Raw genomic sequence first — 72,089 nt, forward strand, 5'->3', positions numbered from 1 at the left:
AGAGGCATCATAGGAGAGGGATGCTGCCACCTACACTGCTCTTCAGGATCTGATCCCGCTATCATGCAAACAGGTGGCAAAACTCCTAGTGAGCTGAGCAATGCCCGGTGGGAGCAGCAGAGGCCTGGGGACCAGATGCCATCCTTGAAGCCATTTGTTGGACCTGCCAGGCATCTGGTAGGCAGAGTGTCAGTCTGCTTGCCTGAGAGGCAGGAAGCAGCAGCTGGCAGGCTCCTTAGTATACACCTCACTCCCATTCAAAAATTCCTGGGTGGTCGGGCCTACTTCTGTGTGCGGAGCAGCTTGTACCTGGGTGCCTCCATGCTAGCTATGGCACATAAGTGCTTCTTGTGGCACTGGAGAAGGGAGATAAGGTTTTAGGACAGTGGGGAAGGATGTTGTAGGGAGCCCAGGAGAGAGAGGGATAGCTGAGGGAGGCAGGAGAGGAACTGAGTGGGTGATGGAGTGAAGTGGGTGGGCTGTTGGGGGACCCCGACGTGCTGTACTGGTGGTAGAGGTGGGATGGGTCTACTGCAGTACTGCAGTCCAGCACAGCCTGTATTCGAGACGTATAGTATAGTGTGGGAAGAATCAGTGAAAAGAGAGGGACACCCCAAGAACATTGCAATGAAAGGGTGGCTTGAAAGAGTTGTTTCTTCATTTGAGGAAGATAACAGAGGTGTGGGGGGGATAACAGGCAGTGCTCTATTTCCTGAGATATCTGCTGTGCCTTTCGTTGCTGTTTCTAAGTGACACGTAGTGCACCAGCACTGCTAGGAATTTGAATGCGCTGCCACCACCTTCATAACTGGTTATGCCCTGGTTTAATGCTGACTCTGATCAGCAGTTTTGCTCTGGATTGGCTTAGAATACTGAGCTTCAATTAGTAAAAATAAGGTTAGAAAAAAAATGCTTTGCTGCAAAGAAACATCAGTGCTGGTAAAACTAGACCTGCAAAGAATGGTGAGTCTGATTCAAGTGTATGTTTGATCCCGAGCATATTTTGTACAAGGACTGTTTTCCCACAGTCTTTGTGACAAAGTGACACTAAACTATTGTTTACACTCTTTGGGGTTTAGTTTCCTGCTTCAAATTTCTATCTCTGTACATATTAAAGATGGCAAAGTTCTTTATTATGTTACAGGCAGTCATATAATATATGAGTCCCTTGGATTACTTTTTTTTTTTTTTAATCAATTAGAGTAAATCAAGCAAACAGACTGAGGATGGAGCATTGCTATCAGAAGTTCTATTCTTCAGCAAAGAAAACCCTTTGGTCCCAAGCTCCAGACACAAACGAAATTCTGTGTTAACTTCGACTTTGATAGAGTAATAAAAATTGAGAACCTGTCTCAGTCTCTTCCACTCTAGTCCAAATAATCACATAGTTTTAATGCCCGTCCTGCATGTTCAAGCTGTAATATGAGCTGCAGGCTTCAAGCACATAGCTTGAAGTGCCCAGGTAAGAAAAAAAAGCCGTAACTGACTTTTTGTAGACACTTAGCTTGCAAGGGGTTGTTTATGTAAGATACAGTAGCAACCTGTATTCCTAGCAAAGAATTGCGCTTTGAAATCAAAGGTGTTAACTTTGGCTTGTTATATGTCATAGCAAGATCTTACTCTTTTTTAACACCAGAGACATTGCTAAACCTACATAATCCTGAAAAGTAAATTTTAAATGTGATTTACGATTATGATTAAATTTATTGTATCAAGTTGCTCTTTTAAAACCCTTTGTTTTCCAGTGAAGGTGGGGCCGTAAATATCCTGGGAATAGGATAAATGGGATGACATTGCATAGTTTATTCTAAAAGCTTTTTCATTTCAAAGACAGTTAGAAGGAATAACACACACACACATAAAAAGCAAACAACAACAACAAAAAAACTGTCACACAAACAAATCCCATGTAAAGTTTAGTTATCTAATGTCAGTAGATAAAAACACACACACACATACACACACAGCCTCCAAACAAACAACAACAACAAAAGAGAAAACAAAGTTAAGCACAAAACAGCCTGTATGAGTCAGAAAAAGAAGGCACAGATTCAAGTTTTAACTGTGAGAAAAAAAAGCTTTCAGAGAGACTGTCATCTTCCTAGATGCAAAATGCATGGACTCTAAACTGTAACATTGCTGGGAACTCAAATGAATCTTTTGCCCCTTCCCCTTACTCACAGGGGGCATTGTGATAAAATGAGAATACTGTGTATGCTTTACAAAATAAATTTATCAACACCTCATATCATGGTTTGCAGCTGCTGAAGGTCTGGATTATATTCAAGAGATTGTAGGAAGTCATGCAAAACAAATGTGAAAAAGTAAAACAAATGTTTTTTCCAGTGTTACCCATCATAGCAGTGTTTTCATTTCAGTGCTGCCGTCTTGCTATAACCCTGGATATGAACTTGCAATCAAATGTGTGCACATGTGTGCAGCAACTTGCTAAAGCCTTTGCTGATAGACAAGCACCAGTAAATGTTCCTGGGCTGGTTGTGTAGAGTGCTGCTTGAGCAAACTCCCTGCTTGTGGCTGAGGAAGAAAAAATGTTGCATTTCTCCCAGACTGGCTCCTCTACACTGGTCACCCCATTCCCTTCAAGCTTCCTCAGTTCCATCCTGGACATCTCTTCCTCTCCTATAACTGATATTCCTTTTCTGATTCCCCATGCTTACATGCCATTTTGAAGCATGTCAAGATATTGTAAAGTATCATAAAATAATCTGTGCCAGATAAAAACACAACTCATGCACAACAATTTGTGCATGGAATTTTGTCTGCTCTTCAATAGACTTAGAGGTATTTTGAGTGCACTGGGGAGGCATTGTGTAGTATGGGCTGTCTACAGAGACAGTTCGGAGAATAAAGATTTAGCTTTATTCTCTCAGGGAGAGAGAAGAGGAGCCCTGGGCTTGGGGAAGATTGTTCCTGGGGAGAGTGGCCCCACCACTTATGTTTGGATGGGGAGAATAGACGGTGCAGGTCTCCACAGACTCCCAGGAGTGCTCTTTGCAGGCACGGACCTTGACAGGATCATGCTGCAGTAAATTAACTGCTGGGTTCACCCAGAGAAATCAGGAGTTCAGTCAAAGTTCAAGAGTTGTCCTCAGTCAGCCAGGGTTCTCCTGGCATTTTCAACAGGATTTTGAAGTGTATGACTCTGAAGTGCTCTAATCACAGGAACAGGACAACAGGAAACCTCCTCTCAGGAGAACTGGTCAGTGGGAAGGGCTGGCTTAACAGAAGTAAACAAAAATGCTCTAATTGTCTGAGCGGGAAAGTGGGAGGGAGAGCTGGCAGTTCCGTGCTCATTGAGACTGCTGAATGTCCCTAGGAGGTCAGAAGAGTGTGATGGGACCTTGGTGTCCTGCACCATTTTCATGTTTATCTCGTGAGTAATCTTTTGTTGAACTGCTGGATCCTCTGCACTCCAGGAATATGTAAGCTGAGCAACAAAATTACAGCTCTGTCTGGTCCTTTTGTCATCGCACTGAGAGATAGCCCAAGGGCCTGACAAAATTGGTTCCAGTGTCTTTTCTCAAATACTCAGATATATAATTTCTCCTTTTCTGTCCTTTTTTTTTTTTTTTTTTTTTTTTTTAAGATGGATATAGTATATTTGACTGTGACCAGAATTCAGCACTTATATTAAAAGTAGGGACTATATTTGTGTAAGACAAAAAGCAAACAAGCCTAATTTTCCATTGGGTAATGCCATAAATGTGTTTGCACAGTGAGTGCTTAAAAGTACACTGTGTTCCATACAGACAAATAAAATACATGGCCATGCCTGAAGGAGTAGAGACCATAGCTTGGTTTTATGCTGGGCAGGTGTTTTCTATCCTGGCTGCATTTTAACACCAGCCAATTTAGCAATAAAAAGCTCTTGAAAACTCAACAGCACAGTCCAAAATGATGAGCAATTTTCATTAGTTTGAGCTTAAGCATTTTTTTCAGTATAAATTTCTTGGACTGCTGAGTAGGAGATAGATCCAAAAATGAAACAGAATAACGCTTCTCTCCAGCTCTACGAAATCTCTGTCGGGGCCAAAGGTTTGAGTGAATGTATTATATGAAAAAACAGCTTTCATCTAGTACAGAAGCTCTATTGTGCTTCAGAAAGAGTTTTGGAGTCATCTAAATTTTTACTTCTTACCCATGAGTACATAGCCTCAAACAGCTTGTTTTGAAGCTTGAAGTCTGTAATCACAACAGGTCAGGCCAGAATTGTTCCACCGGTATGGATATATGTTTATTTTTGCTTTAAATTGTAACATCAGCCGAAAAATGAGAAGCCTGCCTAAAAGGTTATCAGGTCTAATGCACTTTTACTGGGATAAGGAGGAAATACAGCAGTGGTAAACAAATATAAGAACCTATTGTGACTGCGGCTTAGAATCACCAGGAGACCAATTAACACCTTTTTGTTAGGATTAACCATTATGATGTTTGCTGCAAGAGCCTTAAATTGGTACTTTCTTGTAGTTCAAAGTGTGACTACATTGCAGTTACAAGGGAAGTAGAGATCAAAGCTCCCAGAACAAATAATTACATGAAGGTAAATTCCATCTGATGTAGGAAGCTGCAGAAGTCTCCAAAGAATAGCAAATAGTCTGGCAGGGAGCAGCGTGTAGGAGTGTGAGCAATACAAAAGGGAGGCTTTCAAAGGGAAAACGCCTCCCCTCAAAATGATGGAGTGAATCGGCTGGTCTGAAACCATTTCGTTGTACGGGGCTGCTCTTTGCTGTGTCAGCAGTTCCATTAAGAAGCTTTATTTTCGGAGGTTCATCACTCAGATGAACCAGTGCTAATACGTGGCATAGAAAGTCTGTGTGGGGTCTCTTTCTTTGGCTGGGAATTTTAAAGGTAATTAAGAAGGAAAAAGCCCATTGTGCTATATTTGGTGACTGTTTTATTTTCTTGATGTTGGTCCTATGCCCAGGAGGGGAGGTTGGAGGGTGGGAATAATGGAATTCCCCTCGTTGCCTCCATGTTCCTCTTGAGGCCTTTCAGTGGTGGTTTGCCAATGAGAAACTTGTATTTAAATAAATAACTCTGGAATTAATTGAAGTCTCAGCTTTGATGTACCATGTGTCTAGATGATACTGTCTCTAATTTAGACTCTGGGCCTAAAGTAGAGGGGAATTTCTTTTTTTTCACCTAAAATACGTGAAAAAAAACCTCAAGCCTCCAGGCCATAAGTAAACAGTTATGCTGTTTTAGTGGTTTTCTGAATGAGTCATTGTTTTATTTATTTATTGAATTTTGCTGAAAAACAGCAATGAAATGGGTAAGTGACAGCTGAAGAAGTCAGCTCAAGTTAGTATAGCCTCAAAGAATTGTGGGTTATATACGGAAAAAAAAAAAAAAAAAAGCAAAATTTCAGGGAAGCTCAGACTTTCTATTCTATCACTTTCAGAGCTTACTATTTCTGTGTTATTTATTTTTCCCAGCATGAAGGGTGCCAAAATCTACCTTTAAAGTAAAGGGTTAAAGTGGAGGGAAATGTGTAGTGGAAGGAAAAATATTTTGAATTTTTATGTGTATGAGTGAAAATTATACAGCATAAATGTACCTGTCCTGAAAATGAAATAAATTATTAAGACCTCTATAAATGACACTGCAATTACTCTCCTTCTAATTAGAGGCTAGGAACCTGTAATTCCATAAGCAGCCTCCTCCTTATTCTCTTAGGTTATAAAAGATGTATTCCTTCAAAGGCTGGGCGTCATGGAATAATAAGTTAACATTTCAGTATGGCATTGACTCACCTGTTTTCTCTCAGCTTGCATTCAGCTGACCCCCTGTATTCCTGTCAGCTCCTAAGGCAGATAAAATATTTGTCATACAATTAAATATTTATTGTGTCCTGAGGGTATTCTGAGTGAAATCTGCACTGGTTTAGAAAAAGGTGTGTGTTAGCTGAACTGGGCCAAAAAGCTGCACTGACAGCCTTCTTGCAGCTCAGTTCAACCTCTCTTCAATTTAATTTAAACTGCCAGGCATCAGTATAAATACTACTACATACAGTGCATTTTTAATGCCAGAGGTTTGAAGCTATTTGAATAGTACACTAGTAAAGATGTTGCTACATTTTCCCAATGCATTGTTTAAAAGAAAAGGATCTAGGCCTAGCTATTTTTCTTCCCCTCCCACAGGCAACACAGGGATTAACTGCCACCTTCTTCGTCAAGAGACAGATACCTTCTCTCCCTCCCCAAATTCTTTTTTTCCTAGTGGAAAACTGTAACTACAATACTGACTGTAAAGTTAGCATTCATCAGAATGATTTTATTATTAGAAAGAAATGAACATTTTTCTCTATTTACTTCATTTCTCTCCGTGAGCTGCTGGTGTGTCCCTGGGGTTATGCGGGTGCCGCTTGCCTGGGGGATGCTGCTGAGGGAAGGACAGCACCTGAGTGTGAGGAATGGCATGTGCCCAAGTCCCTCCTAGGGAAAAACAAGCACGTCTTCTTCCCTCTGCCATCTACAAATCGAAGTGAAAGGAGAGTGTGAGGCTGTGTGCTGAGGCCAGCCGCAGCACCCCTTCCACCTTGTCAAGCCTCTTGTCCCATGGCCATTCTGGCAAGGACATAGCATCATCCTTAAAAACTAGCGTATAGACCCACCCAAAAATGCTTGTGATGCTCATGAGGTGAAGGCCCAGCCTCCCTGTGCCCAGCATCACACGACCTCGCCGCGGAGCCTCCAGCCCCACCATGGGGACACAGCTGACTGGGGTGAGAGAAGAGCTTCCCAGCAGCTAGTTGGCACCAGCAGTGAGCAGAGGGCTCCTGCTTCTTTCCCTCGTCTCCGAGTGCAAGGCCATTTCTAAAACCAGCAAATCTGGTGTTTAGGTAAGTCTGATGTTTTGACACCGGCTGACAAAAGCCAGGAAACGAGCACTTTGCACTGACCCTGGGCACCTTGCTAACTCCACCGTGTTTGTTTTCACAACAGCCTGAGCCAGGGACTGAATTTAACTTACGAATTTCCTGGCTTTTGTCAGTTTGCCTTACAGCCATAACCTGGTTTGAACGTATTTCTTTCTGTATTTAATATTAATGTTGGAAGTGCTATTTACAATAGCCATCTTCTAATGAGTGGGAAACAGTACAAAGCCTTTCTGGAGGGGGAACATAAAGTGTTTGAAATTGGTAACAGGCATGGGGGCTGTTGGCAGAGGATCACTTACAATAAGTGATCTTTTTGTTTTTACTCATTAAGAGGTCAGTTTCACTAAAAAGAATAGTTTTTACCCTTTTAGATGCTCTTATCACACAAAAAAAAGGCTATTATTTTACTTGCTGTCTTGCAGAAGCAGAAAGGAAATTATTTGTATCAAAGCAATTGTGAAGAATGTCTTGAAAGACCATTTGGAAATAAAGAGTACAGTTGTTAGAACATGTAAAGGAGAAACTCTTGCTTGGTTCACTTTGATGAATCTGACCATAGCATCTCTTGATGTCTCTTTTTCCCTCTGTTTGAGGTCTGAATATAAAAGCCTGCAATCCTCTTGGCAGTTAACAGGAGACTCATTCTCACATGAGTTGTGCAAAATTCATGCTTCCCTTGAAGCCAGTAACATTACTCACAGGAGATGATTTCCCAACAGTGTATTATCACAGAACTCAAGCTTCATCTAGAACAACATTTATATAGTCAGTGAAACGGTCTCACTTCATTACTCATTCTAGAACAATTCTCTGTAGTTACAAGTGTGGTTGTCTAAGAATTTGAAAAATTAAAGGGAGCAGGCAGAAAAAAATTTATATGTCATCAGAAAAAGTCTGGAAGAAGACAACTCGGAATGACTCTGAGTTATGGTTTCTCAGAAAGAGTGCTGAATGCCATGGGTGCTGAGTCACAGGCACTGTGACCTTTCCCTGTGCTAATGAACCAGGTCCTGGCATGCTATATCAAGTACAGTGTATTCATTTCTGTATGATCTTTTTTTCTCCTGTGATGCATCCATAGGGCACGTGTGTGTGTAAGAAGTGCTTCCTGTGCAGTTCTTCCACCTTGTGATTGAACTAGGTGTTTGTTTGTTTGTTTTTATTGTTTTTTAATCTATATCTGTTTACAGCTGGAGAAGAACCCTTCTGCCCTTTACTGAGGTAGTTATAACGGAGATGCTTTGCAGAGAAGTGATTTCTCCCCTCTTTTCCCAGTTAACATAAAGCTCTTGCCTAAAAAGCTTAGTGAAAGAACCCCCTGCAGCTGGCTCAGTTTCCCAGTGCTAAGTGACCTGCCTCAGCACAGTCATCCAGCCCCCTGGCCTTTCTTCTCAGGGCTTGTTATGCGCCGCACAAATTCGACTCATGTTTTCATCTGGCACAGATTATTTCACGGTATTTTACAATATAGTGACTGTTATTGCAGGACACGGAATGGTCGATGGAGCCCCCATGTCTCTGCTTCTGCTGTTATCGGTGCTCGCATGCAGCAGCAGCTTGGCTTTATCTGGGCCCAGCGGTGCGGGGGGCACCATGCCGCAGGCCCTGTGTGAGGCAGCGCTGGGCCTGGGAGCTGGCTGGGCCAATTTCCCAAGGGATGGAGGGTTTTGTTCTCCCAAACAGGCATCCCGAGGCATTGTGGAAGCCTGGCAGGGCAGCGAGCTGACACAGGTCTTGACACTGCCTGGAGAGATTGTGCTCAGACCCTGGAGATAGAAATTGTCATTTGCTTGTTAGCCTCCTGCTGGCAGAAGCTCTATCCCCCTTTGTTTTGAGCTAAAGGTTCCCTTTCTCTCTCGCAGCTCTTAAAGGTTTCTCCATAAGAACAAAATCAGGGGTTGCTCCGCAGAAGAAAAGGGTTTTTGAACAATGGGTAGATGTACAAAGGGGTGAATGACAGGCTTCGGCTGCCTGACAAGCAGCTGGAGTGAGGGTCCTTTGAGCGTGCAAATAGAAATCATTGTGCTGGGTGTTTGCGGAGTTACTTATTCATTAGGTCTCTTTTCACTAAGTTAATGAACTTACGCAGCCTGATCCTAGTTCTAATTTAGCTGGTGTCAGTCATAGTCCTGCAGAGTCTGGGACAGATCTCTGGATTTCTAAACTAACCCCGAGTGTTACTCAGGCCACTACATTTTACTTGCACACTGGCATTTGGCTGAGGTGAATGTCTTCCACTCTTCTTTTCTTCAGAAAGGCTTCTGGGCTTGACTTAAAAGCAGAGAGAGAGGAGGATCTACTTGTCCTCCGATAGCTTGTTGAAGTTAACAGCCCACCTTTTTTAGACTTATCTTCTTTAAGAGTATCTGGCTTCACCTTTTAGCTATTGTTTCTTGCAGTGCTTTATCCAACCAGCTAAAAAGTGCTTTAGCATCCAGCACTGCTCAGACTGTATCAGAACCTTTCACAGCTGTATTTTTTAAACAGATTTGTGATTCTTTCCAGCTTCTTCTTCAGTTTTCCAATGTCCCTTTCAAACAGAGATAGCTGAACGCTGCACAGTATTCCAGGGTGTTGCTACTGGCAGTGCTTCATACCCAAGGAAATTTTGTAAAATTTTATTTACTCACCCAATTAGGGTGAGTAAATAAAAAAGTAAAAGGGTGAGTAATAAAAAAGTAAAAATTGTACATTCACAATTCACAATAGTATTAAATTAACCAGGATACTGAGGTACCTCTGCACAAAAGGCTTATGTGATTTCAAAGTGCTGTTGATTTTGAATAGGAAAAAAAATAACAGCCTTATTAGTCTAATTTTCTTTAGGGTTCAGGCATGTTCACCTAGGGTTTCTACTTCAAAATGTGTAGGTAATGTGAAATTTGTGTCCAAACCAAGAGCCAAGAGTTGGAAAAGCTTTGAAACAAGCAAAAGAAATTGTGCACATTCAAGCAGAACCCTGTAGAACTGCTCAGTACACAGTTTACAGCTTCATCTCTCTGTGTCTCCGTCTTTGTTTTCCTCTTGCAGGTTTGATTTTTTTTTTTTTTCCTTGTTCTGTCAGTTTATGACAAACCTGTATAGTTCCTGGTATGCAGGGCATCCTAGTCAGTCAAGAACTATCTGTAATGGCAACATGGACATGTGGGGTCAGATCATGGGTTCACTCTGACCTTGAGACTGTCCACAGGGCTATTGCATATGGGAGCTGTGGGGCTGGATGCATCCGAAGAGTGTGTTGAGAAGATGATGTGGGGTTCTGCTGCACTGTTCCCCCTCCAGAATGGTACCAGAGGAGAAAGTTGCCAGGTCAGCTTAGGCTTTGCATGCACTTTGCGTGCGGCTTACTAATCACACTTTGGTTGTTAAATTAATGTAGTCATAAGGGTTTAAGGAATACTTTCCCTAATTCTAACCATTATTGATATTACTGGAAGGATGTTATATTTCCAAAATTACACAAACTTAAATGAGAAGAAAGATGTTCATATGAGAATTGGACTGTCCAGGAGGAGACTGCATCTGTCTGTATTCAAATTCAGCTTATATTGATAAGTATTTCCAGTGTTAACAAGCCAAGTGAATTGTACAAAAGCTGCTGCAAAATGATCATCAGAGCTGATAATAAGTTCATCATTCTATTTTCTTAATATTTCAAATTGGAAGAAATACAACAAAATATTAATTTTGTAATTGGAGGAAACACAAAAAATCCTCTGCTGACTTGACAGCAATTGTCTCACCACTCTGTGTGTGAAGATTCCTTAGTACTAGAAATATCCTACTGGTAATTGCTTCAGCTCCTGTACTTTGTAATGTCAATTAATCCATTAAATGGAGTATGTAGGTTTGGTCCCTGTGGTGTCATAGGGGAATGATTATAAAGTGTAGATGACAGAAGGATTGTAGCATCTGAACAGTGCATACAAAACTGGTGCTGGACAGGGAAGAGTTAGTGAAAGCACATAATTGAGGTGGGAATGCTGCTCAGCTGAGGGCTAATTGAAATGGCTTCTGCTGGGAGGAACAGGTATTGGTTGAGAAGTGGAGGCAACTTGTGACTTACCAGGGCCTTTCTGTGACAATGTAGTCATGGAGAGAAAGAATCTTGTTTGCTCTACCTTGCCTGTTGGTACTGTGAGATATTGATGTAACTCAAGCTGAGTGTTACAGGTGACTCAATGTGAGAGCTACTTGTGTCTGGAAGGAGGAAGACTTTCTTCCTCTTTGTCTCCCTCATGGCTACATACTTTCTGTTCTTGTTTTATTTTTGTCCCTGAGAGTCAGTTTAGTGCACTCATCCTGTAGAACATTAACTTAGTCATCCCTCACGCACTCCAGAAAGAAAAAAAGTAAAGAGTTCTCCACTGGGTTAGCAATGTGAATCAACTCGGGAGGGACTCTAACAAAGTGCCAAGGAAGTGGAAACTAGTGGACAAAAGCAGGATGAGAGAAGGGAGGAGAAAGAAAGTGGGGGTGACAGGTGGTTCGGCATCTCAGTATGCTCTAATACCTATTTGAGAATCCCAATGAGTGCAGAATGACAAACAGAGATGCTGAGCAAAAGAAGAGGGTCCAGCTCTGATTTTAGTTGTGTTTTAGTTATTTCAGATGTTAGCATTGAAGTTCTCAGCCAGAGATTTGCATCCGTGGACATGGTTGCTGGTGGCTGTGTGGAGAAAAATTGAGGTAAGGTGACTAAAGATGTCGAATAACCATGGGACTTTGTAGAGGCTGAACTTGTGTATAGGTGCCTGAGCTCTCTTACCAGATGCTTGATGTATGTCTTAACTCTCCAAGAGATGAATTGATTGGTTCTGGTGAGGCCCTTGTATGTGGCTGAAGCCTTCTTCTGTATAGAATGTTAACTTTGTCAAAAATCCTACTCTTCCTCTTATTTAAGTAGTAAATATAGCTGAATAACTTTTTCAAATATTTTAAAGTGTGCATATAGGGTCTCTTCTAATGACTATTTTAGTAAGTGTCGTGATGAATTGCATAGAGTGTACTGAAATAACTGGTGCTGAAGAGCAGCATCTACACTATGTGCATTTTGTATTATCTGTCTATGTATCTACTATCTATCCATTTATCAACTATTTGTCTGTTTATATTACACTTCTGAGAAGATCCACTCTGGTCCTGTGAGCTGAAAGCCCATTTTTGCTTAAAGAGTACTAGGTATGCTCTCAGAGTGTAGCCTCTAGTTTAGTTTCATCAAAAGGGATCCAGTTCTCATGCCATGAGACCACCTGAAGTGCAAATCAAAATACCGTTGGTGTGGACTATCAGGAGATTTGTTTCTGACATGTGTCTTGTGCACACTAAATTGCTAACGTAGCTTCTTGATGATGTTACTTTGGAAGTTAACATCAGTAAATATAGTTAAAATTACTTTCTTTTTCTGATGCATTACAATGTCTTGTTTTAGAGACAGTCAGGAGCCCTGGATCTGTTTTGCAAAGTATGTCAGTTGTGGCTATGGAGGATTAACATTTGCTACTGCAAGACTTCAGGCAACATTTGGGATTTGTTGTAGTACATGGTAACCAACAACATATGAAAAGGTCTCCAGACTTGGCTCCCAAAAGATAGGCTTCACTGAGAGGAGTCAAGATGGAGTTTAAATATAAGAAACAGAAATACAGCCCTGAAGGAACTTCTCTGAAGTCTCCAGCAAAGCTGGTGAATTGTCTTAAGAATCCAGAGCAACTGCCTTTTTACTGAGCAGTATTTTATAATGACATAATTACACGATTCTTGCTGGAATACAGTGGGATGTTCTGCCATGATTTGGATCACAGTGTGAGCTGACTAATGAACCAGGAGTCAGAAGGGATCTGCTGGTCAAGGAGTTTCAGTAGAAGAACCCTATTTATTTTCAATAAAAACAAGTATTGGTTTTCTTTTTGAGGTCCTCAAGGAAGGAAAAGAAGGGATCACACAAGCCTTTATGAAGTTACTACAGTCTTTATGTAGGGTGTTCATTCTTGGTTATAGCTCTCTGGACTTTACTACATGTACAACAGATACATTTGAATCATTAATTTCAATGTGATCCTTAATGTATTTTTTGTCTAAAAGAGCAGCACAAGAATAAATTGATATAATCTGCCTATCATCTTGGTACAAATGGTTAGCTTTTTGTGTGTCTAGTTTTTTTTTTGTTTGTTTTGTTTTGTAGTATGACATGCTATTGATGTCTTCAGGGTATCTCATAAATACATCATCATTGGCATTAGTGCAACTAACTGAGTTTCATTTTGTTATTTTCTATTCTAATTCTAAGTGTTACACTGTTTTCTCTCCTCTCGGGCTGACATTAATCACTTCAGGAAACACTTTGCTTTGTAGCCGGAGGCCCTCCGTATTGCAAGTGTTTAGCCAGTAGTGATCTGATAAGCTTAGTGCTGAAAGTGAAAAGAGGTTTAATTTATCTTGAATATTGGCTAACAAACTGTTAAGATTTCTTTTCTTTTTAATACATAATTTCTATACAGCTTAAACATCATATAGAACAAATATTCAGACCAAAACGTGACAAGATACAGTTAAATTAAATGTTAAATGAAATACATTACTGAAGTCTTTTTTTTTTTTTTCTTTTCCCTGCAAAATGCAAAGGAAATCTTGTATAATTAGATCATCATGTTTGCGTCATACTATCCAGTTTTCATATCAAACCATCCAAACTGTGTATTAATACACTATTTCTTTAGCTTGACATTCTATGCAACAGCATATGCTTAGAACTAAACTTAAGTGTCAGTTATGATATTGAAGTGTGGGGACAAATGTATAAAAAAAAGATGAATGGCTTGAATTCAAGCATTGCTTTGATTCAGGTAAAACAAACAAGGCCCAAGGAAAGTTGAAGTGGAAAGCTAATTACAAGCACAGGCAGCCCTTGTCAACCTGACATATAAAAGTCTATGAATTTTCACGAGTCCTGTTTTTTAAAGCTTTTGATGATTTGTGTTCCTAAACCTTGAAAGTATTTAAAATGCTCAGATTTTGAGACAGCGTATCTTATGTTATGTTATTTTTAATTTTTTTAAAGATCTCCAAATCAAGCACCCAAAGCTTTGGTTCTGTTCATTCCAATGACCAACCTGTTTTTGTTGTGGTTGTTGTTGTTTGGTTTGTTTTTTGATTCACGTTTATGTTAAATGTACTCACTGGCAGATGCCTGACTCATTTCTGGAACTCTGTCCTTGCCCAACAGAAACCTTACAGGGTATGGGTAGAAGAACTGTTGTGTGACTCAACATAGAGGAGTGGGGAACCCAGGGCTGTAATCCTGCCTTAGTCAGAGGTGTTCCCATGAAGCCTAGTTTCATTAATTGACTAGACTGGTCTTTAAATGGGATTAATTATATGGACCTAACTTCTAAAGCTTGCTGAATGTGAGAAGTAATAAGGTGGGTTATGGGAAATGCATTGGTGGGCAGTGGTTTAGGATGTTTATGAACCTTTCTCTGGGCTACAAAGTGGCTCTCATCTAAGAAGTTTTAACACAGCACTGCGCAGCTCCTTTTATGTCTATTTGTCAGTAAATGGGCTGGCTTGCTCTGCCCTTTATTTTCAGCCTGCAGTCTGATGCCTCATATGTGTATCAGTAGGACAGTAAGAATCATACTAATTGTGGAATTGGCAGCTATGTAGGTGAAAATCATGAAAATACAAAAGGGAGGCACAAAATTACAGCTACATGGTGTACTTCTGAAATAAAACCTCGAGTTCTGTGGAAGGGATGAATTTGGTAGAGTTTGGATTTCTATGTTAACAGGGTTCCAGATCTTGACAAATTCAATTCACTCGCTGGAAATTTATTATGAAAAGCATCTGGATAATGAGGCTATCTCATTAAGTCAAGCATAAATCAAGGTGTGCTATGAGGCGTCCTTAGTTTTTTTTTTTTTTTTTTTTTTTACCCTGTAATGTTAAATATTTAGAGTCATTGGATTTGAAAAAAAAACTCATTTTATCGTACATGTTCCCTGTGGTGTCCTATTCTCAACTTGTATTGTAGCATTTTCCTAGTAGTTGTGCAATTAGCATTCACTTCCTGCGTTGATTGTAGTCATTTATAAGCTGTGAATCAAGAGGAACCTTAACCAAACGGCATCATAAATCTGACCATCACATTCTCATTTAGCCTTTTGGTAGTAGGCTTCAGTGCTGGTTGCAACAGATGTTGACAAGCTACAGTTCAGCCCTCTGATGACAGTCAGTGAACAAAGTGGGACCTATGATGTGTATGCTGATGGTAGTATGTTACGCTAGAGAGAGGAGGAGGAAACTGAAAGAGTCTATTGGGATTTTCTGAGTAAAATAACTTACTTGGGAAAAGGAACCTTCTAATTAGTGGTATATTGTCATTCTGTTTCAGTTTTAATTCTGCAATTGCTTTTGATGTTAGGCAACTACATAGACAACTTAGAAGAGGTGTGAGAATCTTCTTATTTATGGATCTCTGCTTCTAGTTTCTTCTACATTAAGATGTGTGGCTATAAATTCCTGCTGTTTCTTAAAAGACCTACCTCTCTTCCTCATGCATGAGAAAATACAGCATTTAGAAAAACAGCTCCTATTCCCTAGCTGGTACTTCTAAGTGTTACTGCAGTACAAACAAACAATACCGCTGGGTGTACAGCTTACAAATCTTGCTCTCAGCTGGTCCAGCTGAGGGATTACTCGCCTACTGATGCTATGCATTGCAGAGTTTTATTGAAAGCTTTCTTCACTTTGTAGCAGCCTCTGTGCAACTGGTTCATGATCTTGCAGAGCAGGCAGCTGGCTGACAGTGTTTCATTGAGCTTTAATTGAGAAAATCCAAGTCTGAGGAAAATTAGTGTAGTAGTCTCAAATGTTTTAATGAGATAGAGTCTTTCTATGAGCTTAGTCTTATTAGGTTTAAAATTTATTTTGCAAAAGAAAAAGAAAATACTCAACAGGCTGGAAAAAACAAAACAAAACAAAAACAAACTCTTGAGTAAAGCAGGCTGTGATCTTGTTTTAGTCTAAACTCAAATACGCCATAGTTTAGGAAGTTATTTACTAGGGGTAAATGGCCACAATGCTAAATATCATGGAATATGCAACCTTCATATTGGTTTAAGAGACTAAAAATACATATTCCCCTAATATTTGGTTTGAGCTAAGGGAAACTGATTTGCCACAAGTTGTCTATCAAGAAGCTGCTAGTTCTAAACAGACAGACCACCATGACAAAACTTTGAAAATGAAGACAAATCTTGTTGCTGTAGGGAAAGTTGCTTTTCTCAGGAGTGCCATGCTATGCTTTATTTTGTTCACTGTGTGAGAAAGAAGTGAACAGATGGATTGGAATATTTCTTAGTTCAGGGGCTTAGCTGGACTGCAGTGTAGATGCATTTTTGTATATTTTGAACCATTAGAAATCTTCTCAGCTTGCAAGTCAGAGAATACCAGGAATACACTCTGAATGACATTGGCTCCTGCGTGTATTTGTTTCTAAGTTTAAAAGCTGTAGTTTATCAATACAACTATTTCCAGCTGAGAAAACCACTCTTTAGTTTATGAAGTTTTATTGGCTGACACAGCCTGACAGTGTTGGAAGCCAGAGGCTGGCATGTCTCCCTGCGATGCAGAGATGAGACACAGGCAGCAGAGGGTCAGTCTGTCTCAGGAAGGAAGATGCCAAAAATGTGATGTGCATGAAATTGCTGGTTAGGACAAAGAAATACATCCATCAGTAAAATGATGGGTGGGATGGTTTTATAGGGAATGTTTACAGAACAGCACACATGTAAATTGCAAGCCATCTTAATTTCCCTAATCTGTTTACATACTCTTGTAGAGCCCAGCTCAACTTGGTGTCAGCCAAAGGCAATCTGAGTGACACCTCCCAGAATTCTTCATCCTGGGAAGGATGTCTGTAAGAGAGAGACCAGAACAACTTGTTGGAGCTCAAATGGCCTTTGTACATAGTTCAGGTTGTCTTGGCTTTACTGGGATGCTGTCTTGCATAGCTTATACTTTTAACTGAATTATGTTTGTATTATATAGGGATATATTTCATCTTGCTTTTCTGGGTCTCTATTGGCACCTTAACTATTAAAGATTTCATAGGGAAAAGTCTCTTAAATAGACATAAAATTCCCAATCAGCCTGTTTTTATGTTTCAGTAGGGTAGCACAATGCTTATTTTTCTCATGTAGCAGGTAAGAACACTAGGGTCAAAGAGTAAGTGATTTGCCCAGGGTCATTCACAGTGGTGTAACATTGTGAATCCATGTTTTTCAAGTGCTAGGCAGATCCACATATCACTGAACAGCTTTCACATTTACTGCTGCTTTTAGCTGCCAACAATAACTCAGATCAGCTAGATTTCACCGTGTTGAGTTTATAGTATAAGCAAGAGAATACCTACTCCTTTTCATGCTCTTAACCAGTCCTTTTAATTCTTTAATCCTATTCACATTAGACCCAATGGACAAGGTGCTAGAAACAGTTCTCAGAATCAGAAATTTGGCTATGGAAAGAGATCCTTCTATGCAATAGAGAAAATTGGACTTGGTCATTGTGAACAGTGGAATAAGATATTTCTCCTCTCACTTTCCATGATACTTGCATTACATTATTTGGGGTATAAGCCAGGTACTCAGCTCTGTCATTTGGCCTACCTATGTGTATTAGGTTGTATTTTGCCTCTGTAGACTGTGCTATGACTTAATTCTATTATTTGTGTTATTACAGGTTGTTGTTTATAGTGAGCAGGCAAGAAACAACTTGGTCGTTGAATGTGTAATCATGAATAAAAAATATTCTCAAAAGCCATTGCCCACAGTGACAAATGAAGAGCTGGTTGCAGAATGCAAAAGTATAAAGGTTTTCTTTAATGAAGAATGCTTGGATTTTTAACAGTATGTTTCCATAATGCTACAGGACAGCTCTACGTTGTTGCTGAATATAATTTAGGATTTGACTAAAGGCATGGGTATTCCAGGAGAGGGAGAGGAAGGGAGAGGGAGAGGGAGAGGGAGAGGGAGAGGGAGAGGAGCGGAGAGGAAAAGGGAGAGGAGAGGAGAGGAAAACGAAAGGGAGAGGAGAGGAAAAGGAAAGGAAAAGGGAAAGGAGAGGAGAGGAAAAGGAAAGGAGAGGAAAAGGGAAAAGAGAGGAGAGGAAAAGGAAAGGGAGAGGAAAGGAAAAGGAAAGGAGAGGAAAAGGGAAAGGAGAGGAGAGGAAAAGGGAAAGGAGAGGAAAAGGGAAAGGAGAGGAGAGGAAAAGGGAAAGGAGAGGAAAGGGGAAGGGAAAGGGAAGGGAAGGGAAGGGAAGGGAAGGGAAGGGAAGGGAAGGGAAGGGAAGGGAAGGGAAGGGAAGGGAAGGGAAGGGAAGGGAAGGGAAGGGAAGGGAAGGGAAGGGAAGGGAAGGGAAGGGAAGGGAAGGGAAGGGAAGGGAAGGGAAGGGAAGGGAAGGGAAGGGAAGGGAAGGGAAGGGAAGGGAAGGGAAGGGAAGGGAAGGGAAGGGAAGGGAAGGGAAGGGAAGGGAAGGGAAGGGAAGGGGGCAAAAAACACACAACCATCTGCTTTGTTTGAAACATTGAACTATCAAGCCAGATCATTGTCAGGTAAACCTGGTTGGGATGATGGCTCTCCTTTGAAAATTGAAGTTGGATGCAAAATTTGTATTCAGAAAGAGCTTTTCCAAAGTTGCCAGGTCCACTGTTTTACTACAGAAAAGGTGAAAATTATATAGATAAAAGTATGTCCAGATTTCAGGAAACAATAATATTTTGAATTGTGTCAATATGCCAAGAAGAAGCAGCAAGCTTCACAGAGGTTAGTTTTAGTAGAGCTATACTAACATTTGGAATTTCATAAAATTTTATCTTATTAACCATTGTTTGCCTGATATTTTTTGACACTGGTTACATACTCCTCAAATTAAACAGCTTGAAATAGAAAAATATAAAGTTCTCTTGAATAAGTTATTTAAAGGCACCTTAAGGGAGGGGGAAGAGGGAGTAGTCCTTTAAGTCTTAAGTGACATATGAAAGTTTGGCAGTGTTAGATGATATGGATGAGGTGCCAAACTTTTAACTCTTTTATATACTAAAGCTCTTCTCAAATCTCTCTAGGATAAGGTTGCTGAAATAATGGACTCTGATCTACATCCAGACCATGTGTAAACTTTGTTTGCAAATGACATGACATTGTGTACTGTATCCTTGGTGGAGATCCTCAATTTCTTAGCAGTCTGTTGGGGGACAACAGTAGGCTGCTGATGCTTGTCTGCTTTAATGGTTGGCTTCTGAATAAGCAAACTTTGATAAAAAATAACTGGCTGACTTCTACTTTGATTGAGGTCAGTGGTTCTGCTCACTTGGTGTTCAATTTATGTCTTCTCTAGTCAACAAAAGTACAGTGATTGGGAGCTCACAGTCCGGTAGAAAAATTTAACAAAAAATCATGCTCCAGAGACCCTGAGTTCTTGCTAATTTTCAAGATAAAATCCACTTCCAGTTGCAGAGAACAGAGCACTGTTCACTATCAATGCAGACATTTATATGTTCCAGTTAGGATGTTTGCCTGAGTGTTGTGAAAGTCCTCATTAAATTCTTGGCTGAGGGTGGTGTCTTCTTTAATGAGCTGAGTCTGCTCAGACTGTCTAGACCAACACTATTTCCATAGGATGGCATGATTTTGTGCTTTGATCAGTATTCATAGTGTCACTTCTTTTTAATATGGCACAAATTTAAATGTGTTTCTATTGCATCAGTGTACCACAAAGCATGTATGTATTATGAGTCCCTTCCCACTGTCTATGCTTATGTGTGCAGCATAATTCAACAGGTCATACCATAATCCTTGAAACAAATGAAGCCTGATTTCTCAAAGGATTTATGCTGTGTATGACATAAATGCTACTCACCTTCTCTTTGTATCACCTCAGCTTCTTTCCATGGCCTTGATGTTACTCTCTGCCACCCCATTACACCTCCCCAGTGCCTTCCCAGGTACCCTCATGGTGGTCTGTACAAGTACTGGTATATTTTACTGCTGATTGAAGCTGGGCATGTGCAGATTAGCTGGCCATAACTCGTACATGTCTTGGGCAATTGGCTGAAGCTTCTCAGGGCAGAAGAGGGAAGGGTAGCTTTAATTCATCCCCTCAGATGGTGATTTAGTCAGTCTTCTATCCGAACGTGAATTCTTGCAACTATGACACTAGGCATAAGGTAATGACTGTGTCCTCCCAGGCTATTGCAGGCACTCTTTGTGTGTGTATGTGTGTGTTTTTGGCATAATCCATAGCATGCTCTGGACTGGAGAACTTTTGAGTTGATTCTGAAGATTCAGAATTACCCCTGGTAAAGTGACTGGCATTCACCTAGCAAAGGATGCTGCCTAACCCTGGGGGTGCTTGAAGATCAGACTTGACTGAGAAGCCAAAATCTGACAAGAAGAGACCTGAAGCAGAAAGGCCTGTGGCTTCTGCAGCTGCTCCTTTTCTCTGGAGTTTCTGGCTCCTTCCTCTCTTTTCAGTCTTTCCCCAAGGTGATAATCTTGTGCAGCAGATTGAATCCCTGCCCTGCCCTGAATGGAATCTACCTATGTCTATTGGGCTGAACTCCAGCAATTCACAGTTGAAATCAAGGTAAATATCAGCTGAAAATATGGTTTCACATTTATCCTGGGCAGCTGAGTCCCACCTGTATATGCAATGTGCAGCTGTAACTGCAATAAAAATTGCAGTCATAACAGACCAACTATGCTCATATCTGAGAGGCCTCTGATGGCTTCACCCAACCTTTCAGACTTCTAACAGAATTCTCACAGTGAATGCACATTGAAATCTATGCTCAAGATCTCTCTCTTTTTTTTTTTTTTTTTCTTTTTTCCCCTCACGTGCTAGATTGCACTGCCAGGATGCCCAGAGAAGCTGTGGATGCCCCATCCCTGGAGGTGTTCAAGGCCAGGCTGGACGGGGCTTTGAGAAACCTGGTCTGGTGGGAGGTGTCCCTGCCCATGGCAGGGGGGTGTTGGAGCTGGATGATCTTTAAGATCCCTTCCAACCCAAGCCATTCTATGGTTCTATGATGAGCAATATTTTAGCCTACTTATGTATTTATCTACAAGGACAAAAGCTGTATGTTTACACTCTTGGACAGATATGATCTTCAGGGAGACAGGAACATAGCCTCTATCTATAGACTGAATTAAGATTAGACTGGTTTTGTGACAGGATGTTTTTTCTGTACAGACTATAGGTCAGGATAGTTTTGACGTAACTTTAAAATGTCTTAGAGAATCTCTTAGAGAAATGTAGTGCCATGTCCAAGTGTTTAAATGCATCAGAATAAATCCTGCTTGAACTGAAGTTATTAAAAAAAAAAAAAAAAGGAAAAAAGTCCTGGTGATTATTAAGCACTGGTGGCCAATCAGAAATTAGCATCATATAATTATAAGATTACAGGAATTTGCATTCTAGAAAAAATGTTAGTTAATTTTACAGACAGCATTTTCTTGTGTTCTTTAAGACAGTGACTTAGCAGTTAAAAGGGTATAGAACCTGGTACAAATATAGTTTTCTCAAACCACTGCTTAGCTCATCAGTAGTATTCTCATAATTGCTGATGTCATTTCAAGCTCATGCCACAGTTTTTTTTTTTATTTTATTTTTATTTTACAGTGTTCGTATATCATACAAAATACCATACAATTTATGGCATACTCTTGTGTAAGACATAAGTGCAAGCATAACTAGAACTAATTGTTCTAATAATAAAAAAGAAAATAATTTTCCATATTATAAAAATGCCATTTTCTACTGCTGAATAAGATTTAAAACCTTTAAAATAGGAAACACTGAAACTTACTAGTGCTTTTCCTGAGGAAGATATATTTTTTCTAAAAAAGCTGTTTAATCTTAAATGCTGAGTGTCTCTCTAGAATGACATACTTGTGCAGCAAGTCTGATTTTTAAACACGGTGATTCATAATACACTGAACAAAACTTCATAATTAATATTTCAACGTCTTTTTGAGTGGCAGGTTAATAAACATTATTCCCATCAATGCAGCACCTGACTAGCTCCAACAGTAAAGGCAAAAAAAAAAAAAAAGAGAAAAGAAAAGAAAAGCCGAACCACGATGTATCTTTTCTTTTCCTGCCAAAAAAGACAAAAGACCAGTATGTAAACCTAGAATACTGGAAGATTTAATATTAAAATACCATTGTATGAGCTTTTACCCAAACTGGGTGGAGATGTGTATTTATTTCTAAAGATAGCAATGCTAATTGGTAAAAAGGCAAACTTGATTTTTTTTTTAAATTTAATTTTATTTTTTTAATTGCCAAAGCTTGTCTTGACAGTAGAGCTTATGTGGGTTTCACAGAGCAGGATCACACTCTCTGGGTATAAGCAATGCCCAGAACGGGACAAAGAATTGGTTGGCACATGCTCAAACTGCAAAACATGGTGATGGCTACAGATACATAGTCCTGTGAAAGCAGCAGTCTGTGAAACTGTGTCACCACTGAAACTGCTGTGACAAGATGACAGCAAACTCCCAAAATTATCGTGCTAGCGTCATGCAACACAAGCAGCCCTGACGGATTTGAGGCTTGCTTCATTTATTTATTTATATATTTATCTATCTATTTTTTAATGTTCTGGAGAACTTACCTGAATTTATCTGTCTTGCTGTGACCTGGACAAATGCTGGTGGTGGGGAAGGTTTCCAGGAGCCTGGTAGGCTGTGTCAGCCTGGTATATTGATGAGATGGGGACAATGGAAAACAGGTCTGGGGATGTGCCATAAGAAAACCATTTTTTTTATGAAGAAGAGAAGGCCCTTTTCTAATTCATTCATTCTGATTTCTATGCCTCACACTCCCTTAAGGCAACAGACAGTGCTGCACATTTATCTGAGGTTGGTGAAATGTAAGACCTTTTAAATATTAATGTTTCTTGGGGCCTCTGAGTAGGTTCACCACCTGCTATCTCCTATAGCAACTGTCTGGAGCAGTTTTAGTCACTTCTTTTATTTACAAACATTCATTTTCCTCAACGCCTCTTCACAGACCAACAGGACTTTCAGAGACTAAAAACTGTGCAGCTGCCTCACTGCAGGTCTTGTGGCCCCTGGCCTGGAGGAGTGGATAGGCTTCATATGTCATCAAACTGTACAGTGAAACACCATAAATCTGCACAAGGGCATTGAAGTCCCAGATTATATGGCAGTGGCATACAAAATCCACTTCTATCTCTCTGTATCTACTAATATTTTCAAAACATCCAGGTATGTGATGGTGTTTTCTTTTTGAAACAGAGGTAATGGGGTCTAGCCATCTACAGCTTACAGTGAAGAGCAGCCTGAGGCCACAGAACGAGTCTCTGAGAGGCCATAGCTTTGAACTCAGACCTTGAGTCCTGGGCTAGTGCTCTAGCCATCCTGCCTGTGAAATCTGGGGTGATGAACATGGCACAAGATAATATGCAATAAAGGAAAGCAAAGTCAAGAGCTGTGATGCAGTTTCTCCTGCTGTCATTTGCCCAGAAGAAATTTTCTAAACATGTAAGTGCATTCTAGCTTTGCTGCTGGCATCACAGTAAAGCAGAAATTCTAACATGGATTGTAACTGCTGTATTTGCTACAAGAAATATCTTCCACTTTAACTACTTACTGCATAAGCCTTGGCTTAATGATGGTTGTTACATTAGTGGTGAGATCTCTGTAAGCCCCATAAAGATTGGCAATAAACCTGTGTAATGGACTAAGCAACACTGTCTGAAATATCAAGATGCTAGTTCATCTATTGCTTCCCACTGTTTCTCTCAGTATATAAAGTCATTTACTATTGCATGCATAGCTATCCTTTTTAAATGGCATGCTTGGCTCTTAAAGTCATCATGAGGATGGAAATTTTTCTTGGGCATAAACTTTTGACTTGCTGAAGATCATGTAAGAAGAGCAGAGAATTAAAGGGAAGTCCACAGCCTTCCTCTTAAAGGAGACCAGGTGGTTGTGTGGTTATAGAAAACAGTACTGAGGGTGTGTGCAGCACAGCACGGCTTTTAAATACTGAGGGTGGTCTGGAGAGAGACTCTCATCAATGCCCAGCTTTCCTTCCATGCGTCAGCAACTTATCACCAGCATTACTGAGTTAAAAACAGGCTTCCCTTCATAGTGAGAGGTATAAAAGCAAAACCACTTATGGAAAGACCAACAAAAAGGACAAATAACTAGATAAACATGACTATACTCTGAAAGTTCATGTCAATGGAGCCTTTCAGAGCACCATGTGAAACCACAGATGAGTCTTTCTAAAATAATGCAGGCAGTACTTCCCTAAGAGCCTGCAAAACCTTGTCACCCCTATAGTATTCCTTACTCCCCTCAAGAAAACAAAACCTGGCACTTCTAATGCCACAGGATATTAACACCTTTTAACAAAACAACAACAAAAAACAAACAAACAAACAAAAACAAACAAACAAAGCATCAGAACGCTGTGCAATTTGGGGATTTACCAAAATTAGTCAAAAGTATTTAGTCATCTTTTTTAATACTGAGTAAAACTTTACTTTGCTGGGTAAGTGGCTTTTTCTGTGGCCTCAAGGTCTGGTGCTAATGAAGCAAGTTGGAGCTATTGACTGAGAAGCCCATAAATGAAACTATAGCTTTATTTTATGGAATGTCACTGCTCTTGCTCAATAATGACAGTGAGTGGATGTGTGATAGCCTAAAGCATCATTTGCTCTTTCTTATGATAGATCCCCCCAAAATTCTTAATATCCCTGCTTATGGGAATCTGACTTATTAATATGCGCCGGATGGTTCTTATCCATGTTTCAAATTACTGCTTTGCTTATCTTAAGCAGATTAAAAGCATATACCTTATTCGTGACTAAAATGTGTATTTGTGAAAGGTAAAAGCCATCCTTTTGAGCTGAGCACAATGCAGCCTTCTCTAAACGGCTGTGGATATATTTTTATTTTATTTCCATACTGTCTCTGTGCTGGGATTTTGTTGAAAGTTTTAAAATACAACCGTGTTTCAAACTGACAGCTTCCAGCACAAATGAAAATGCTGGGGAAGAGAGGGAACTAAATTTTCTGCCTGTTTTTATAATGCGAGTTTAACATAACCCTAAAATGCCTTGGAACGTAGAGTCAGTTACAACTTAACTATTTAATACAGCATAGATGCTGTGATATTTGGATTGAGATCAAACTCCAAATTCCATGTTTCAGGGGAATGTTCAGAGACTTCAGTTTTGGTCTGGGGTCTTGACTTTTAAATGTATATATTTCTATTTCATGCACATTATTCTTTCAGAGTCCCTTGTAGAAGTTGATGGCTTTTTCAATATATTTTTTATATCTGTTGTTATTGGAAGAAAAGCTGTATTCTTGAACAGCCAACTACCTGGGGATGATGATGTATCTATTTATATTGTAATTTGATTGACTAAAAGAGAATTTTATGTATTCCAGACACATCTTGAAATCTCCTTTCTCTCCATTACTTTTGACCTAGAGAACTAACAAGATGATGGCACAAGTCCATAACCAAACAAGTCCAAGAACACCAGAAACAGCTAGACAAGGCAAAAACAGCTCTTGTACCTGGGGATCTCTGTCGAAGTTGTTCATAGCCAATTCACTTCCCCAGATGTTCTCCAGCATTGATTTAATCTGTTTTCCAAGCTTCTGAATAACAATTGTACTTAAGGACAAAGTAAGATACATGCTGAACAGTTGCAGGGTAGTAAATTGAAACTGGCAGTTGAGTTGACACCCAGGATAGGTTAAATGATATCTCTTTTTACTGTTACTTGTCTAAAAAGATAGTATCCCTTTCAGAGCTAGCTCTTCTGCAATACTGAAGAGAAGGTCTATTCTGAGTTGGTTTTAGATGATTTTTTTTCCCTTTATCAGTTAAAACAGATTGTATACCTACCAAGCCTATATACTGCTGCAAGAGGGAAACAAGATGAAAGCCAAGGATTACAAAATTGGGACTTTCAAACTTGTTTTGCCATATGAGGAGGTCCAAGCACATTGCCAGTCTGACCGGCTGGGATGATTGATACGTTTTGCAAAATAGAAAAGTCAGATGAAGATGAAATGAAGGAAAATAAACAGTGAACTGTACTATGTTATACATCGTGGGTGGGACTCTGGGGTTTTATGTGGACTTGAGAAGATAAGATTATTTCCATGTGCCTGAGCCCATTTTTATGCTAAGGTCTTTTCCCAGCAGGGTCTCAGTATGCAGCAGGGTACATGCATCAGACCCTTTATATATCAGCACGCATCCTCACCCTGCTCCCCCCGGCCACACTGTCTCAGTCCCACAGCAGGCTATGGAGGTGCCTCAAGCAGCAGCCTGGTGTGGTCCAAAGGGACCCCCCTCTGGGGAGCTAGGGAGGCAGGGTGCTGTGATGGGCTGTGGTGTATCTGGGAGGGGAGAGCCTCTGTGAGGGAAGGCAGGCAGGATGCTGTCCCCCCTCAGCACAGCTGGGAGGGGTCACTGCGGTTGTTTCTGAATCAGGACGGTTATTTCTGGGCAGGGGTTCATGGAGCTGCTGATTTTACACGGAGCTGCTGATTTTACAACTATAAACATATTTTGTGCAGAAGATCCAGAATGAGCAGACTCAGGATTTCTACCAGAAAGCTTTCTCTAGCTGTGCTGCAGGAGGGAATATGAAAAATGCTTTCAGTGGATGATTAATAGGAGGGGGGGGGGGGGGGGCAGCAGAAATAGGTGTGAGTTAAGTAAGCAGTAAGCACAGCAGAATGGGCTGTTACTAGCAGATCATTAACAGCCCACAGTGATGCTGAGGACTCTTTAATAAACCCATTTAGTGAGGATTACTGCTATTAGGAATAATGATCAGCGGCAACACTGTGTTTTATATGAATAATGGGGGCTATAGCCACCAGTGACAATCTCTGCTGAAGCCATTTTATGTTTGCTGAAACACAGGATTTTTTTCTTGATCAGAACATAGCAAGTAGTTTGATACTTATATTTTCATGGCTGAAAAATCAACAACAATAAAACTATTAGAACTCTGCAAATTAGGGTTGCAGAAAAGCTGGGCAAATATCCAAGGTCAGAAAATATTTGAAATGTGGCAGAAAACTGTGAAGATATAGTTCTAAAAATGCTCATTTTTTTATTCTACTGACCTGCTTCTGTCTGCTAGGATTCAAGGCTAAGAATTTCTGCACCAAGTCTTTCCTGCTTGCTTACAAGTCACAGCAGATGGCAGTGAGCTGAATTACATATCTTCTTGCAGGCTCTTTGCAGGCATGCTCCAGCCCCAGTCTGCTGCTAGGGGTCTAGTACAATGTCATCTGAGCTTGCCCCTTTGTCATGGAGAGCTGCTTCAAATGATGGGGAAGATTACTTCTGCACGTGATGATTTTACAGTGGTAGAGTTTCATTGGTAGGGAGGTCATCTCCCATCTCTCCTTTTCCTGGTGTGCTTCAGTTCCTATGGCAGGCAGCATGTTCCAGCTGTTAAATCTTTGTCTAGCAAAGCAGCCACCCAGAAAAAGTTTCCAAGAAATGTGAAAGGGGAACAAAATGGCTTTATATTTAATTTATATTCATTTATACTTCAAAGGTCTTTCTGCAGGATCACTTGTTCAATGAACCTGTGTGGAGCCAACAAACTATATAAACAGTAGTAAGTAATTGGCCTCTGGCATCTTGCATGAACAGTGAGGATCTGACATTTACTCAAAGAAAATATGCAAACTTGTCAATGCAAAGCAGTGACAAAAGCTAATCAGGAACTGTTGTGTATCCTGAGGACTGTTCTGCATAGACAGGCATTGTTATTTTCATTTTCCCATGAATCTCACTGGCCTAACTCTGCTGCCACTGAGAATTATGTTTACTGATTTGATAACCTGCTGTGTTAAGGCAGTGGTTTGGAGATCCCACCTCTGTCTCTAGTTGCAGTTTAGTACCTACCTGGGTGGAGAGGGTGTCTCCCTTCGAAGCCCTGTTGGGAGGAAGAGAGCCCTGTGGCAGCATCCCCTGGAGCCCAGGCCGTCCTGGAGTTTGGCACAGTAACATATGCTAACCTGGAACAGACATTGCAGATTTAAGCTGGACATCTGAAAGGCCTTACAGTACAGCACACTGAGGTCCAACATGTGCTGTTCCAACACCTAATCCCCTTTTGTCATCACCAGACACAAGCAGTATTGTAAAAGCTAGAGTCTACTCTTGTGAGTGGAGAAGTAGAGGTTTCTTGTTGGGTTACATTAGGACACAAGAATGTCATAAAAAAGCCTTCAGGAGCCAGACGGCATGCCAAGTTGTTATTAACTTATGACTGTTCCAGTTAGAATTGCAGCTTCTCTTTAGTGAGTTTGTCGTTTTTAACTCATTTATTGTGCTGGTATGAAGCACTGTGAAGTCTTATAACATGCCTTGGTCCTGGGAGTAACGATGTTCCAGCAACATCTAGCTTCTGGAAATAAAATGTCAGGAGCACCGATCTAGTAGACTTCCTAGCTACCACAGGATTGGGCCTCAGTTGCTTGTAAATATGTCCTAGTTTCATGGGGGCATGTTTTTATCTGAATTGTTGATATAAATGTAGCTGGAAAGAGCTTGTTTATGCTTGTTTTTCCTGTCATTTTGACTGATGATTATATCTTTCCATGCCTGTCACAGTATGCCATTGTTGTGACCCCTGGACAACTCATATTTTGCTGAGCTTCATACTCATCCTGTTACCAAGCAACCAGGGAGGAAACTGTTTGCAGAGCTGAATTTAGGTGCTTGTAGCGGAGAGTTCACACCTGAAATAACATGCAAATTGCCATGCTATCAAATAAACAATGTAGGAAAAAAGCAAAAAGATTGTTATAATGTAGAAGCTTGTTTTGTTTTAGAAATTATCTGTGCTGTTGATAGATCCCTTCTGTCATCTCTTCTCTGTTATCTGACATGATATGGTATAAACCTGTTGATTCTACTTATAGCTTCACATTCCAAAGCGTACTCAAATGGAAAACAAATCTGGGTTATGAGCAATCAAAGCTCTGTCTTATCTTTTTCTCCAGCTTGTAGGCCAAGAAAATAGCTAATTTCTTTATGTGTGGTGTTCTATGTTATAATAGTCTACCTACTGTAATATGAAATGAGTGCCAGTAGTCATGGGAAAAAGTTATATTTTAACTTGCCTTTATGCAATCCAGGAATTCACTATTCAATACCTACTGCAGGTTGCTTATGAGAAATAATTGGGAGACCTTTATTTATTTATTTATTTATTTTGGTCTGGGAGTGAAATTCATGTCTGCATAACTAGAATCAATAGAAGTCAATAGCTTGTTATCAGTGAAATGGTCTGGTTACTCAGAAAACACTTTTCAGTTCTTTGATACAGAAGGTCAGGACTCACCTGGATAGCTTTTCTACCTCTCCAGTCTCAGTCTGAAAAGATAGTGCTAATTATCTTGTAAAACCAGATATCTGGATTTCTCCGGTGTTCTTTTTGGGATGGTGACAGTGAGGCCTTGAAGGAGCAGCAGCCTGAGCCCCCTTGTACATGGGGCTGTCATTGCCAGGTCACTGCTCTGGGAAGCTCAACCTGCCAGTGAGATTTCAATGCAGGATGATGGGAGGTCTGCCATTGTCAAAAACTGATGGTCCTTGTCTCTCTAAAGTTGGTTTATACTGAATGAATGTCTCTCTCTGCTCCCAGAGGGGACACAAAGCACTGTGGCTGCTGTGACACTGGGTTTGCTTGGGAAAAATGGAGACTGGTTTGGTTTAATATGCACTGTCTATGCATATTAAACCTGGAGCCTGCTGGGTTTCCCTTTGTCTTACATTGACAAGTCCTACACTTGGTGAAATTAATGGGAGTTTTGGCATTGACGTCAAATATCAGAGGTAAAAAAAATACATTGTAGAAAAATTAGACTCTTTGGGGGACAGAATAAATATCTCTGGCTTGGAAGAAAGAAGAGTCTTTGGCTATGGTAGAAAAGGTGGTTGTAAATCATACTTGTTCTCTGGTGCTGCTGGCCAGAGACAGATTAGACCTTGAAATAAATAAAAGCAACTCCAAGGCAGCTCTTGGATTTATCCCAGCTGTTCATGGCCTCAACCAGGGACCACTGGGTCTAAGCCTTTTTACCAGGCTCAGAATGTCATTAGCTTCCAGCAGTGGAGCGAGCAAGTCTTCTCTCTTCCCTGTCTTTGGAAGAGCAAAATTCTTTTGTGGTGGTAATGACTGGGCCATTTGTGGGAAGAAGCAAAGTGAAGATTGAGAAGAAGTACAGGGGACTATGGCTGAGGAAGAGGAATGAGGAAAAACCAGTGGAGGCTGGGAGGGGAGGGAGGGCGACAGTGATGGCTCCTGAGTCTCTTCTACCAAGCCTTCCTTCATGTGAGCTAATCTTAACTTCTGTAACTTCCAGGCTCTCTCAGTACACAGACAAAAACAAACAAACAAACAAACAAACAAACAAACAAACAAAAAAACCTAAAGGATTTGTTCCACCATTCTTGTAGCTCTTTTGTGTTGTGTGTAGATAACTGTGCAGGTCAGACTGGGCATCTCACTGTCTCCTGCTAACAGATCTGAGATGGAATTACTATCCTGGAGTTAGCAAAACTTTACTACCCACATAATGGATTTCCTGAGGAGCTTTAAAACCTCATCCATAAGGGACCTCTATAAGACCTTGGAGCTCAGAATTTTGAACCTGCAATCACGGTGTCTCCTGGTGCACAAATACTTACATACATACATACATACACACATATATATAAAATATATATATATGCATATTTATATACACAAAGTGTCTGTCACCATAGAGTGTATGAAGTCCAACAATACCTCCCCACCCCATATGGAAATTCTTGGGATGTGTTTCAGGGATGTCTCCAGGCAGTCCTGAGGCAGTAGCATGTATCCTAACAAAACTGTGACCATAAGCCAGCTAAATAAAGGTAGGCAAGGCATACAACTCGGAAGCGTATTACCTGTAGAAAGTGTGTGTTGGATCTTTTCCCACGCAAGTTTTCAACAAGCATTGTATTTCAGAGAGACAGTTATAGTTGTTACAGGCATGTAAAAACTTTGTTATTTCTTTTTAACTTTCTTTGAAGACTGCATGAAAGTACCAAGGGGAGGGAATTGTGTGTCATAATCTATTTTAATGGTTTCTCCTTATTTATCACCTAGCAGCAAGGATGCTGTGATGAATGAGAATGGATATACTAGGGTCATCCTCAAGAGAATCTTTCTCTCTGACTTTATATTACTCAATTGTAATTTTCCAGAGACGTTTTAGGAAACTAAGATCTATGTATTTCTTTCAAATACAGTGTACTGAGACCAGAGGTACAGAAATTCAGAGTCACCATCGGTTGATGGATTACCAGAGCAAACAGTAACAGTAAAGCCAAGGAAGAGTATTTTCAACATATCTGAAAATACATAGAACATATATGAAATGTGTGAAGCAGCTTAAAACACAAGTAGGCATGGCTGGCCTGGATTCTGCATTAGGATACCATTATCAGAACCATTGCTGACTTTTCATGCACATATCAAAGTGGGAAAGAAAATTAGGGAACCTGAACAGCGGAGAAATAAAAGGAGAGTAACACATACAGGAGGGGGACTGGGTGTGCTGTGTGTGCTCCAGGGCTCTGTGCTGGTAAGGGAGGGCACAGAGGTCTGTGCTTGCAGACCTCCACTGCTGCCAGTGGAGAAGCATCAGCTACAGCCCCATCCCATGGTGCCTGGCACGTGCCCTTGCTGTGGTGTTTGCCAGCCTGTGACGGGGACAACAGGATGTGGTGCAGGTGGCTGGCAGGGGAGGAGAGAGGAACAATGCAGCCATTCATTTCCTGCCTTTCAGAGGTATTCTCACAGCCTCATTTTAGGGTACAAATCAGAATGGCTGGTGCACACTGTATTTTCTGTCTGGAAATGCCCTCTTTGTGTCTCTTCTACCTCTAGGGTCTGACATGCTGAAGGGTTACACCAGTGCCAGCCAGCTCCTTGCTAAAGTAGGCTGGGTGTCCAGGATCCCTGCTGAATTTCAGGGGACATGGATTGAATGGCCCTGGTTTTAAAACAAGTAGGGGCAAATCTGAAAGACAACCATTGCCAACTTTAAAAAAAAAAATCCTTTTGAAAAATCCTTTTAAATCTTGTCAGGCTTCTAAGTCCCTATTTGTCTAACTAGTTCTCTCAGTGAAAAAATGTGTCAGATAGAAATAAATGTAACAGGAGGAAATAATTAACAGGATCTAGGGAGACTGCCCATGGGAATTACTCTTTTTGTGGAGAATGATGGATCCAGTTAACAAGAGAGATGCTCTCAAATGCAATTACATGTTATAAATGTTTCTTCTGTCTGTTCTTAAATGTTATTTTATTAAGCTCAAAAATACATTATTTTTTGTTGTTCTTCTTTACACTGTGGAAGAGACACATTAGGACTGAACTAAGACAGCTTAGAAATATTAATAATTGAATATATAGCTAAGGAAATTAGCTTCTTAATACCAGAAACTTCCATGCAATTACAGTGTCCATAAATGAATAATCTGCTCAGCTGGACAAATGGGATTCTCTAAAGTAGATGCTATTTAGCATTTAAAGAAAAGTAACACCTGCGTTTAGGAAGGGGGACATAATGTGACTTGTCAGGATGTAGTGATTGAAGTTCTGGGATATGCAATTTCAAATTCTGCAGCAGCTTTCAGTTTATTTTGGCCTTAATACTAAAGGTGACTTAGTGGTTCACCACACCATACTCTCTGAATTACTTGAACAACAGTACAATTCCAGATCTGGTTTCACTAAAGTATATGTTTGATGAAAATATACATAATTTCAGCACATTGTTTCAAATAAGGAAAAAAAGGTTCCTTAAGGTATTCTGGAAGAAAAGTGGAAAACTTCCTTTGACCCTTAAAAACAAAGACATTTTGAAATACATTGTTTCATTTTGGATCAAAAGAAATATTCAGACCTGTAATATTCTTTCTTTCTTTTTTTCATTTTTTTAAGCTCATCAAGAATAAAAAATAACACAAATTTTTGTTTCCTTCAGAACACCTCAGTAAGAAGTTATGGACCTACATGTTCATATCAAATCATGTATCAATATAACATTTATACTCACCTTGTCTGGCTTTCTTCATTCTGGAAACAACGCTCATGAAATCTATCACAGTCTTCACCAAATATCCTGTTGGCTATTTTGTTTGTATTTGGACCCTTCTTCCTTTCCCATTGCTTTTTTGCTTCATTAACTCTTCAGTGTGAGATCTCTGCCTTGCTCCTTCACACTACCTCTAAAGGCTCTCCCATTTGTACACATCTCTAACTCTAGTGAAAGTCACTGAATTTGGTCTACTTCTGCTCTAGCGAGTTTATTTCATAAAATAAAAATAACCTCTTGAAAGTTACATCTTTTTGTTATTTTTCTTTTCTCTTCTCATACCTTAAGATGTTTTAAAATACCTTAAGTTGAAAGATATTCCTTTGCCTGAAGAACAAGACTGTGTCAGAAATCTGATTTTTGGGTAGTGATATTGTAGCAGATCTCTTGTGCTGCTTCCTTCAAGGGAGAAGATTAAAGACGTCCTTCTCTTTAGTTTCTTGGTGGCTCTATCCCAGAGAAGAAAATCTTAAGTAAGTTAAATTTCTCACTCTGTAAAATAGCTTGATATGTATAAATACAATGCTGAACTTGAAAGAGATAAAAAAGAACAGATATACATCTATTGCCAAATACTGCTCTTGGCTATAGACCTGCACTCCTAAATTTAGAGACATTTCACTTTTGGAATTGTGGTAGAGCTGATGTCATGGCATTTCTCAGGATGGTCCTTGACTGTAGGAGGCAATTTTTATAAACCTGTCACTCTTATCTTGAATCATAGTTTAGATTTTTCCAGTTTCTTCTCTGGCTTCCAGATTGCTTTTGTATTTGGAAGCCCAGGCACATTATTCTGTTCTGAAAGCCATTAGTTGTCAGGCACTACAGACCGCAGTGAACAGTACTCAGGGAAAATAATTGGGATAGATAGTGTGACAGTCTGTGTGAACACTCATACTTTCTGACAGCTCCATTTTTTCCTGCCATATGTGTCCTCAGTACTTCTGGAAATTGTGGTTCATCAGCCGTTCTATTATATTACCCAAAACTAAATCAGTTCAGAAGGATATTTGATATGGCAGCAATTTATTGAGTTTCCACAGAAAACCTAGAATATTTAACATTTAAATAAGAGAAATTATACACTGTGGGCTCAGGCTTACTGGTGCATATATATTTAGAATCAGAAAATACGTTCCACATTTCTGAGCCTTCAAATCTTTTGCCAAATTACTCTGAGCTTTTAAATGCACTTTTAGGAAAAAAAAAAGAAAAAAAAAAAAACAGAAACAAAATGAAAACAAAACCAAAAACAAACAAACAAACAAAACAAAACAGAAATTCTAAGAGTAAAAACAGCATCATGTTTAAGTCTTGAAGTCTCCTGGGAAAATCCTTGGTACTCCTTGCAAAATCCTGGGGGAGTAACTTCTGTGGTACTACTTCTTGCCACGACAGGCTGTGCTGACAATACCTCCTGCCAAGCTGTAGGATTATCCCATCGTCTGGTCCCACAGATTTTCTACCTGAGTCAGGACGTACCTAACCTGCCTCAGTAGGCAGGTCAGAGATAAATACAGCAATATTTGTGGACAGTGCTCTTCCATTGGGATATGCAGGCCATTGTTTATTCAATAAATGCCTTTCCTGGCTAAGTCCTATGTATGATAGTGCAAGTTCTTGTGTATCTCATGCAGGGATTTTTTGTTTGGAGTAGTTCAGAATATGACTGCATTCAAATCAGTGGGAGATTTCTTCACTGATTTCAGTGGGGCCACCTCAAACAAGCTGCATGTTTGTTGTAACATCCATGGTGATGTTTCCTATATTCCCAAGCTCCCTTCCAAAGGATATCTGTACTTGTTTCATCTCTGTGGTTTCATAATCTTCCCATTAAACCTTACCTTCTTCTCAAGTGATCATGTTTTTCCTGTTATGGGGCTATAAGGTGGAAAACTCATCTCCCATTTGTCTTTATTTAGTTAAAAACAATGTGGAACACCCTCTGGCACAATGTTCTTAGACCATCTGCAGACAAATTCTTTGTTACTGTTCCTCCCTTTGTTTCTTTTTACTGGACATTTTCCTTTATTCTTTGTGGATGTCAAGATGTTGTCAGAGGTACCTGAATAAAAGCAACATTGATGGTGGACTCCAGTACTTAAAAAATGTGGATGACATCCTCAGAGTTTACACATCAACATAAAGACACGGGCATTCTCTACTTGTAGAGATGATTCAGGAACAAGTAAGGCAAAATTAGTAAACTATTTTTTTTTTCAATTTTTTTGTTTGTTTATGAAATATAGTGAGATGTAAATAAAAGAAATGTGCAACTATGTCTCATTTTTTCCAACTTTTTTTTTCTCTCTTCTTTATTATTTTCATACAACTCTTAAATATTAATTGACTTATTTCTAGGTATTATAATTTTTTGTGAGAGCCTCCAACCAAAGCTATATCCAAACATATTGTAACCACATGAAATGAGAATAAACTGTAGTCCATCCTCCCACTTATTTACACTTTTTATATCTGGTTTCAGCTACAGCTGATAACACACCCTCATGATAGAAGTGGGACGATGTTGTAGCACATGTGTACCACCAGGCTGGCTCTGCTGACGGAATATGTAACATATGCTGAAACCTGTGTTGATGTGAGTCATCAGTCTGTTCCCATGGATGATTTGGCTATCCAAAAGATGCTTGCATCTCTTAGCCCAGTGACAGGGATCTGGGCGTGGGAAAGCAAAGGTTACAGGCCTTCTTCAACTACGACAGGTGAAAACTAGCCCCAGGGAGTCAAGTGGGAAGGTCCTGTAGACTTTGTGAGGCTAGGTGATAACTAACTCAGTGTTGATAGATTCATTTGGGATTTCAAAGCATGGTATTTTTCTGTGGGATTCACAAGAAGTCTGGTGGACTGCAGTCCAGAAGTGGATTCTCTCCCTGAGAGCACTCCTTGTTTCTGCTAACTTTTCCTAGGTCCTCCTCTGGGATCTGGAATCAGCCTTCCAAATAAGTCAGGGGCCAAAAAACAGAGTCCCAAGGGGATCATTTTGCAAGACCCTTCCTCTTGCTCCAGTTCTCTCTTCTGGCTTGTAAGTTACCTTCCTTCTACCATGCTTTCCCTTTACCACTGCTGTGCAGATGATACAGTCCTCTAGGCCCCCAGACAGAATTTGCTGCTATCATGTTATGGACCATGTTTGTTGGAAGTAGCTTCCACAGTCCCAAGTTCCCTAGCAATATGCTTTTTTTGTGTGTGTCTGCGGTGTCATATTAAGATTTCCCTGATAACAACTCTCTTTTGGGCTGATTGTCTCATTCTGGAAAATCTTTCTCCTCCTTGGCTTTGCTTTGATCCCTTGCTTTCACAGAACTGAGGAAAAACAGGTCGACCAGCCTGAGGAAAGACTTGGAGCAGGAACTGGACTGAATGAGAACCACCTTTAAAATGCTTGGGAGCAAGAAAAAAATTCTACAATTTCTACATGAAATTTCTGCAAGTCATAGGTAATGAAGGATATAGCACATACTTTATAGAGAATATAATTGAAATTTAATTTTTTTCTCCCAGACAGACAAATCTGAGAAAGGGTTGGCTTTGCAGTAAAAGCAGCTAAGTATTCTTTTTATTGGTGTTTTTATAGTAAATAATAGAAGACTTTAAAAGGTGCAGCCTTTAGGAATGCCTGAACAGTTGCAGGGTGAATTTTGTATTTTATATTGAATGATGAACTGCTGCATAAAATTCAGTTCATTTGCATAAAATACAAAAATATGGTTGTAGAACAGAGGAAGAAAGAGGACATTAGGTACATATATATATATATATATATATATATACACATCATAGGAAGTTCTGAAAATATCAGTCCAAGAATTGGCTATTGCTAAAGGGTCAAACAGAGCACTTGGAAGTATTACAGAATCCATAAAGAAAAAAACAGAAAATGTCATTACTGTGTGACCTAAATCTCTAGTGCACCCGTTTTTGAACACTGAGGGCAGTTTTGGTCTCTTCACCCCAAGAAGAACAAGCAGGACTGGAAATGTCACAGAAAAGGGAAACAATAACAAAATGTTCACAAATACAAGGAAAACTAAAGAGTAAAGAGAAGCCTGCAGTTTGGAGGATGATGACCTGGGAAAATTTGTAAAGAAGTGTAAAATATCTAGGGAAAGATTATTCGTTTGCTCCTCAGAAAGCAAAAAGTAATTGCCACCTGATGAACCTAGAAGGATGTATATTCAGACACAATTTAGATTTTTCAGTGGAGGAGTAACATAGGGGAGGAAATCATTGATGTTGGACATGGTAGATTCCAAAACAGATCTATACAAATTTCTGGAGGTCAAGTTTGTCTGTTCCTATTAAATCCAGAGGTGTGGATCTGATCTCTGCCTCTGTATACTCCTGTGTAGCTAGTGTATTGATGATGGATGGAAAGATATGATGGGACACGTTATAGTCTACATTTTTCCTGTATTTCTTTTATCCTTTCCCTACGCATATGCTACTGGCCATGACAGTGGATGAGATACACTTTTTGTCTGACCCAGAAAGGCACTTTTTTATGTCATGACTTTGAAGCTTTGAAGTGGCTGCCAATTCATACTGAATCTGACCTTAAAACACAAACTGGTGCATAGTACAGAGTGGGAAGGTATTCTCTTGCCAAAAATGCAGCAGGCAGACCAACCCAGAGGTCTGCCCTACATGTGAAGTCACCAGGGAGGGAGGCAGCACGCTGCGGGAGCTGTTCATATTTTTTCATCAAGGATTTTGTTCATCTCCACTCCCTCAGCCCCTTATGAGTTTTTTTTTTTTCTTTTCTTTTTTTTTCTGGAGGCAAGGATCCTGCTCTGGCAAACACTGCAAATGTCTCAGTACTTGTCTTAGAGTGGGCTTTGGAGGTCTCCAGATGGTCTCTTCAGACTATATTTTGGAATAGCTTTATTCACTCTAGGGACCCTGGTGATCTCTAATCTTATAAAGACACATAAGATATGCGGCATGACTGTCTTGTAATATTTGCTGTGAGGTTTTGCAGCAGACATCTAAGTGCAATTTGAGAAAAAACTTGAGTAAATTAAATAAAAGTATTCACCCTACTGAAAGCTACCTTCTAATGCTGACAAATTGTTGTGTAGCTGCTTGTTTTTGTTAACCTTTTAACATCCAGATACAACATCATCCATCAAGGAACAAAGAACATACATCCTGCTTGTACCACACAGCTCAGAGACTGCATTTTGCAGAGCATTGACTCTGACAGGCTTGGGGGTTATGGTGGATAATCAACAGAGCATGAACTTACAATGTCAGCATGCATGAAAGGGAGCTTGTTTCTTGAATATGTGAGCAGAACGACAGAGAGCAGGAACAGGGAAGCTGAACAGACCTTGTGTATGGCATTAGTCAGGGCATTTGGAAAGTGCTCTGTCCGATCTTAAAAAAAAATAAATAAAAAAATAGGCAGACAATTGGAAATGAACCCAATGAATAATAGTGTTCTGGAAAAGCTCTTGCCTTGTGAGGCATTTAAATGCACTGATGACTGCACCATTATTAAACAGGTGAGATGACAGTATGGATGCCATTGTTTCAGGCCATCACTTGTGGCCACAGGCTGTTCTCAGGCAGAGGCTCTATCTAGTACCATCCAGCCACAGGTAGACAAGTTGTTCAGCAGCCACAGCCTTCTTTTCACATATTTTCCCTTTTCTCCCTCTAGATCTGAGCAGAAGGTGGGCACCACTGGAGCATTTGCAGATTTTAAGCATGCTGTAAAACCATCGCAGGCAGGACTCACTCTGCCTTGTTAATTTTATATCCTGTGCATTCAGCCAAGAGGTGAGATACAGCCAGAGATTTTCTGTGCAACTTGCCACAGCAAGGAGATCCAGCCCATGAGATCTAAAAGCATGGAAGGGAGTATATGTGATGTCAGAGGGCTCTATAGTGCAGCAAATAAGTGGCTAGAGGCTAAGGCTAGTTTAGAAACTTCTGTGATTATATGATGGTGTGGATTTTGTGTCACTTGATATTTTCAAATCAAGCCTGGATATCTTTCCACAGAACAATACTCTAGCCCAACCAGGAAGCACTTGACTTGACAAAGGAACTGCTTTATGACATTAAATGGTCTGTGTTTTGCACAAAGTCAGGCTGGATGATTACAGCAGTTCTTAAAATCTGGGACTCTAATGAGATGCTTTGTCTTCACAGTCAATTATTTTAGTTATTCATGCACTAGAACAAAATAAGATATCCTTGAGACACTTCAAAGGAAATTGCATCCTTTCTTTGCTATGTAATTTTGATATGCAGTATGCAAAACTTGTGCTGCTTCTTGTCATGTGTGTTACAAGACCATGCCAATAGCAGTAACAGCTTTCTGTTCCACCAGCCTTCATTTGATTATGAATTGCTTATGGCCAGACTTTGCTTCTGTTTGACTGGCAGCAGCAGCAACGACTTATCTCTTTATCCAAAGAAATATTAAAGTTTCATGCTTAGCTGCTTTCTCTTTACATTAGAGTACACAGAGTGAAGTTCATCTACCAAATTCAGCAGAATTACCCATGTACAGAATGATTTTGACAAGCACCCACATTGACATTTTACAGTTCGTATTTTTAAATTATTTTTACACACAGCTAAATGGACTGCTTTAGTTTGATTCCAGAAGAAAGCTGGCTTTTGGATGAAGTGTAATTTAATGGTGTTTTGATGTAATGATCTGTTTTTCAGCAGAGCCCACAATTTTGCATAAAGAAGTCTAAGCAACTCTGCCTATAGAATAGTCATTTGGTGTCCAATGTATGAACTAGCTGCTCTTCAGCATAAATGTTTTGGTATTGACTTCTGATCTAAATCACAGCTGATTCAGACTTATCTAGAGACAGAAGTGAAAGAAGTCTGGCCACTATGGTAAAGGATAACAAAACATGTTTTTAAAAATATATTAACAGTAAGAGGAGGGCCAAAGAGAATTTCCATCCATTACTGGATGCAGGGGGGAACATGACTACTGAGGATAAGGAAAAATAATACCAAATAGAACATGCAATTAAATTTAAGATCAAAGACCTCTTGTTTTAATTTCCTAACTTTTCCAGAAAGGCTTGAGAATAAACCACTAAGACTTTGCCAGAAATCTCAAGGGAAAATCTTTCAAGCTTTTAGAATACGTGAGTGTACATACATCCTTTATACAGGATTGTTTTGTAACCTTCTGACATATTTGAAATTCAGAATATTTCAAACAGGTAAAGTAATTTATTATTATTATTAAATTTATTACAAAATAGTACTTTATTATAAAAATCTAGAGTAAACTGGGAATAATGTGCTTTCAGCATCATTTTAAACAAGTTACTTTTTTTTTTTTTTTGTACATAACTGTGCCACTGGTAACAAACGTCATGATTTCATTAAAATGCTGTATAAAGTCTGTAATGTACAACTCCTTCAAACAGACCACAGGGATAACAATGCTAAGCTTTAGTTACATGATCCACACATTTTATTTGATTCATTTTGGGACCTCTTCTTATACATTTTGCTGCATTACAGTGGTCAGATCTATGCTTTGGATCACTACATCAGGTTATTGTATAGACTTATGTGAAATGTCTCTCATGGCCTATTGAAAAGAACATTTACACGGGTGCCCTTCCTGTTTTTGTCCTTGCAATTGTAGACTGCTCTCCTTGACTAGATCTGGAGAGTGAGATCATACTTTGAAAACAGGGAAGAGAATTACAGCTCTGTCTTTGTTAAAGAAAATTGTCATGGGAATGTAACACAAGCCATTGTTTCACAACTTGGACTTGGGAGAATTTAGTTTTTGTAACACTTATTTTGTAGAAGTTTCTACAGAACAGCTCTAGCTTAAGTGTTAGGCTTTTTTTTTTTTCTTTCTTTCTTTCTTTTCTTTTTCTTTTACATATTTTTTCCCTCTCCTTGACCTAACAAAGTGCTCTACTGGGGAAATTTAGCAACAGCTGGATTGCTCATTAATCAGTGGTGAATTAAGAAAATGACCTAGGACTGATTATCAGCTGGATTTTGTAGTATGTTGAAAAAGTTACATCAGGCTCCAGACAGCGTAACATAAGGTAGTATAACACAGACATCCCCAATTAGGGATCTCCTGGGAAGAAGAACAGAATGGAAAAGAGAGATTGATTGCACCATGTTTTGTTGAATGTCATTGGTGAGGAGTTTATATAGTAGCAGTCTAATTTATGGTGAGATAGCTGTGAATTTAATCCCCATGTTAGCACCTGAGTATCTGTACTATGTTGACGTCGTGATCTTATGCTGGTAGCAAGAATCTAGCATTGTTTGCTAGAGTGATAAAAACCCGAACTTACAGAACACACTGGGAGATAATGTGCCTCTCACCAGTTTTTGCAGAATGTAAATGAACAATTCTCTCCATCAAACTTACAATGACAGCTATCCTTCTGACTCAAAATACCTGAAACAGGTGGCAGACCCTTTCCTATAAATTCTTTGTAGAGGTGCCTACATCAGAATGGCTATAAATATTTTACAGTATCAATACATACAGATTTATCATTTTTCGCTTAAGCTTTAGCTGTGGATTGCTCAATTTAATATTGTTATTATATTTTTAAAAAATCTTTTCAGTAACCATAATGCTTGTATATTAACTTTTAGCCATGTTTCCTAAGGAACTGAGGATTCTGTGGTATCAGACTGTATCTCTAATTGTGTATCAGTTCCCTCTACCCTGGTAACTGCAGCCTGCTGGCCAAATTCAACTGAATTTGAAGGAGATGATAGAAGTCTTAACAAGAAATATGTCATCTCTCCCTTTCCACCCCTCCCCCCACCCCTCCCCTTTCTTTTTTTTCTTTTTTGAAAATCAGTATCTGGAGAGAGAAAATAGATCTGAATTATTGCTGCAGAGAATAAGGCAGGTATAACTCAGTTGTCTGACAGTCTGTTTGGTAGCAGCAAGCCAGTCTTCATGCATGTAAATGACTGGTCATGGCATATTAGTGATGTGAAGGAACAGGGTAGTCAAGGTTACTATGTTAGTAAAGTAGAAGAGGACACAAATCTGGAAGAAAACCGTCTTTTGTTACTTTTGCTGTTCACTGAAGAATGTGTTGTTTTTATACCATAGTGTGCTTTCAGCTGCAATACAACAACAGCCCCTGGAACTTAAATTCACACAGAATAGGAAGGTTCTGCAATTTTCATTTTAGATCTAATCAGTATATTAATCACCAGTAGATTTCATTGTTGGAAGCTTTTCTCCCGTTATCATCTTAAGAATTACTTTTTAAAACAAGAAAGCAAAAATATGACAGGATTTATTAGGGTATTGCATCAATGGACTGAGGTCTTCACCACTTCACTCAGATCTGAGTGTCTCTGTAAAAGACACAGACTTTGGGTTTCTGACTTTCGACCCATTTTTGATCTGCACATCCCTGAACATTTTGCCAGTGGAGAGGTAGTCATGAATTTAAGCATAATATGATAGGTTTTGTTGTTATTGCTTAGCTCTGTGGGCCTTTTAGAAGTGGTCTGTGGATCTCCAGAAGTATATGCACAGAAGGTTGCAAATCTGTACTTATGTCAGCAGCCAGTATTAGGGCAGAGCAGAGTTACTGGATGAGGTAGTATGGCCAGTGTCACCTGTGCACCCTGAGGAGGACTGCAACAGTCCCCAGGGCTTATACCTCGTGCATTTACTTTTCTTCCTTATCTCCAAATCCAAAGTTGCTGTAACCCTTGAACAGCACATTCCTTCCTGTTTATTTTTGATATCTGAATGACATTTGAGGGAACATCAAATAATCACCAACTGATGAGGCTCTTCTGCTGCTCTCGTATCTTTCTCGTGCCAGTCCACACGGACACAGGAAAAGGAGCTCTAGAGCAAGATCACCGGAGGCACTGGGTCTTAAGGAAAAATAAAGAGATAGTCAGTCTCCTTTGCTTGGTGTAGGTGGCTGATAAGGCATTTGCTCCTGCCTGACAGCGGAGGACTTGGAAAAGGCTCCAGCGCTTCTCTGGCAGCTGTAGCCAGCAGAGGTGCTTGGTGGACCTACCGTGCATCAGGGCCCAGGAGCAGGCAGGAAACCCTGCGCAGCATAGGCAGGGAAAAAACAAGCTCTGAAAACAGACCCCAGTGCCAGCAGCTGTGCTAGTTTGGGCTCAGGTAGGTCAGCAGCCTGTGTCAGGTCTGGGGAGCCCAGGGGCTGGCAGGACAGTGTGGCTGGAGAGCAATGGCAGGGCACACATAACCCTCATACACTGGGGAGCTAGAAAGCAGCCTGAGAGCCCATGGCCTCTAGTTTGGCCCTGGTTAGATTGCACAACGTTGAATAAATAAGCCCTGTTCCCTGAGGAAGAGCTCAAAAACTTGTGTGAAGCTTTGTGACAGTAAAGAATGCAATTGGAAGGAAAAATAACGCTGTGTGATTTGCTTGTTCATCCAAATTCAATAAATCCCTTTGTATGCAGCCATTGCCTTTATGCAAACTAAACATCTCTAACAAAGAAACAGGTTACTGGAGACTAATCTATTTTCTTGGATGGTTTCTTAGTAACTACAGCTGTGAGTTGCCAAGGAGCCCAGCTCAATGCTTTGCAATGAAGCAAGGAGCAAGAAAAATAAGTGAAATAAAAGAGTGCAAGACCGAGTTGTAAAGTTAAGTGCAGGCTAACAAGCAAATATTTGTTGTTTGTTTTGTAAGGTCATCAACGATTAGTTTTTTTCAGCTTTTCTTAAAATACACGCGTTTGTGTTTGAAAGTTTCGCTGTTGTGTCCCAGACGTGTCTTCAGGCTTGTGCTGTCTGGCACGGCTGTGCTGCCAGGCTGTGAGCTTTGCCTGGATGGGCAGGGGCAGTGTCCTGACGAGGAGGGAGCTGGGACACAGGGCATCCTCTGGAAGTGCTGTTCCAGGCAGCATGGGCTGAAGGTGCCACCAGAGGTTATTGATGTTGCTTCCACAGTGGTGACAGCCAGCATTTACATCCTGGACACTGTCAAAAATAGACTAGAGGCAAAGGTTCTGCATTTCTCCAGGGTGAAAACATTTCATCTGTATTCATCCTATCGTTCTTGCTGGAGCAGAGGTTATTTTTCTGGCAGTTGAGGGAAAGAAGTGATGCAGGGCTCAGTCCCTGGAGAAACAGTGGGGATCAAGACCTGGGAGGGGAAAGGCAGGAGTATAACTGAGGCTAAGAGACTCTGGAGTTAAACTGGGTTGTTCAAAGAAAGAGAGGGGATATGAAAGGAAAAGGGCTCTTAGCCACTTGTTTGACTCTGACACCTTGGTCAAGACCATCCTTACCTGGATGAGGCAGTGCTGCAAGAAAATGCTAGGTGGCTTCAAGATGGGTGACCAGGACCTTTTCGGCTATGTGATGGAGCCAGGAAGTGACAAAGCTATCAGGGACTTGGTAATCCATCCTCATTTGCTGGGGCCAGCTGTATGGCCATGCTGATACCATATGTCTACGATCTGAGTCTTAATATAAATTGGTTTATGTCAATGTCTTCCTCAGGGCATTAGGCTCAACACTCCAGATGGCAGAGTGCTCCTGGTACAGAAACCATATGGTAGCGTATAGTCAAAGTTCAGAAAGGAGAAGAAATACATTGCACTGCTTGTTTCTCATAACAATAGGGTCAATAACATTTAAGTCAGCATTAGTTAATGGCAGAAATGATACCAGCATTATGGGCTGGCATAATTAATGATGACAAAGCATAGGTACAGCACACCCACAGATTACCAAAATTGTGCAGTATCATAAGATTTTAACTGGACCCAAATTTTAAAGGAGTCTAAATCTCAAAGGCTTTAGCAAGACTAAGGTTTTAAAAGCTTCTTAAGCACGGTTCCCAGTAACTGCAGAGTATATGTATAGCATTTTAAACATGGCAGGTTTTGGAGCTGGAAAGCCTAGGACTGCTTGGTATCAGACCTGAGTCTGCACTGGGTACAGCAATGTCTCTGTGGTTGTGCAAAAACAGACAAAGGGAATGTGTGTCTGTATATTGGGAAAGGGGGGCCATGGGAAGTAGATACTGTCAGCCCAGTACTATGTTTTTCTCTTCCTGTATTAAACTCTAATATGTTAAATAGTGTCTTAAAACTCAGTCTACAGAATGTGTTTTTGTCTTACCACTACCACCAAAAAAAAAAAAAAAAGCATTTTTGTTATCTGACCTCACCAGAGCTGCATCCTTTTGCTGCTGCTGGTTTTTAATGATCATTTTAAAGTGATTAACAGTGCCTGGAGCCATGACAGACTGACTTCCTGTGCTGAACTTCTACATGTCTGGATTTGCAGGAGGGAGTTCCTGACAAGAGAGTTCCTATAAAACAAGGACACTTGGGTCATTGTTTAGAAAAACTGACTGCATGGAAGAGATATAAGTCATGGACTAGGACAGATGCTCTGGCAGAGAGATTTTTACTTGTTTAGGGTTTCTTTTTTTAGCACCGGAAACACATTTGTTTGCAATTTCTAAAGGCATCAGAGCAGCAGAGTGACTGGTTGTCACTGTCTGCATTAATCTAATCTTTAGTTCCATCTTTAATGATAACAATAATAATAATAATAAAAAGTAAAGTGATGGGAAAGATTTTAAGATCAGGTGGGTTTACTGAAAGATTTCATTCAGGGAGAGGCATGACAAAAGCTCACTTATATCACGGGGAAGTGGAGATTTTGAAGGGTTTAGTTTCTGAAACAGTGTCCTCAGTATGTGGTTAACTACTAAACAAAAACTCCAGTGTTTACTGTTTATTGCTACCAGTAGAGACTAATTTTCGGCTGATTGTAGGATTCCTGAACTGTCTGGATCTCTTTTGGTCCCTGGTCATGTCAGGGGTTTCTTAAAGCTTATTTCAAGGAGGAGGTTAAGGCCTGGTCTTTTAGGTTTGTTTCTAAATGAACTTGCTCATCTTGGAAATGAATGTGGCTAATATCAGCCAGTAAATTTTTATTTTGAACAGAAAGTTATATGGGAAAAAATAGAAAAATAGATTAAAAATTCAGAAAAAAATCAGATTACAGTTTTTATTTAGTTATTTTCACCCCTAGGTCTGCAATCCATATTCAAGGCTTACAATGTCAGTTTTTCACATGCTAAAAAATCTTCATGTTAAATACTTATATTTCTTATATTTTCAAAGTATCTGTCCCATCATTTCATTATCTTTGACGGGATCTAGTGTGCCCAGTTTTAGATGCTGGTTGAATTTAGGACTTAAAGTACATAAGGACTTCCTCTGAAATCAAAGGGAGAAGCTCTGTGTTAATTTAGTGTCTTAAGAAGAGTTAGACTATTTTACATTGTGGACTGTCTCAAACTGAACTGGGCCCCTAGAAAGATCATGCTGGTCAGTAACACGAGCTATTGGCCAGGTAGCAAGGCCCAACCCTATGTAAATCAATACCTATCTGTATCATATGCAAAGGTGCTTTTTATGAAACCAGAAAGCAAAGTCCCTGAGAGAGGTGGCTACTGGTGAAATCTGACTTAGATAGGCCTACTGGTGTTATTTAAAGGTCTTTTCATATGGTAGTCTTTCTATGGTAGTCTTTTTGCATGACTTGGTTTTGTGAGAGGGTTGCTGGAATGAAAACTGAATGCCGTCACATCAGTTTTGTGTCTACATCTGTCAGTGCTGCTCCTATTTACATGGCACTGATAGATTTCTGCAAGTCCCGTCATACAAGCTTTTAGATTAGATTTAGTTTTGAATCAGAAGCGTCATGTCTACTGAAGGAAATGGAAAAGGACAGAGGTAGTCAACACCCTCCAAAGTGGTCAGGGAAGATGTACACCATTCCTACAATTAGTATCACTTCACGAAGGGGAGTCAAGCATGTCCTTCGGACTGCCTTGACCTGCATCTTCCTGTTCTGGGTGGGCCCTAAAAACTTCATTCAATATCAGCAGAAAGGCCTTGGGAAGTTCACTGTGAAAAAACATGAATGATATTGTGTCAAAACCAGAAAGCTGCAGTGTCTCTGACAAGGGAGAAACTACCACACAATCTGTCAGAGTGGCTGCAAGGGGATTACCTGTATGAGATGGAGTACCTCTTCGATCTGAATTAAAATGGAAAAGAAACGGTGTGGAGGACTGGTTGGTGCAGTACGCTACGTGCAGAAGCACAAGTGGGAATTGTTTCAGTAATATGGTAGATAACAGAATCCCCTCCAATTTCTGTAGAGATATTAGCATTGCCAAAACTCTTACTGAATTCCACTAAACCTGAAGTTACAAAACAGGTAAAAGAGGTTATAGGACTGATGATCCAGAATTTGAGCATGTTACATAAAGAACGTATGCCAAGAACTGTTTGTGTCCATTAGATTTAATATGTCTGTTAATCTGGAGGTGATGACAAGGACTGATTTCAAAACAAGACTGGTAGCATCTGCAAAATCACACAGAAGTCAGCAAAAAGTTCTGAGCAAGGAGTAACTCTGTGGTAAACTAGGAACTGAGTTTTGAAGAGTATTACACATTATTCTTGATGACAAAGGCATTTCTCATGTAAAGTCAATTTGCTGATGACAAAACTTAACACTGAAAATCTAGTGCTACTCAAGATGGAAAGGAAAACAGCCAATCCAGCAGAAGCACATCTCCCAGCAAGTTTCAGTAGAATATTTTTACAGTTGGGACAGACCATACCAGTGAATATATGAATCAGTCACAGGCTCTATAGCCTTCAGAGTTGAACTGAAGCTCCATCATATATGTCTTTCAGTTGCACATTTCATCCATTGCTGGTTTTAAATTTATCTACCAGATTAGAACAACCGATAGACTTCTACAGCTGAAACCTCTATTTCCGCCTTCACACATTGAGAAAAGACAAACTGTCTAACTATCACTGAAAACTATGGTTAAAAAGATAATAAGGAAGGAAGTCAGGCAAGGCTGAGAGATTTATTTGGAAACTAGTTAATTGTTGTACAGAGCTCAGGTTTGGGTATTACAGAAGTACAGGTGTGACTGCTGTTAAACTTCCTATGCTGACAACACAGGGTAGATCGCCATAAAAAACAAGTAAACCTTTAGAGAGAGAATAAACAATGTAAGCATAGCTGAAACCAGTCCTCCCAGAGTTTCTGTTTCTTTGATTAGTGAAAACAATCCAGACCAAAGAATGGGTGGTGTCAAGATATTAGCAGAACTTGCAGAAAGAAGGCAGTTAATAGTGCATATCCACGATGGATGGTGTGACTTTCTTATGTCATGTAAGAGTTCCTCTGCTTCAGGCTATTCAAAGGCAAGAATAAGGAGATCAGATTTTGTAAATAATTTCACAAGGAGGCAAATGTGTGATGTTTTTGTGAAGACTGTATCTCAAATAACAAATCAACTCAATCTATCATTCACATTGTATCAGAAGGTTGGGCCAGACGCTCTGGCATAACATGGCATGTTCTGTTCTGTTGCATTTAATGTATGTAGAATATTCATTGTCCCACAACCAGGATGTGACATAAGGGCACTTTTTCTAGATTTTTCAGGAATTGCAGGAGTTCTCATATCCTATATTAATCTCTAAAACTGCAGTCAAGATGAAAAAACTCCATTATTGGTTTTTCTGTGCAAGAAAAAGGTCAAAATGGCTCCATCAACTTTCATCATGCAAAATATTTCTATTTTGGTACGTAATATATGCAAACTACCTACCTGAAACAGGGACACCATCACTGCAATGTGAATCCACTGTGCTGGGCCTTGGTACTTGTTATTTGCAATGGGCATTTGGTCATCCATCCACTGACCAGGACAATGAAGTTACCTTGAAGCCTATAAAGTGCTCAGCACATTCCTGCTGTATTTATCACCTGGAGATGCATGACAAAGGGATCCATTTCTCAGAAATGCGCAATATTCAGATTTATATTGACCAAAACATTGGTGACAAAGACGGTTTTTTATCTCTGAAACTCTGAAAGAAAGGATAAGAAATATGATGATTTTAGAAATCTATTTCTAGAGTTTTTGGAAGCATCCTACAGCACATTTAAACTGCTTTCATAAGGAAAAGATTGGATTTTTTATGGCACACTTGAACTGTGAGTATAATACTTAATTCCTCATTTGCATTAAGAATCTCATTTTTTGATCAATAAATAGATAAAATGTGTGTGTTATCATACAAAAAATATTTCTCAGCAGATGGAGAAGTGTCATTATGACAAATATAACTGCTGCTGCAATGCTGCACTTCAGCAAAGATTTTAGTAACTAAACAAAGTCTATAAATGTAAAAGTCTTGAAAACACCATTAAATTTTGCTTGCTGATACGAACAGCTGAAACTTCTGAGTCTGGCTCACTGATGATAGGGATATCGTTCTGTATCTTTCTCTCTTTTTCTGAAGTGTTTCATAGCTTAGATAACAACAGCTGAAGCTCACCTGCGTGGCTTGCAGCCAGCACAAGTAAGGGTAGCTGGCCAAAAAGGAAATGTTCCCAGTTCTTGTATGCACCTGGTAAATGGATTCCCAGGAGATAAAATTAGAAATTGAGCTGGTTGGGAATTTCCCTTTAAAAAAGATTTTTTTATATTAAAAAAAGTATGTTTTGTTGAGATGAAAACTTTGTGTGAGGTTACATTCTACTGTTGACAGGCAAGGTATCTGTAAGAGAAACAAATTTTTCTCATGTCAGTTCTCCCACAATCCATACAAGTGGCTTGATTACTGGGCTATAATGTATTTGGTGTTGGGGTTCTTGCTGTTGCCCCTGCAAGAGGTGTTCCATTTTGTATCAATACAATTTTTATGGATCATGGACTTAATCTCTCAATCCATGTGACTGCTCTCAAATAATTTTCTCTGATCCAGTGAACAACATCTCCTCTAAAAATATATATATAATAAAAATGTTTTCAATAGCCTTGGCTTTGGTCCAAAAGGAACAGAAAAATTGGATTTCTTCACAGTATTCATTCTCTGACTCTCTGCCACAGGACATGGGAACCATTTCACAAGCATTCACAATTTAGCTGTAGAGCATTAAGCTGATGGCTGAGATACCCTGGTGACATGCCTTTCAGCAACTAGTAGCAGGAACCCACAGCACACAGGAATTCAATGAGAAGCTAATGTGGTATCTTTTTTTTTTTTCTTTTTTCTTTTTTCTTATAAGAGTCACCTGTGCCCTATCTGTGGTGTGGTTTATCTTCCCAGCTGGTCAGAGTAAGTCCTGGACCATATGGTAAGTATAGAGACATAAAGTGAGGCTTATGAGATACAGGGGCTGCCTGAGTTTAGGGAGCAGGGTCCAAAGAGAAGGGGATCAGAGCAATTGCCCATTACTTTTAGGCAGATGGCCTGGGACTACCATCCCCTGGAGAACAGGGAGGGAGAAAGGGAAGTCTCCAGAGGAGGGAGCAGAGCTCCTCCTCAATCCTAGGCAAAGGCAAGGAGAATGGGGTGGGAGGAGAGACTTACAGGGAGCAGGTTACAGGCTTCATGTGAAACTGGTGTTCACCTGTTTTTAAGCAGCTTTCAAGTACTGAAGCGAAGGTGCAGCACACCAGCAAGCACTGGGAGTACTTGGGTACTTCAGCCAAGATGCTGGCTTACAAGCTCAACTACATGCATCTTGTTCTGGTTCATTTTTATCTGGGATGCATGTCTGAAATCAACCAACCACACCTCTTTTGTCCATGTTTTTTTTCCTGAGCAAGTTTTTCTTGGGATTTTTCCACCTTCTTCTCTGGACAAACCATATACAAAGCCTTTTCTTCTGGCAGAACCAGAAAATGCAGAAAGGTGTGAAAATGCAATGAGTTTGCAGAAAACTCCATTGCATTTCCAGTCCCAAGGCTGACTGACAATTTCTGTAGATTTCTATCACATATTAATCTTTTCTTTTAATGTTTTATCAAAATTGGTTAAGGAGAAAAATCAATAATGCTTTTCATATAAAATGGCGTTTTGCTTCTGGACAGAACAGCTGTCACACATGCTTTCAGAGCAGGAAAAATGGATTACATTTATAGGAGGATATGTGTGCAGTGTAGCATATTGTCCTTATTCAACAAATGAAGGTTTTCCCATAGGATATGTAACTGATTCTCAGTGACACCATCACTTCTGCTTATACATCTGTTCTGCTTTTAACTGCAATATAACTCAATCATTCCGGACAGATCTTCCTTTCAGATATATATTTCCTCTAAACCTATCAAGTCACAGGCATGACAACATCTGAACCTATGCCAAGGCCTCTTAATTAGAGAGACCCGCTTCCTCCGTGCTGAACGTCAGCGTGCTTTGTCGCTGCAGAGCAGGCAGTCTGCTCCTGCCCTGGCAGGCGTCTGTGCAGAGCTTCTCCGGATGGTCTCCAGGAGGTAGCTCATAGGCCATGAAAAGGCTTGCTTCTCTCCACCCACTTCGTTAGGGATTTTCACTCGAGGCCTTCAGCTTGACGCTAGAAAGAGACAATTCTCAAGTCTGCTTTTTTTAAAAACCTAAATCATGTACTTGCCAAATTTAGCATTGAGATGGTAGTGCCTGGGACATAGAGCCTAAGCTCAGCTTAGGTAGGAAAGGGTGAAGTATGAACACAGAAAGTTAATGTTTGTGGATTTATTTATGTATGTATTTTCCTGAATATCACAGCAGCACTGCTGGGCTCCAAATTACTTTTAAAGACCTGATCCTTGTTCATTTGATTTTATGTTAATTCCAGGGGGACCAGAGACACCATAAAGAATAAATACCTGACTACAGAGAGCTGGATTTCTGGAGGAGACGACAATTAATATACATAAAATCATGGTAATGACTGACAGAAGGAATAGTATGGATTATGGTATTTTGACTTCTTTACAACAGACACTTGCTGTTGAAAACAGGTCTTTCTCATATGCATAGATCTCATTTGCAGAGAACCCAAAATGGACAAACATGGCCTTTTTACGATGCTCTAAAGAGGGAACAAGGGAAAATATTGTTGCTGGATATAAATTTAACCACAGGCATAGAAAATGTACTGAGAATAAAAGTGAACTCCTGTGGTCTGTGATTACCAAAAATAAAAAATTAAGGATTGAAATACCTATGTTAATGGTTGTTAGAGTACTGCTCCTGTTAACAAATGCAGTATAGAGTTAAAGATTTTTCTTCTCTGTGGAAAGGTGTACTTTGCAAGGGAGCAATGAATGATTTTCTTCACTGATTCAGTTGTGAAGTATTCTGAAGTAAGAAACTCACACCTGTCCACTAAAATGTGCCTTAGTGTGCCCAATCTTTGATGTCTCCAGTGTATATGTCTTCATCTCAGCTAGCTGTTCTGGCTTCCCTTTATAGTCACAGAGCGCAACAAATATACGTGTCAGGATAGCAAGCAGCCTACTTCTTGCCTCTTGCCAAAGATGACACATTAGAGGACATCTCACCAAAACCTGAACTGTCTGAGAACTGATGCCATTCTCCACGTGTTGGCTGTATCACGATAAGATACAAAGCGTGTCCACATGCACACGTGCAGGTGAGCACATGTTCTCGTTCCAGCAGTACGAAGGGTTGGGTCGACTCCAGCCCCTCCAACGTGGGTGGCAGAGAGCATTCATGCAGCTGATTACCTGGCTCTGCAGACCTACCCCAGCAGCCGTCTTGTTCAGTAACAGGGGATTTTCACAGCACTGCCTACACAGTGCTGCTTCTGTGACTGTGAAAAATTACAAGTATTGCTACAAATAGAGGGCTTCAGATGTCAGGGCTGTTTCTTCAGTATGTTTTTGGAGCAACAAAGTGTACGGGCCCCTTTAAAAGGGTTAAAGTCACAGCATTATAAAGGCCATCTGAAATCTAGGCAATTCTGTCTGGAGACACAATCTCCTGTTGCCTTGTGTGACCAACAAGAATCATCAAGGTAAAGAGCTCTCCACAAAAAGGACAAGGAGCAAGCTGCTCACTAACGCAAAGCAAAAATTTACCAAATTTTTAGAAACAAAGAGACAATCATGTAAAATATATGTGATCTCAGCAAATTAGGGGGAGGGAGAGGTGAAAGTATTCAGCATCTCTCAGGCTCAAGATCTGTTCTATATTTGGTTGGATTGTTAATTGTACAAAACACTGAGATCTAAGCACAAAAAGTGCATTGACTTTGCAAAAGCATCCCTCTTGTTCAACAATTAAAAACGAAAGCAAAGAGTGATTTATTCACCATTTTAAACCAGTCTTTAGAATGTAACTCTCATTCTTTTTGTTTATAGCTCTCTTTTGTAAGAGGAGGTAATAAATATTTTGGAAAGGACTGATATTTTATGTGTTGTCGATTTATATAATGGTCTTAAAAGTGAGGAATTTGGAGTGCTGAATAATAACTCTTCCTAGCATGAGTGAGCAATAAAGCTGACTGGCACTGGGACTTTGATGTGCATCTCTGGGGAAAGTCAATAATACAAATTCAACTAACATTTCTAAAATGCATTTTGGGTGTACTGTTGTAAAGTCTAATTTCAAATGTTTATTTCTGGCTTCATACATATGCAAATTAATATTAATATACTGCAAGTCTGCACAAACAATATGTGTCCTACTGAGGTCAGTGGGAGTTTTGTCAATAGTTTCTATGAATGCAAAATTTCATGTTAGCTGAAGCACAGCTGTCCTGGTTTAATAGGATTAAGCTGGAAGTTAAAAGTTTTTTAGCTAGCAAAAAAGTGAGGTCTTTTAACAGCCTTTCAAGTGAACTGATGGGGGGAGGGAGGGGAACAACAGAAAAACAACAACAACAACAACAATAAAAAAACACGAAAAAACCACCACCACCACCACAAAAACATAAACTAGCTGTTTTTAAGGTAGAACTTAAGTTTATAAATCAGATCTCATATGGTTCCTGTATATGTTCCCAATTCTAAGTCAATTCTAAGTTCAATTTGAACCCTCACTGTCCTTAGCTAAAGGAAAATCAAGGAAAATCAATAAGCTTTTGAAAGTGCTCTGCCTTGTGGCATAGGAGCTGGTACTGAGAGTCTCTTTTGGGAAGTTAAATTTCCACTGTTTGTTCTGTCAGTTCATCCTTTTGAAAGGCACTATTCTTTCTCTCATTTAGATTACCCAGACCGCTTATGCCCAGGGCTTATCTGTAATTAGCTAACACATTATGCTAAAATTTGTTAAGATACTTGTTAACAAGATGTTGCCTTCAGCAACAAGAACAGTTGTACTCAACATGTTATCTGGGCCAGACTGATTCTCTAGTCCTTCTGGATTTTACACTTGAAAAGCACCAAAAGAAAATACATTCAGGCCCATAGAGGAAAATCAATTTCTTATTAATTGGCATCTTCTGTTAGCTGCTATCTTCATGTGTGCCTAATAACCTGAGAGGCTGAGTGTTGCAGAAAGCAGCATACAAATAAGCACTGCATACCTCTTTCTTCTCAGCATTTGTAGAGCTAAAGTCATATTTAGTTGAAGGGAACACTTATTCTGCCAACTGTAATGCCAGGGGAGTTGCATTACACCATTTTGAGACAGCCTCCTGAGGACTGTTATAGGCTTGGTATGACAAAATAGAAAGTGTCCTGAAAACAGAAAACAACTCAGCTACTGAATTGGTAATTTTACAACTGTAACTGTCTGAAAAAAGCAATTTTCCAAACTATCAAAACTGAAAAAAACAATTTTCCAAACTTTCCTATCAAAATTTGGAGGTGCTTAGTTGTGGTTCTGAACTATTTCTTGGACACAAAACACCAAGCTGAAACCAGTCTACATTGCAATGCTCTGAGCACAGGGCTGCTAGTTTCAGGACTGGAAGTTTCTGCATATGATGGTCTGACATATGGGTTGAAGAATGGTCCTAAGATTCACATTTCCTACAGCATGGTTGTGGGGTACTGAGATGCCAGATGTAGGGGAAGTCAGGTTATTAAAAAAGGTTTGTGGATCTTCTTTGACTTGACTTGCAGACCTGGACTAGAATACACCGAGAGGGGTGGACCTGTTGTTCATGCATGTATTACAGAAAACTTGTTGTCTTGGTACAGTAATGCAAAGCGTGGTCCTAGTAATGATTCAAACAGGATGCCAATAATTATACCTACTAAACTGCATGGAGATGGTTTGTCAAGGCCTGCTGTGGGTCATTCTGTAAATTGTAGCCTGAAAAAAGAGGACATGGTTTCAAGCCCAGTGATGAGGTTTGTAGAAATCTTCAGTCCTTTGGAGCAGAATCGCAGAATCATAGAATCATTAAGGTTAGAAAAGACCTCCAAGATCATCTGGTCCAACCATCGTCCTACTGCCAACGTCACCCACTAAACCATGTCCCTAAGCACCACATCCAAACTTTCCTTAAACACCCTCAGCGACAGTGACTCCACCACTTCCCTGGGCAACCTGTTCCAATAGGGGAAGGCATATTTAATGAGAGGAAAGAGAAATATGGTATCATTCTCATTCTTCATTCTCTGCTTAAAAACTAATTTAATTAAAAATGTCCAAGAATTTCTTCAGTGTCCTAGTTCCTTGTAGACAAGCAGTAATTGTTTACAAATGTGGCCAACAACCAGCTCACAAGCTTCAAAGGGAGCTCATTACCAGACTGAAAAGTCTTCGAATGACTTTTCCATCCATCTGAATTATATTTATAATCAGTTCATAATGATGTTCGCATATTATCCTTTAGATCACTAAAGAAGCATACAGTGGATGAACCATGATAAAATTATTCAAATCTGGTGTGATTATCTTTTGATTAATCTTCCTCATAACAGCTTACCTACTGACTTAATGAGTTTTTGATTAAGAAGGAAAACCAGCAATGAATAATAGAAATAATTAATTTGTCAATAAGGACTATCTTATCTGATACTCCAAGTCACAGCTGAGTATTTTTTCAGCTTTCCTCAAAGTGCACAGTGCTCCTCTGTTTTAATCTAAGTGTAAGGTGCTGCACCTGGGTTGGGCAATCCCAGACATGAGGACAGACTGGGAGAAGAATTCATTGACAGCAGCCCTGTGGAGAGAGACTTGGGGGTTCTGGTTGACGAAGCGCTCACCGTGAACCATCAGTGCGCGTTTGCAGCCCAGAAGGCCAGCTGCATCCTGGGCTGCATCAAATAGATGAGTGGCCAGCATGTGGAGGGAGGAGATTGTCCCCCTCTGCTCTGCCCTTGTGAGGCCCCACTTGGAGTGCTGCATCCAGGTCCGGGGCCCCAAGCACAAGAAGGATGTGGGGCTGTTACAGTTGGTCCAGAGGAGGGCCATGAAGTTGATCAGAAGGCTGGAGCACCTCTCCTATGAAGAAAGGCTGAGAGAGCTGGGGCTGTTCAGCCTGAAGAATAGAAGGCTCCAGGGAGACCTCACTGCAGCTTTTCAATACTTAAAGGGGGCTCATATATACTTAAAGGGAGAGCAACCTTTTGCGCAGGCAGACAATGACAGTACAAGGGGAATGGTTTTAAACTAAAAGAGGGGAGATTTAGATTAAAGTTTATGAGGAAATTCTTCACTCAGAGGGTGTTGAGTCACTGGAACAGGTTGCCCAGAGAAGTTATGGATATTCCATCCTTGGGGGTGTTCAAGACCAGGTTGAATGATGCCCTGGGCAATCTGATTTAGTGAGTGGCATCCCTCCCCTTGGCAGTGGGGTTGGAACTAGATGATCTTTAAGGTCCCTTACTTCAAACAAGACATTAATCAAAATCATCTTTAGAAAGTTCTTGGAATAAATCACTTCAAAGTATTTTAGCCAAGTGAGATGCTCAAGGTTGTGGTTAAGTAGGGTTACTTCCCCTGTTCTGTAAGGAGATACAAAGGAGTTTTCACTTGGCAAGCAAGCAGTTAGATGAGCAGTTGCTGGGATGGTGCTTCCATGTAATATAGGCAGGTTGGCAACGCTAGTCCATATGAGAGGCCCTTCAAGATGTTCGCCTGTAAAGGACATGGCTTGGTTTCCAGAAAGACATCCTTCCTGCCTTCATACCCCTTTTTTATTTTATTTTATTTTATTTTAATTTTATTTTATTTTATTTTATTATTTTATTTTATTTTATTATTTTATTTTATTTTATTATTTTATTTTATTTTATTTTATTATTTTTTTTTTTTCTGTGGGGATTGGGTGAAGTGGGATTTCAAGATAAAGTGGTTTTGACTTTTAGTTCTGACAATTCTGGAAAGTCAGAGCAAGTAAGGGGCTGCTCTTATTTATCACAGGGCTATGATTCAGCCATACAGATAGACTCAGGTCCTGTCTGTAGCACAGATCCCTCATATGACCTTGGCAAGTGACCGAATCTCTGTGCTGTGGTGACTTACTCTCTCTGTCTTGCTTCAGTGTTTGCAAAATGTGAATAACAGTACTGCCTTTGTCTTGTCTGTTCATATTGAAAATTCTTTGGTGCAGGAATCATCTCTGTGTCTAGTGAGGTTCTTGGCATGCACCTCTAGGTGCTATTTTAATAACAGTACCATAATTGCTGCTAGTTTTATTTCTAACATTTTTGGAACAGAGCTGGATTTAGAAAATCCTTTCTTTTAACCCCATTCTCACTTAGGGAGATCCAAAGGCTGAAGGAGACCTCGGTTAAAGTCACCCTTGCACTGCAAGACAAAACAAACAGCTTGCCCTTCTTAACCCTGCGTGACCTGGCATTTGGCTCCCTTACTGGCAGAAATCCCACCAAATGATCCAGCTCAGTTTGAATCTGCCAGCTTTGTAGCCAGCACATTGCACTGGCTTATCTTCCAGGGACTGGATTTGCAGAGGTTTTGTAGCTACAATAAATTTTATTAACTGCCTCCATGGAGAAAACCAAAACATATCTGAAGAAATAAAGATGGAACAGAGCAGCAGAGCACAAGAAGCAACGGAGACACTGCTATGTCCTGAAAGACAACATCAGAAAGGAGGAGGAGGATTCCCAATTGGTAGCCTATTTTACATATTTTTAGGGTTCACTACAAGTGCTTATAGTCATTAAGCTCACGTGAACTGCTGGTATATTTGTAGAGTCAGGGGAGCCAGAACAAATGCCATATTGCCCACAGGTCATTCTGATACATGAGTCTTGCTGAAAAAATCATAGATATCCGTACCTTATAAGGTACAAAATGTCCTCCACTCCCGAGTGAGAAGAGCAAATATTTGACATGTAGCAGCGTCTGTGTTTGTGGTTCACCTGAGATTTTGGCCCTGTTGAAGGCCATGACAAAATAGCCACTGATTACAACTAGCACTTCAGCTAACTTTCCAAACAGCTAGTGGTGTGATAGCACTGGAGCCAACTAACAGTCAGTGAGGAAAACGGTGCAATTCCACACCATTTGCTAACAAATCCTGCCTCTCTGCACTCTCTACAGAGCAAATGTGAAATGGCACTTTGCAGCGGCTGTGGGAAGTAGTTTGCTGACAGCTGACTATTAATGGGTTGCAATTCCTCGGCGTAATAAGGAGGAAGAGAGGAAATGTTGCTAGAGGTGGGGTGCATGTTTTGTACATCTTATCAATGCAATCAGAAATTCATCACTGTGATTCTCTTTCATTACCATGCCATGTTAAAGAATCATTTAGGTTTGATCACTGAGGCATACTAAACTGCTGCTGGATGGTAGCACTTCTAAGAACGTGCCCAAATCATTCCTCAGTCGCTTTTACCCAAGTAGAAGACCATGAATCTTCTCTCTTTAACAGTAATACCCTATTTGTGGCTGTGATTCTCTTAAGTTACAGAATCACAGAATCATCTAGGTTGGAAGAGACCTCCAAGATCCTCTAGTCCAACCTCTGACCTAGTTCACAGGGAAAATGCTGGAGATCAGCCCCACAGAAAGGGATCTGGGGTTCTGGTCGAGAGCAAGCTGAACACGAGCCAGCAGTGTGCCCTGGCAGCCAGGAGGGCCAGCCCTACCCTGGGGTGCATCAGGCCCAGCACTGCCAGCTGGTCGGGGGAAGGGATTGTCCTGCTCTGCTCTGCACTGTGTGGCCTCACCTCGAGTACTGTGTGACACAATGCCAGAAGGACATAAAACTGTTAGAGAGTGTCCAAAGGAGGGCTACAGGGATGGTGTAGGGTCTAGAGGGCAAGATGTATGAGGAGCAGCTGAGGTCCCTTGGTTTGCTCAGCCCAGAGCAGAGCAGGCTGAGGGGAGGCCTCATGGCGGCCTGCAGCTCCCTCACGAGGGGAGCGGAGGGGCAGGCGCTGAGCTCTGCTCTCTGGGGACAGCGACAGGACCCGAGGGAACGGCATGGAGCTGGGACAGGGGAGGGTCAGGCTGGGTGAGGGAAAGGTTCTGCACCCGGAGGGTGGTCGGGCACTGGGACAGGCTCCCCAGGGCAGTGATCACAGCACCAAACCTGCTGTAGTTCAAGTAGCATTTGGACAATGCTCTCAGACACACGGTCTGATTTTTCGGGTGGTCCTCTGGCGACCAAGGACTTGGACTTGATGATCCTTGTGGGTCCCTTCCAAATGGGGATATTCTATGATTCTATGAAATTGAGTTTTTTAAAAAGAGGTCCTCACCCAGGGAGTTTGCTGGGGTTTTCATGAGTACCAACTAATTTAATAGTTGTTTATTCTTCTTACCAGCCTTTCCCTCCTTAACTGTCCACCCTCTGCTCTTTTGTCTGATGCAAAAAGGCTGATGATAGAAAAAGAAAAAGTGGGGTGATGGGAAGCAGTCTTTGAAGGAAATTTCTGTTTTACACTACTAGAAGGAGGCTTAATAAGCATGCACTAGTCCAGTCTAAAGCAGACTGCTTCTGAACCTAATCCAATTTGCACAGTGCTGTTTTACATGCCATGATGTTAAACATCAAAAACACTTAATATCACATGATGCTTATTTTAACTATTTTCCTGAAGCACTCTTTTTCTAAGATTGAAGTAACTGAATGAAATATTAAATGAGATATTCCGTGCATATAAAGCAAGCAGCTAAATGCATAGCTAAGTGGAAGTGACATAAGCGATAGCAGTCATACTGCTTTATTTTGCAGCTGAAGCTACTTAACATCAGGGATGTAGTGAGCAGGAAGGGACTGGATAAGTACAATGCTTCCTGGGGATAAGTGCCAAGCCCCTGCTCAGCCCTTCCTGAAATAAAACCCTGGGAGGTTACAAAGGAGGAAATGTCCATTCCTTCTTGGCAGGATACTCAAATGCCTCATTTGAGCAAAGTTTAATTTTGACACTAGAGCAGACTGGAGGTTCACCCAACAAGCCTTCTGGCTCAGCACAGAAGTCATTGGAGAACTGGGCTGCCCACACAGGGCTCTGATGCTCTTGTTTTCACTTCCTGCTGTTATAAAATATTTTTCACAGCTGCCAGGGGCCCTGTAATTTTGCCTGTGAAGGAAAAACCTAATGATCAGAGCTGTGTTAGCTCTCTGTCTGATTTCAGCAGACTCACCTGGAAAATACAGTGTGTCTCCATAAACGTCATGCTTTACCTGGTCTCCTTCTGTGCTTCACCCTGCTCTCCATTCTCTGTATGGTTATCTCTCTGAGCCTGGATAGAAGGGGGAATATGGAGAAGGCTCACCTCTCAAATCACTGGTGTAGGAAGCACACACTGTTACTACCCAGCCTACAAAGAGTGTGTGAGCTCATCTGCCCAAAGTGGAGCCATTTGAAAACTGTGTATCTCATCTAGGTTAATCACTGGCTTAGAAAGAAAGCTGTGTAAATACCAGTTAAATGTCTGGATCAAAGGAGCACAGGAGAATTCCCATGTGCCATCTTCTAAATGTAGCTATCCTCCTGCACCTGCATTTTTTTTTTTTCTCTTTGTTTTACCAGGTCTTTGTTTCAACAGCTATGCCAAGGGCTCAGCAAATATTTTAAATACCTCTTATAATGAGGAAGAAAGCCAGGAGATTATATATGAACCTGGGAATCTCCCATGCTAAGACTAAAGTGCAGTAGCTAAAAGTCAGCCTCTATTAAGCATTGTACAGGCTAGGTGATCTGCAGCAGAGAGAGAAGGGTTTGTTGAAACATTCCCCCTCTCCACTCTGAGATATAGGCTTATCTAAAGGCTGGTATGTGCCTAGCTATGGCTTGGCTAACCAGTGTGGGACCCTGTGTCTCCCACCCAGTGAGATGGTGTTCCCCAGCCTGCCGGTGATGCTGGGCACAGGCATGAAGTTCACTTATTTTCCCTACCAGTGCAGGGTGTGCCCCATGAAATCCACTGCATACTGGGCCAGACACCTTTGTTTTGTGCAGGCAGCATGTGCATGTTCAAGAAGCTAGTGTTTCATCACGAGCTCCTCAGAGCTTTCTGTGCCAGAACTGGCAGTCCCTCAGAGCTGGCAGTCCCTCAGAGCTGGCTGTCACAGCAAATGGTCTTCTCTTGCTGTTAACACTGATGAGTTTTCTTATGGCTGTAAACTTGTGAGAAAAAAATTCCCAGCCATGCTATCTCCTAAGGGAAGTTGTTTTATCAGTTTCCTCTGGGCTTGCTTATCTTCAGCAACCTGGTCCCATTCTTTCAGACCTGTTGTGAAGCTCAGAGCTGGCTTTGGCCATGTCTTTTTGTTGTGTGAGTTTCAATGGTTCCTTGCCTGTTTTCAAGGCTGGTCTTCAGAGGATTTTTGTCCAAATGTTAATCTACACCTACAGAACTGAACATCTTCATCTTCATAACTGCAAGTAGTGGCATTGTTCATCCTTCGTGTCTGGCTGGAGGTTTGTGCTGGATTGTACTTATGGCAAAGAGTGTCCAAGGAGGGGTTCTGGTTAAGTATTCTGTATGGCCTGAACTGTATTGAATTTCCACACCCTGGTGAACACAGGGGGAGGATGGAGAGGACCAAACACAGAGGACCATGTTTGAGGACACCCTGCCCTCAGTTAGTAACTCTCAAGACTGTTTAGACCTCTCATTCCCCATAGCTTGGTCCTATTGCATCCTCCCGATCCAGTACAATGCCATGAAGTACAGCCACCACAGGTCACTTTGACAGCTCCAATGCTAGTGTTTGATTACGTGGTACTCTAGAGCAATGGCTTTAACTTACCCTTACTGCCCTTGTCCTCTCTCTTGTTGTAGTCAGGGATATGCTTACATGCGTTTAAAGGCAACTATGTTCTGCGAATATTATGGCTTTGGTAGCAGTTGTTTTATGTCAGAAGAGCTAATAAAACAGGCCAGAAGGCAGAGCCTCTTTGAGCTACCGCCTGCTAGAGCCTTCTTGTTCCATGTTTCTGCCTCTGTCTCTTTTCTTGGACCTTCCCTGATAGATGTTCCTTGTTGTCCCTCAAGAAACACGGTAAATGCAGTTGCTTTTCTCCATGAGACCATTTATTCTGAAGGGTTCATTCCAGGCTGCCTTCACTTTTGTCTTCCCAGCGTAAATGGGAAACTGCTAGGGAAAAATTGGGGTTTCTTACATTTTCTAAATAAAGATGATCCAAATTCCTATCTGGAAATTAAGAAGTTAATAGTACACAGAAAAGAATTCAAACAGCTCAGAAATCTAAACATAATTACTTATGAACATGGAGCATTTATTGCTGTCAAAATTAATCACTTTTCAACTTCCAGCTGTTAAAATCCTTCTGGCAGATCTCCAAGCAATTCCCCTTTAGTTACTTTTCCCTCAATTAAATATTAGTGCAGTTCTCAGGCTCTTGTTACATAAGCAGCGATTTCAAGTTGCGCTTCTCAGTTCTTTTAACTATAAGCTGACAGAAATCTATTCTGCTGCAAGGTCTTTTCTCAGCTCAAGTTTTACTTGAAGTTTATACCGGCAAAGGAGGAACATTAATTTCATTTGTGGCTAGGCCTTGCTTGCAAAGTTTAGATGTTAGGTCTTCTGCCAAGACCGGCCAGAAATCATGTTTGGGTATGGATCCTGCCAGGTACTGAGCACATGTTGAGGTAAATGGGAACTGGTGCACTGCACATTTTACTAAACTTCGAGTACTTTAGCAGGATGCTCAGAGAACTGCAATTGGGGCAGGAGGGTGTCTCAATACTAAGAACTAAATAGCTAAACTGTAGGTGAAGTTGCACCCCAGCAGGTACTTACAAAGAATGGTTTGAACCTCCATAGAAAGACTAGAGTATAGAAATGATCAAATCTAAGATGGTTATGTGATCTGTATGGCTTGTTTTTATGTACTTTTAATTCTCTTTGGGCACTTTGGGACAGTAGAGACTTAGAAAATTTCTTTGGTAAGATGAAATGAGAGGAAGAACATACCAGAGCCTGATGGTGTATATTTAAATGCAGTCCAAGCCATCAGAGTTCTGCTTGCATGATAGGTTATTTCTTGAGCTGTGGCTCTGCAGCTCAAGTCAGGCATCGTGGCACATGATTTTTTCACATCTGAGCCATGGCAGCTTACACAAAGCTGTCAGTAGTCCATCAGCCCTGATACCAGCCCTGGAGACAGGATTGAAATACAGAGAAAAAGAACAATACAAGTCTGGACAAAAATTGTTTACTTACTTTACTCCAGTTCCCTAAGATCATGTTTTTTTTTCAAGTGTAGCTTTGGTATCTGTACTTAAAGGAGAATAAACTTAATGATCCAAACAGAGAAAAGTGACTCTCATAAAATATACTTCTTGTTCTGCAAATATGTGGCAGTGCTCCAGTAAGTGGCCATGGTTTTGGCTGGCACAAATCTGATGTGCTCCAGTTTTTAAAAATGTGTGTTTGCACATCTTTTCCAGAAGCAATAAAGCTAGATAATCCCTTATTTTAGCGATGAAAAAGCATCTATGTTTGCATAATGGGTATTTGTGTGGCATCTTGATTCAGGGAAGCCAAATCATCACACAAGATGGTAAATTATGGCTTCATTGCACAGTTGGAAGGTTGTACTAAATGTTTGGTTCTGAGAGGCATAAAATAGAAGTGTCTGGATTCAGATCCAGTTGAACTGTTAAGTAAGCTACACATGTCCAGCCAAGCTTATATTATATAAAGCCTCTAAATTTCCTGGGAGTGATATTTTTTAATACCAACAAGTAAGTTTTTTTTTTTTTTTTCCCTCTGTTGTTCCTTCATCAGTCCCTTTGTTAACACATTGCTGCATCTGTTTTTGTACCTCCTGTGCCAGTGATCGCATTGTGTGTGATGTCAGGTCTGTCAAGGGGGATTATAGATTAACGTGGATGGAAGCCATGGACTGTGCAGAGTGTATGCACATTTTTGATTGTTAGCTGCACCCTTTGCTTTCTAGTCCACTGCCTTCAGTTTGCTTGTGCTCCCCTCTTCCCTTTTCTTCCCTTTTCCTGACCCCTCCTTCCCAAGGGAGCAGTTGCAAGTGAGTGAGCAAATGTAATGAGAGTGGAAGCACACTGCAGTCATGAGACAGCTACACCCTGTAGAAAGCAAATCACCTATTTTCATGAAGCTTAAAGACAGTATTTGTGAGAATTCAGCTGTTGTGTCAAAATTTTTTGAAGCTGGTCATGGGGTTTGCAATGTATTCAACTAGGAGAGAGCACATTGAGAGTATAGAAGCACAAATCTGGTATTCTTAGAAAGACAGACTAAACATTGCCTCATCCATAAATTCAGTAAAAGACAGTACAAAGTTTTATTGTAGATGGAGGGAATATAAAACAGCCTGAATATAATCAAAAATTTTAAAATGTTAGTGTCACAATCGTGTCTGGTGCAATACAATCTCAGAACCCCAGGTTGTGCTTTTTAGTGCAGAAATAACCCTTGGTAGAGGAACTCATTGTCACACAAGCCAATTCACCTCCCAGGTTTAAAAACCTCTTTGTAAGCAGTGTAGGACTTCAGGTACTCATTTCCAGGTGTGAGCATCTGCAAATGCAAATGTGGACCAGTATCATCCCACGCAAATATTTGTGTGAGTGTATTTGAGAATTTGTATACTTTTAAATTTAGGAATAGTAGTTTTCGTCAGTTCTAATAAAAGAGAGAGAGACAGAGAGAGAGAGAATAACAATTTGCTTTGAACTGATATACTTTCTGTTATCCTGATTTTATTTTAAACTGGCTTTATCGATTTAATTGAAGGTAATAAGAAATTGAATTTAAACTAAATCAAAATAATCTATCCTAGACTGAATTAGGAATATGGCTCAGGGCTGATCAATAGTTTGATATTTAAAGAAAAGGAGAAGAAGGCTTTTTACCAGGGAAACTGGTTCTCAGCTGAAAACTAATTTCAGAATAAATATATTTTATCTCGGAAAATGCATGTTGTTTCTGTTGAAGAACCAGCCACACACTTTTGACTTTCACCTCAACATGGAAAATTTTGTGTTTTCTTTTTCTTAAAATCAGTCAAACAAACAAACAAACAAAAATACTATATCTTTTCATGACAATACATTTCGTCATTGTTGTCGCAGTTCTTTAAAGAAAAAAATCACCTATTTTTGCTGATTTAATTAAATAGGTGCAGGTATAGTGTAGACAGTTCCTTTAAGAGCTGAGGTTTTAAAATGAGACTCTTGTTGCAGGAAGGAAAATGCCTTTCCTGAAGGACAGACATGGAGTACAGCTTGGTAGATGGAGCAAAAGGAGGGTTTGTAAAGCAGAAAGTTGCTGATGCAGCATGCAAAACTGCAATTTGTTATCACATATAATGTAGGCAGCCATAAGGCTATAAAGAGGATGAGAAAGACCTTGGTGATATGCAGGAGGTAGGTAGTGTGTAACTAAATGCTGTAGGAGAGCTCTAAAAGGAAGCATGCCAGAGCATGTGAGGTGGGAGTACTGTTAGTCCTTTGGCTTCTGTTATTCATGGTTTACGATGGGTAACGATGAGAGGCGGGCACTCACCCACCTTCCTCTTTGCATTGAGTTTGCTGAGCACAGTACAAACTTGGGTAGGGTGACATAGGAACATAGGAGTGGGTCTGTATCCCCTGCAGGGTGTGAGAGCGGAGGTCTGGGGAGCTGAGGAATCAGTGCAATGCTGCCAGCTGCCTCCTCAGGCATTCCTGCACAATGCTGGACTTCCAGGACGCTGGGAACTGGCGGGTGGTGATAAACACGATCGCATGAGAGCATCTGTGTGGGCAAGCAGTGGGGAAGGGAGATCCTGAGGAGGTTTTTGAAAAATTCCAGATATTTCAGAGAAGCCCGGAGAAATTCCTGAGCCTTGTGGTCAGCACATTGCTCTCCCTCCCTTCCCACTCCCCCTGAGGAAGGGAACAGCATGTTGTTCTCTGAGTGAGCCAAGGGGCTTGCCTGGTGGTGCTGCCCTGTGCTCTTCGGTGGTCAGCTCCTGCAGGACACAGGGGGCTGCCTGCATGGTGTGACGGTGCCACCACATTGGCTTGTGCACACCAGTCACCACAAAGAGCAGCAGCACGGGCGCTGTGGTCACCCCTCGAGTTGCTTCACCAGGCTGTGGAAACAAAATGCTGCTGGGGACATCTGGGGACATGACGCGTGCTGCAGCGGAGCGCGGGATCGGGACAGGCAGGGCTATTTTTCGGGCATCGAGCCTACGTGAGGGAGCCGCCAGGCACCGGCAGCCCTCGTGAGGGAGGCTGACGAGGCGTAGGCGGGGCCAGCAGCGTCAGTGACAGCTCCTCCCCCCTGGCCGTTCAAAGGCAGCCCTTAGGGAGCGCGAGCGACCAGGAGCGCGGCGAACAGGGCCGGCAAACAGGGAGCGACGCGGTGGGAGCGACGCGGCAGTTAGCGAGGCAGTTGGCGCAGGCAGGGCGGGCAGGCAGGGCGGAGCGCTCACACCCGCCCATAGGGACAACTCCTCTAACGGCACTCTCCTGTCAGCTGGGCTGCGATGGTCTCCACCAGGCACGGTGCTTTCTCTAGGAAGTCAGTGCACACCCAGACCGACTGCCCGTCCAAACATGCGGCAGTTCAGGTCTCCGGATGCGGGGAGTGTCTGAGCCTCTTGCTGCCATCGGCGGGGGGCAGAGAGACTGCTTGCGTGAGGTGCGAGCAGGTGGACGACCTGGTCCGCATGGTGGCAGAGCTCAAGGAGGAGGTGCAGAGGCTGAGGGATATCAGGGAGTGCGAGCGGGAGATAGACTGGTGGAGCGACTCCCTGCAGGACCGGAGGGAGAGGGACCAGGGTGAGACGCCCCAAAGGGGGGTGGACCCCCTGCCCTGTTGCCATCGGGCAGAGGGAGGGGACCTGCGAGTTGAGGAGGAATGGAGACAGGTCCCTGCTCGACCTCGCAGGAGATGCCCTCCCCTTCCGGCGCCGCCTTCCCAGGTGCCCTTGAACAATAGGTTTGAGGCCCTGGGGCTCGAGAGACCCGTGGGTGAGGATGAGGTAGGAAGCCTACCCGGGAGGATGCCTGAGGTGAGGAAGTTGACTCCACACCTCAGGACTGCCTCCACCAAGAAAGAAAGAAGGGTGATTGTTGTGGGCGACTCCCTACTCAGGGGAACGGAGGGCCCTATTTGTCGGCCTGACCCCACACGTAGGGAAGTCTGCTGCCTCCCTGGGGCCAGGGTCAGAGACATTACCAGGAAGCTTCCAAACCTGGTTCGCCCCTCTGACTATTACCCGCTTTTGATAGTCCAGGCTGGCAGCGATGATGTTGAAAAGAGAAGCCTCAGGGCCATCAAACAGGACTATAGGGGGCTGGGACGATTGGTGGAGGGAGCGGGAGTGCAGGTGGTGTTTTCGTCCATCCCTACGGGGGAAGGGAGAGGCACGGAGAGGACATGGAAAGCTCATGTGGTTAATAGGTGGCTCAGAGGCTGGTGCCAGCATAGAAATTTTGGGTTTTTTCACCATGGGGAGCTTTACTCGGCACCCGGCCTGATGGCCCCAGATGGGTCTCTATCTCCAAGGGGAAAACGGATCCTAGGCCAGGAGCTGGCGGGGCTCATAGAGAGAGCTTTAAACTAGGTAAGAAGGGGGACGGGGCTCAAACAAGGCTTGTTGGAGCTGTGCCGGGGGAAACAATGGCTAGGCTGGGAAAGAAGGCGATGGCCCAGCTGAAGTGCATCTACACTAATGCACGCAGCATGGGTAACAAACAGGAGGAGCTGGAAGCCATTGTGCAGCAGGCAGGCTACGACTTGGTTGCCATCACGGAGACGTGGTGGGACCGCTCCCACGACTGGAGTGCTGCAATGCCTGGCTATCGGCTCTTCAGGAGGGACAGGCAGCACAGACGGGGTGGTGGCGTGGCTCTCTACATTAGAGAATCTTTTGATGTTGTGGAACTCCAGGCTGGGAATGATAAGGTTGAATCCCTGTGGGTTAGGATCCGCGGGAAGGCCGGCAAGGCTAGCATCCTGGTCGGGGTCTGTTATAGACCGCCGAACCAGGATGAGGAGACGGATGAGGAGTTTTATAGGCAACTGACAGAAGTTGCAAAATCGTCGGCGCTTGTCCTCGTGGGGGACTTCAACTTCCCGGACATATCCTGGAAACACAACACGGCACAGAGAAAGCAGTCTAGGAGGTTTCTGGAGAGCGTGGGAGATAGCTTCCTGACGCAGCTGGTCAGTGAACCTACCAGGGGTGGTGCCCCGCTAGACCTTCTCTTCACAAACAGAGAAGGACTGGTGGGAGATGTGGTGGTCGGAAGCTGTCTGGGGCAGAGTGACCACGAAATGGTAGAGTTCTCTATTCTTGGCGAGGCCAGGAAGGGGACCAGTAAAACTGCTGTCTTGGACTTCCGGAGGGCTGACTTTGAGCTGCTCAGGACGCTGGTTGGCCGAGTCCCCTGGGAGGCGGTTCTGAAGGGCAGAGGAGTCCAGGAAGGCTGGGCGCTCCTCAAGAAGGAAATCGTGATGGCACAGGAGCGGTCCGTCCCCACGTGCCCAAAGATGAGCCGGCGTGGAAGAAGACCGGCCTGGCTCAACAGAGAGTTGCGGCTGGAGCTTAGCAGAAAAAAGAGGGTTTATAATCTTTGGAAAAAAGGGCAGGCCACTGAGGAGGACTACAAGGATGTAGCGAGGCTGTGCAGGGAGAAAATTAGAAAGGCCAAAGCTCATCTGGAGCTCAATCTGGCTACTGCCGTTAAAGACAACAAAAAATCCTTTTACAAATACATCAACGCGAAACGGAGGACTAGGGAGAATCTCCATCCTTTACTGGATGCGAGGGGAAACCTAGTTACTAAGGATGAGGAAAAGGCTGAGGTGCTTAATGCCGCCTTTGCCTCAGTCTTTAGCGGCAATACCGGTTGTACTCCGGACACCCAGTGCCCTGAGCTGGTGGAAGGGGATGGGGAGCTGGATGTGGCCTTGGCTATCCATGAGGAAATGGTTGGCGACCTGCTACGGAGCTTGGATGTGCGCAAGTCGATGGGGCCGGATGGGATCCACCCAAGGGTACTGAGAGAACTGGCGGAGGAGCTGGCTGAGCCGCTTTCCATCATTTATCGGCAGTCCTGGCTATCGGGGGAGGTCCCGGTTGACTGGCGGCTAGCCAATGTGACGCCTATCTATAAGAAGGGCCGCAGGGCAGACCCGGGGAACTATAGGCCTGTCAGTTTGACCTCAGTGCCGGGGAAGCTCATGGAGCAGATTATCTTGAGGGTCATCACGCGGCACTTGCAGGGCAAGCAGGCGATCAGGCCCAGTCAGCATGGGTTTATGAAAGGCAGGTCCTGCTTGACGAACCTGATCTCCTTCTATGACCAAGTGACGCGCTTGGTGGATGAGGGAAAGGCTGTGGACGTGGTCTACCTTGACCTCAGTAAGGCTTTTGACACCGTTCCCCACAACATCCTCCTCAAGAAACTGGCTGCTCGGGGCTTGGACTGGCGTACGCTTCGCTGGGTTAGAAACTGGCTGGATGGCCGGGCCCAGAGAGTTGTGGTGAATGGAGTCAAATCTGGTTGGAGGCCGGTCACTAGTGGAGTCCCCCAGGGCTCGGTACTGGGGCCGGTCCTCTTTAATATCTTTTTCGATGATCTGGATGAGGGCGTCCAGTGCACCCTCAGTAAGTTTGCAGATGACACCAAGCTAAGTGCGTGTGTCGATCTGCTCGAGGGCAGGAAGGCTCTGCAGGAGGATCTGGATAGGCTGGAGCGATGGGCTGAGGCCAACTGCATGAAGTTCAACAAGGCCAAGTGCCGGGTCCTGCACCTGGGCTGCAACAACCCCAAGCAGAGCTACAGGCTGGGAGATGAGTGGCTGGAAAGCTGCCTGGCCGAGAAGGACCTGGGAGTATTGGTGGATAGTCGGCTGAATATGAGCCAGCAGTGTGCCCAGGTGGCCAAGAAGGCCAACGGCATCCTGGCCTGTATAAGAAGCAGTGTGGCCAGCAGGTCGAGGGAAGTGATTGTGCCCCTGTACTCGGCTCTGGTGAGGCCGCACCTCGAGTACTGTGTTCAGTTTTGGGCCCCTCGCTACAGGAAGGACATGGACGTGCTCGAGCGAGTCCAGAGAAGGGCGACCAAGCTTGTGAGGGGTCTGGAGAACAAGTCTTACGAGGAGCGGCTGAGGGAGCTGGGCTTGTTCAGCCTGGAGAAGAGGAGGCTCAGGGGCGACCTCATCGCTCTCTACAGTTACCTGAAAGGAGGCTGTAGAGAGGTGGGGGTTGGTCTATTCTCCCACGTGCCTGGTGACAGGACGAGGGGGAATGGGCTAAAGTTGCGACAGGGGAGTTTTAGGTTGGATGTTAGGAAGTATTTCTTTACCGAAAGGGTTATTAAGCATTGGAACGGGCTGCCCAGGGAGGTGGTGGAGTCACCATCCCTGGAGGTCTTTAAAAGACGTTTAGATGTAGAGCTTAGGGATATGGTTTAGTGGAGTACTTAGTGTTAGGTCGGAGGTTGGACTCAATGATCTTGAGGTCTCTTCCAACCTAGAGAAATCTGTGAATCTGTGAATCTCCATCGCTGAAAGTGTCCCCCTGGCCACAGCGGGGCATGGCTCTGTGTGCTGACAGCCTGTCTTCAGGTTGCCGTCTGCTGCTTTTATAGCATGCTACGGGGGTCTACTGGGAAAAGAAAGTGAGATAGTAGGAGTTAAAGAGGGGCATAGAGCTGGGAGAGCAGAAGAAGCTGGATTAAGAAATGAGCTATCGGGGGGCATATAGTGGGAGCAGGGAAGTACTTAAAGTGAGAAAAGTGTTAGTCAAACAATAAATTGCTCATTTGAGACCTTTTTTTCCCCTAAGCATCAAAGCGCTTTAAAAAAATGGCATGTTTCAGCTTAGAAGACTGTTAATAAATAGCCATAGTTACAGCACTATCCGTGTGCCTCTGCTTTAGCAACTTGCACTTATGTCTGGGCCATAAAAATTCAGTGTTGCTTGGCAGGGAACTGTCCCGATGAATGTTGGCTCAGCATGTGGGCAGAGCTGATGGTTTACAGAAAGACAAAGATAGCTGTAGTGCTAAGCCAAGCGGAGGCACAAGTTGGTGCCTCTAGAATGAATCTCAGATGTAAGAAAATAGGCATAGTTGTACTTTATTCTTGATTTACGTTGTGGGAAGGAAGACCACCCCCTACTAGGTTTTGCTTGCCACAAAAGCAAAACAAAACAAAACAAAACAAAAAAAACACCACATATATTTGCTCAGGAATTTCAAACACAAATGGTACTATCCTGTTCTCACATTCACACATCACCCCAGGAAACATGACAGAATTTGGTGGAGTTTTTCCTGGTTTAGGCAATGGAGAAAAGTGAGCTGATTCCCTATGCAGCCAGTCAGAGCCTGTGCTGCTGATGCTGGATCTTGCCCTCAGACAGGCCTGGATCTGGCCCTGTCTGTTTGTGTCACTTGAAAATTCCTTAAATTGCTTTGCTACCATCTCTAGTAAACGGTGGTCCCAGCACGGTGCTGATCACATAAGTATTCTTGGTTTATGGGTTTCCTCAACAAACAAAACTGTTATTTTTGCTACATTCCTCTTTGCAGCAAAAACACCAGTGTGCCGGTGAAAACCCTATTGATCTGCTGGATACAGAAATGGCCCAGAGCTTGGGCAGGTGTACTCTTGGTTATTCAGTCTCTTTTAGCTACTCTGGATTTTCTCCACTTCCATTTCTCTCCTTAAGGTTAATGAAGGTAAACAGTCTCTGAAAGCCTGAAACAGCCTGTGG

General features: G+C 41.6%; 2 long non-coding RNA genes across 7 annotated transcripts; both read left to right on the plus strand.

The window, feature by feature from the left end:
* Window positions 1-3,251: 3,251 nt before the first annotated feature.
* On the plus strand, window positions 3,252-53,386 carry LOC308185753. Of its 6 annotated transcripts, none has more exons than XR_013943733.1 (7): window positions 3,252-3,394; window positions 36,051-36,166; window positions 36,446-36,581; window positions 38,807-38,925; window positions 50,264-50,332; window positions 51,815-51,903; window positions 52,435-53,386. It is a non-coding gene; the product is annotated as an uncharacterized lncRNA (long non-coding RNA). The 6 variants fall into 6 exon arrangements; XR_013943734.1 differs by lacking the exon at window positions 3,252-3,394 and adding an exon at window positions 6,485-6,862; XR_013943737.1 differs by lacking the exon at window positions 3,252-3,394 and adding an exon at window positions 33,585-33,596.
* On the plus strand, window positions 17,657-23,982 carry LOC308185754. Its single transcript, XR_013943739.1, has 3 exons — window positions 17,657-17,808; window positions 19,023-20,542; window positions 23,221-23,982. It is a non-coding gene; the product is annotated as an uncharacterized lncRNA (long non-coding RNA).
* Window positions 53,387-72,089: the final 18,703 nt, after the last annotated feature.

Source organism: Anser brachyrhynchus (genome assembly GCF_964034855.1).
Source record: "Anser brachyrhynchus genome assembly, chromosome: Z".
Classification (NCBI taxonomy): domain Eukaryota; kingdom Metazoa; phylum Chordata; class Aves; order Anseriformes; family Anatidae; genus Anser; species Anser brachyrhynchus.